Below are 72089 nucleotides of genomic sequence, written 5' to 3' on the forward strand. Positions count from 1 at the left end.
TGAAGAAACCAAAAAGTGAAACACGATAATTTATTTGAAACGACACAGGAGTACATAAATTGGGACGAGTAGATCAATGTGGACCTCTCGCTGCTACTCGTTTAAAAGATATTAATCCTTTCTTTGATAAGCTATGTAAAGATGAATTGAACCAATTGACTAACATGTCGAATGATGTGAACCAATGATTAAAGAAGAAAAGTCTGAGACATTGCTGACTTGACAAATGAGTTGACGTGAATTGATGCAATCAGCCTTAGCCTTATATGTGAACGAGTCAGTAACTTTTTTAACCCATAAAAGTGTCTAAAGTTATCAAAATACTCTGTTAAAAAAATAAGAAACAAATTATCTTTTGCGCATAAATTTAGTGCGCAATAGGACTAAAGTGTAAACTAAATTTGTGCGCAATAGTGGCTAACTAAAAACCCCACTCGTCTTCCCCACCCGACCAAAGCCCCACCATTTAAAAAAAAAAAAAAAAGATGATCCACTAGTTTTCAGTGGTCCCCACAAACTAAACATCGTTTTTGAATAATTATTAATCTAAAAGTCAATATTCTTGGTATATTCAAGGCAAGGAATAAATTTCAAAGCTTTAATTTCGAAATAAAGCAGCGTAAACCTCGATTTCAAAAACTAAAAACCACCTTCATTCTAGTTATTTCACTATAAATTTTGTATTACATTGTTCAATATATTACTATCCTATGCATGATTATTGTGTAATAGTTGCGGATTACGAAAAAAATAAAATATTGCCCACTTTTTTTGTGCGCAATGGGCAGCCACAGTTTTTTATTTTTATTTTTTTATTAATTCATTTTTAATTGTTTGTTAGGTAATTGTTTATTAGTTGATTATTTATTTCGTAACCCTTAATTGTCGGATTAACTAATTGTTTATTTGTTAATTATTTATTAATTAGTTATTAAATATTTTTAATAGTTTCATTAATTAATTATTTATTTGTTAATTATTTTCTAGCTAATTGTTATTTGTTAACTATTTGCTAGCTAATTGTTAATTGTATTTAATCTTTAAGTTAGGTTTGAACATCCCTAGTTTAAGAGTTAAAATAACATTAATATAATATTAGTTAGTTAATTGTAGTTAGTATAATAATTAATTAACAATTATTAATTCGCAAATTTAGATAGTTAATATAATTTCCCGTTAAAGTCTTAGTTAGTTAGTATAATTGAACATCCTTAGTTTATTTGTTAGTTAATTGTATCTAATCCTTAGGTTAGGCTTGAACATCCCTAGTTTAAGAGTTAAATAGCATTAACATAATATTAGTTGGTTAATTGTAGTTAGTATAATAATAATTAATTAACAATTATTAATTCGCAAATTTAGATAGTTAATATAATTTCCCGTTAAAGTCTTAGTTAGTTAGTATAATTAAACATCCTTAGTTTAAGTCAGAACATCTTTAGTTTAGGATTGAACATCCTTAGTATAATTTTTCGATAAAAGATTACATAATTAATAGTACATGTTAATAATTAATTAAAAATGCGTAAAAAAGATACGACACCTCCATGGATCCCGCCCCCTTCATCCGGGACCCTTCGAGCAAGAGGTGCTTCACCTACAGCAGCAGCATAGGTCCCAGCTAGTATGGGATTCGGATGTAGATCCCACCCGTTTGGTACCTCCCAGGTTGTGGAGCAAGCATGGGATATTTTAGCAGCTCGGCCCCCACATCCTCGTGTCTTAGAGATACTACATCGGGCCGATATCTACCGTTGCGTCGTTGCTTCGCGCCTCAGGAGAGTCATATATGGGGTCAAACTCGGCTGTTGATGTCTTCCCTCTTCGAGCACTTGTGCCTCATAGACATGCAACATCCGATTACAGAGGACGCATCTCAGGCTGATGTTGACCGGCGTGCTCGTATGTATCTTCTCGTCAGATTCGGGGGCATCCTGTTCCCGAACATATCGGGTTCGCATGTGAGCTTGAGGTATTTGCTCTTTCTGGAGCATCTGGACGAGTTGGGATGTTACAGTTGGGGCGCTGCTGTTCTGGCTTTAATGTATCGCGGATTCTGTCGAGCGACTATTAGCGTGAGAACCGATATCACTGCATTTTTCCCGCTCCTCCAGGTACAATATTTAAGTGTGTGTAATTTTATTCTAAATATAGCTTTTTGAAACGACGACTGATAATTTTTTTTTTAATAACCCTTTCAGATATGGGTATGGACTAGAATGAGACCTTTTTAGCCCATAGCTGTTGCCCCTCCGCTCGATTATATTGTTGAAGCGATGCCATACGCATGGAGATGGACGAGAAGAGGCGTTATCCGAGACACGGATACGCACCACAGTATTCTCCCGTTCAGGAACCAGCTGGATCGTATGACGTCGGAAACGGTAAGTGTTTTTTATTTAACATTAGTATGTTTTTTTTTGTTACTATTTTAGTCTTTTATTGTTAACTAATTCAATTATTTTTATAGGCTTTTATATGGGCGCCGTGGATAAGATTTTGGATCAGCTGCCGGTATTTTGTAGGGCTGGTGAGTCCTCGTGGAGGTCGCAGTGTCCGTTGATACATATGGACATCGTAAAGGAGCACGCGCCTGACCGCGTCTTACGACAGTTCGGCCATGTACAGAATTTACCTGAGCAATCGACCAGGGACCATGACCATTACACGCAGGACGAGCGTACGGCCGTCACTGATGCATGGCGGGCCTTTATGCAGCTCCAGGTCCACCGTTGGGATCAGAGGGTGGGGACGCTAGCGGTGGTTGGATATGCTACTCCGGTCCAAACGTACATGCAGTGGTACGCTCAGATCACTCGCAGCTTGATTGGCAACCCCGAGAGGCCTCGTGCAGATGGCCGAGGATATTCAGCTCTCTCAGGACAGTATGAGGCGTTGGTAAGTTTTATTAGTCTTAAACTTAGTTAATCGTTTTATGTATTAAGTTACAAATTTATTCAAAAACAAATGCAGCTACGGACCATACAGAAGATGCGCTGGGAGAGCATGGACCATATGGATGCCCCTGAGACAGTGGGATATGCAGCGCGATGGTTCAGCTAGCCGAGGGTGGTATGCAGCAGGCGTTGGAGCTCGGACGTGTCGACAAGCCTGTTCCTGAGGTCTCGCATCAGGCAGCAGGTGGTTGTGGTCGTAGTCGTGCCAGAAAGGCTGGTGGCCGAGGTGGTAGGGCCAGAGAGGCTGGTTACAGAGGGGGTCATGGTCTAGTAGATGAGCTTGACAACCATATACTAGGCGCAGCTCAAGCCTAGCAGCCTCCGCCGACTTCAGAGATCCTGTCGACCTCTTGCCGGCCGTCGACTTTAGAGATCTCGTAGACTTCAGAGCGTCCGTCGACACTTGTATATACGCCGAATTTATTTTCAGGTCACATGTTCTGGCCATCGCCTACACAGCCGCTAGTTCATCATCCACAGGGTGAGCGGCCAGCTCATGATCTACGGGGTGGCACGGAGCTGGACTTCGATTTCTTATTCGAGGATTTCGACATGTCTCCGGCTCCGTGGCCCGCTTAGGCGACTGCTGAGGAACCATCTCAGGAGCCCTCTAGCTAGCCATCTCAGGAGTCCGTTGACACACATGTTTGAATTTTTACAATTAAATAATGTATTAAGTTAATTGTTTATCTGTTATTTTATGTTTAGTTTAGCATAAAACTAAACTATATTGTTTATATGTTATTTCAGGTTCATTCTTCTGCGCCTGTGGACCCGTCTCCTGCTCCGATACCATCTACATCTCCGGCTCCGGGGCTCACTCAGGAGACAGCTCATGAGCCTTCTAAGGATCCCTCTAGCCAGCCATCTTAGGAGCTCGTCGACACACAGGTTTGATTTTTTACAGTAAAATGATGTATTAAATTAATTGTTTATATGTTATTTTATGTTTAGTTAAGCATAAAAATAAACTAAATTAATTATATGTTATTTCAGGTATATTCTTCTGCGCCTGTGGATCCCTTTCCTACTCCGATAGAGTCATCTCCTAAAGATCACATTTCGGCCACCGTTGTCTCCCATAGGAAGCATGTTTTGAACAAGCCCCCTAGGAGCCCGTTTGGATTGGCTTACAGCTTAAAGCTGTTTGCAGCTTATAAGCTGAAAAAAATAAGTTGGGGTAGTCCAACTTATTTTTTTTGGCTTATAAGCTGTTTTCAGCTTATAAGCTGCTTTAGATAAACTAAGTCAAATGGGTTCAATTATTTTTTTGAGCTTATTTTAAGCATAAAATGACTTTAAGCTGGCCAGCCAAACACTCAAAAAAGCTGAAAACAGCTTATAAGCCAACTTATAAGCCAATCCAAACGGGCTCTAGGAAGGGAACACAAGATGATCACGCCTTAGAGCGTGCATAGATTAAGAGGAAGATGGGGGATGGAGATGATGGTGAGAGTGGTGGGGGTGGTGGGGTTCGACTTAGGCCTAAGGTTATTCTAAAGCCTCTCACATGTGGGACCTAGGGGGATGAAGATTGTATATTTGTAAATAAAATGTACATTTTATGTTAATATTATTTTTTTTGGTATTATTTTCTTAATAATAATTAGTTATCTTAGTTTTTATTATCGTTTGATAGTAACTCGTGCGACATCCTAAATTAATCAAGACCCTATAAAATAAAACACTTAAACCTAAAGATAACAAGTTTACAAACAAACAAAACTTACTTTGGGGCACTTTACAAACCCTGAAACGACGATCCAAATGTATAGGTATACTTGATGCGTTGAGTCTACATTATTGTTCGCGGAAAAAGATGTCAGGTTCTATATATAATATTAATATTCTGGCGTTTTTAAACATGACTAATCTTTGATCAAAGTACGAAAAAACTTGAATTTCAAAACTATTCAAAATAATAAAGGCATGGGAATTTTAGGTAGCCACTATTGCGAACAAATTTAGTGCGCAATGGGGCCAAAGTGTAAATTTACACTATGGTCCTATTGTGCACTAAATTTGTGCGCAAAAGGCAGTTTAGTTTTTTTTATTTTTTTATTTTTTTTAAGCAGGGTATTTTGATAACTTTAGACACTTTTTGAGTTAAAAAAGTTGCGAACTCATATGTGAACTATAAGAAGCAGTGTTGCTCGAGCATACCTAAAAGCGGAGCCCCCACTTCATTTGAGTTTCTACCGGAAAAAATATCTAAATTGTCTCCTGTACTATTTTAAATGCTTCAATTTGTTACTGTATGTGTTATACTTTTAAGTTTATATTCAGACGGACATTAGCAATTTATGAGCCCGTTTGGATTGGCTTATAAGTTGCTTATAAGCTGTTTTCAGCTTTTTTTAGTGTTTGGCTGGCCAGCTTAAAGTCATTTTGTGCTTAAAATAAGCTCAAAAAAATAATTGAGCCCATTTAACTTAGCTTATCTAAAGCAGCTTATAAGCTGAAAACAACTTATAAGTAAAAAAAAATAAGTTAGACTACCCTAACTTATTTTTTTTAGCTTATAAGCTGTAAACAGCTTATAGGCATAAGCCCATCCAAACAGGCTCTATGTTGTATTTGTTTGTGTTATTGACAAAGCTTTGGTGTAAAATGAGTGGTTTTCACCTATTTAAATTCTTTGCAAAACAAAAAAAATAATTTAAAATTACCCCCAGGTAGAAGCTTCTTGATCTAACATATTTGGTTAAGCTACATTCTTCTTTTGATTGTCTAGATCACTAAGTGGTCGTTTGGTTTAAGGTATAACATGGGTTATACCGGTACTAATTTTTATACCACGTTTGGTATAAGGTATAGATTTATCCCGGGATTATTTTATACCTTGTACCAAACGTGGTATAAAAATTAGTGCTGGAATAACTCAACTTATACCTTCATAACCCACTTATACTGGTACTATTTTATACCATCTTTCAGATGGTATAAAATAATACCAACAGATGGTATAAATTAGTCCCGGGACTATTTTGACCTCAAACCAAACGACCACTAAAGGGATAATATTTTTGGATAGCCAAGACATTACTTCCTCCGGATAAAAAAAAATGTCCACTTAGCCATTTGCACGCTCCTTAAGAATATGAAAAATCTACATGGCGTGACTAACTATTATAAGTAATTGTATTTAGTAGCAATAGTTTGAATTAATTACTTCTCATAGCTAAAAGTTGTAGTTGAATTACCTATTATAGCTACATTATATATTTAAAGTAGAATACTCTATTTTTATTATTTTTATCTTGACTGAGAATTTTAGGACTAGCTTTTAGGTGTTCTTCTCCCTCCGCAGCTGCCAGCCACCACGAATCGCAGCCGGAGCCCCGGTGAAAACCACTGCTCTCAGATCTGGCACCGACAAGTCACCATTGGCATCGCCGCCGGAGCTCCGGCGAAACCACTGCTCCCTCTTCTCAGATCAAACCTTCTTTATAGTTGTTTATTTTTTTAATGCGTTTTAACAGTGAAGAAACCGTCATCGACGTCAGTAGAACCTAACGGCGACGCGATGATCGATGCTGCCAATAACAACATTTTAGCTGCGAAGAAACCGCAGCCGTCGTTTTTCTCAGATTTAGCGTCGTTACTGAGTTCGCGTTGCCGGAAAAACGAACGCCGGCGTTAGGGACGTTATCGATCTGGCGTCGTCATGATGTATTTAAGATCCTTACCGGCGCCGGCGCCGACGGTGGAAAAAGCTTCGGCGTTGTATTTAAGATCTGAGTGTATTTATTGTATCGTAAATCTGAGTGTATTTTATTTATTTTATCTCAAATCTGAGTGCATTTTTCTTGTTTCTCAGATCTGAGTATATTTTCCTGTATTCGTTATATTTTTAGTGTAACATACGGTGTTTCTTTGTGTATTTTTCGCCTGTATTTCGATTTTGTATACAAATAAATACAGTGTATTTGAATACAGCTGAATATTCATATGTTTTTTTTGCACTTATGATGTTTGAATACAATCAAATTTAAAATACAATAAGTTAACTACAATGTAAAATAAGTTAGGAATGAATACAACTTAATTGAATACATCCGAATTGAATACAACGAAATACAACCGAATTGAAATACAGTCGAATTGGAATACAGCGAGAACATATTGTGAATACAGCGAAATTCCTTCACTGGACCAGCTAAGTGTTGCTACTAGATGTAATTAAGCAACATGTAGCTATGCAGTTTTTAACTGTCAAAATGTAGTCATTTATGAAATTTTCTCTAAGAATATTCTAATTCCTAGACAAAAAGAAGTAATTTGACTAAACTGCCCATAATTAAATAGATATTGAGATTTGATCACATAGCACTTAATACGGCAAATCTGAAAAAACAAGGTTAATTCTTTCTTTATTTGATAAGTGAAAATTCTTTTTGGCTCAAGAAAAAAAGATTAAGTAGACACTTTTTTTTAATCCGGAGGGAGTAATTAACATCACAGCCAACAAAAAGATATATGTAGTATTTGCTTTCTTCTCAAAGCAAATCATCTGCAATAACTCTTTTCTTTACATTGAAATCTTTTTTTTTTTTTTGTTCAAAGCAGGCAATTTCTCTAATTTCCTACTATATTATCTTGGTAGGGTGTTCAAGAAAACCGAAAAACTAAATTAAAATCGACTTAAAAGAACGACACATGTTTATTTGATTTGAAAGATAATTGAACTAGACCAACATATAAATTTATTTATTTTGGTTAGTACTTTATAATTTAATAGTATAGTTTTTTTCATTTACAAAGACATATTTTGTTCTTTGCTAGTGATAACAAAGTAAATATCTTAAAAGGTCAGTCAACTAGGGTGAATTATGTAGCAAAGTCATTGAACTTTATTTTGCAAATGTCGCTATATCTAGTGGATGTCCACCATTGCTAGGATTCAGCCACTTAAATCCTACGTTGCCTCACATTTAGTTATGGTGAATGTCACTCTGCATGCGGCATGCCACCTCACCACCCTAGCCCTATTTTACCCCTTCCCCTAATAATGGCAGCGTAAGTAAATACTTAAAAAAGTGTTCACTACTTTTTAATTTGTTTTAGCGAAATAATAAAGTACAATCTATGCATCCAAACATTTATTAGAAATTATTAATTATATTAGAAAATCAGATAATAATATTTTAATAACATTTTTGATTAAAAGGTAATACTCCACTAATATTTAAAATGTTGGTTGGAACATTCAAATGAAGTCGAGAAGTAAGATTAGTTGGGAAGAAAGCAACTTCTATCCAAAAGTGACTGGACGTCATGTTCTCATCAGGGGGAAATGTTCTCCGTAAAAAATATTTTTTAGCAATCAAACATTAAAAAATAATATACTTTTTGAAAATATTCTCTAACAAATATTTCTTGTTCAAGTAAATGGAAAATTAAAGAAAAATAAAAGAGAAACACATACCTGGGATACTTATATAAAATTTAGACCAAATTATTTTAACTTGAGAGAAAAAAGGTGATGGTTTTTTCAATCCAAAGAAAAACTTTGAGGTTATGTCATATGTGTAATGTTAGGCAGTTCTTTATCAATAAGAATATTTATTGCCGCTACATGAATTAAACGTTCCGCTGTAGCACTGGCAATTCCCATGTTGATCATAGTGACGATCCGGAATCCGGGTTCAATTCCCCGCAGCGGAATTATTTTTGATAATTTTTTGTCATTTATTTTATCATTGTAATTTTCATAAATTACCATAGAAAAATAGGTAATAAGTAGAAGAAAGTTTGTGTGATAACGGATAATATTTCTGTGACAAAATAATATTATATTTTACTTGCATTTAGTTGAAATATTGATTCTGCAGTTAACAATCTCGAGATTATTTATACCATAATTATGGTATTATTTTGATATAGCTATCAATGTGAGATTGCGAATTTAAAATTACAACTGTCACGTTATTAAATAGGTATCGAAAATTATATTTCCGGCTAAAATGACCATGAAAGCTAACTAGACAAAGTTGAGTGACTTTTGGAAGATAAAATAAAGTTGAGTGACTATAATGACCGATGACCAAAAGTTGAACCATCCGTGCTTGTAACTAAGGAGCCGTTTAGACCTGATTTGAAATCATAAGATGAAATACGTTATTAAATAGGTATCGAAAATTATATTTCCGGCTAAAATGACCATGAAAGCTAATTAGACAAAGTTGAGTGACTTTTGGAAGATAAAACAAAGTTAAGTGACTATAATGACCGATTACCAAAAGTTGAACCATCCGAGCTTGTAACTAAGGAGCCGTTTAGACATAATTTGAAATCATGATGATTTGAAATTAAAGTTTTATTTGGACATGCAATTTATTTTTCTTATAGACATAAAAACCTCACAAGTTGTGAAAACCATCGAAACTTTCCCAATCCTTATACAATCTTTCCAAATGAGTAAGTCATCGTTCATAACAAAATTAATACAAACTAAAAGGCCTTTCTAAAAAATACAACATCAATTGATCAAACTTTAGTTCAATTAAATGAAAAATTGAACATGAGTTGTAATGTAACTACTCTTTAATATAATCCTCTCACATGGTTGGTAAGAATAAATTTGTTATAAATTTGCTACCAACTTGTAGATCTTTTAATATTTGATATAAATGGTTGATAAACATGATTGGTAAATATATCTATCAACTAATGCATCTATTTTTACAAAATATAAACTTATGAGTCAACTTTCACATTTAAAAAAAATTGAAATCATGATTTAGAATTTCAAATCATACTTTTTGAATTTGGAATTTCATCTCATGAGATAAAATTGCATTGGTGGAACCGATGATAAAAAAGGAATTTTTTTAGACAATTGTGGATTGCTGACTTGACAAGTTATGACATTAGGACTATCTTAAACGCTTCAATTTTGTGTATTTGTTAACTTTTTAGTTTATTCAGACTGACATTAGCAAATTATTTTGTACTTATTTGTTTGTATTATTAACAAAGCTCAAGTTTAAAATGAGCGAGTTTCACGTATTCAAATTCTTTACAAAAAAAAAAAAAAAAGTTAAAAATTATCCTCATGTTAAAGCTTCGTTAGGGGATCATGGGAAAAAATGAAAAATTTTAAAGGCAAAGATAATATTAGACCAAAACTTTAATGGAAAATGAAATCGCTCAATTTTAAAAGTATAAATGTATTACTTCACCTAACTTCTATTAGGAGAAAAGGACCAAAATCATCCATAATGTTTGGGTTTGGATCAAAATCATACATATTCTTTCACATGGTGCACTAATAGTACATTATGTTTGCATAAGTGGTGCACTTTTAGTCACAATCCCAAAGAAATTTAACGGAAAAGAACAAAAATGCCCCTGAACTTTTAGAAAAGGTATAAAAATACCTTTTATTCATCTATTTTGCTAAAACTACCCCTCAATTCAACTTTTTGAGAATTTATTCCCCTTGACTAACGGACAACACTAATTTTTTTTTTTAAAAAATAAAAATAAATTGCACATGACATTTTATTACTGAAAAATTGATTTATTCTTTTAAAAATAAATCTGAAACCTTGGAATTTTTTTAAATTTGGAAAACTTTTTTTTAACGAGTAAAACCTTGACTAACGGACAACATTAATTTTTTTTCTTTTCAAAATGTGAAAAATTGGATTTTTATAAAAATCTGAAAAAATTAATTTTTTTATGGAAAAACTGTGTTTAAAAAAAAACAGAAAACTATCTTTTTTTAAATCTAGAAGAAAATTATGGAGTATTAGTTTTGCACATTTTACTTAAAAAAACAATCAGTTTTTCAGATTTAAAAATTGAATTTTCTAAAAAAAAAATGGGGTTTCCACCCGTTAAAATTTTTTTTCCAAACTTAAAAAAATTCCACATGTTTTAATGAAAATTCAATTCTGTTTTTTTTTTTTTATATATATATATAAAAGGCTTACTACATTTGTTTTTTTAAAGAAATGGATGTTGAAAAATTATTTTTCCTTATTCTACAAATAACGATTTTTCAGATTTCTTTTTAAAAGAATAAATCAATTTTTCAGTAATAAAATGTCATGTGCAATTTAATTTTTTTTTTTAAAAAAAATATTAGTGTTGTCCGTTAGTCAAGGGGAATAAATTCTCAAAAAGTTGAATTGAGGGGTAGTTTTAGCAAAATAGATGAATAAAGGGTATTTTTATACCTTTTCTAAAAGTTCAGGGGCATTTTTGTTCTTTTCCGTTAAATTTATTTGGGATTGTGACTAAAAGTGCACCACTTATGCAAACATAATGTACTATTAGTGCACCATGTGAAAGAATATGTATGATTTTGATCCAAACCCAAACATTATGGATGATTTTGGTCCTTTTCTCCTTCTATTAGCTAATGAATGAAATATTAGTACTTGTTTGAACATTTCAAAATTAGGTTTATAGCTACCATAATTTACAAATTGGTTTCAAAATTAAGTACTCTCTTTTACTCTCAAAACAAGAACATAGTTTCAAGGATGAAGATCATCAATAATGATTTCTAGTGGGAGTGCTTTGAAAAAATAGAGCTAGATGGGGCCTCAAATGAAAATAAAAGCAATCCAAGTGGGAAGAGATTTTTATTTTGAAATAAGTAGAATGAAAGGCATGGGGGTTGAAATGGACCTTTCATTAACAACCAACAAGCTTCATAAAGAAAACTAATAATGGAAAGACAAACCAAAATCTAGTTTTAAAGATGTATGATACTTTTGTTGTATGTTTTGAGTAAAATCATTGAGTCTATGGACTGCCTGTGAAGACTTTAAAGAACATGAAATCAAAATAGAAGGGGCAAAGCCACCAAATGCGAGCTATCCACCTTTTGGTGAATCTTTTTCTTAATTTTTAACTTGAAATGGTACTGTCATGGTTGAATCAAACCCTACTCACTCCTTATGTTGGAAGATTTATATGTTGGGAAGATCTCTTTTGTACAATAATGTTACATTTTTATACCCTATCCTCTCCAAGATTTAGTGAAAAGATTGGTAGATTAACTTTGGTTAAATTGGCTCTTTAGTAATTTGATTTTTTTTTATATAAGAGAAAAGATTATCTTGAACAATGAAATAATAGTAATTGTAAACACTTCCATTATGTTTCTGCCAAATTGTTCCACTAATATAAACTTAATTGAATATTGTCGGTGGAGAGAATTTGTGAAATGTTGACAATATTTTCTTAGAAAAATGACAAACAGAGACTTTATTCTATTTATTTTCATAATATTCAGTCAACCGTTTCCATGTTTTATTTTTAGCATATTGAAGTTAAAAAACCCTCCTACTTCTTTCATTTCAAATTATTAGATTTTCTTTCTTTTTGTTTCAAGAATTTATTGGGAAGAGAAACTCTTCTAAAAAACTATCTAATTCTGTAATTTCACATTAAAAATACTAAAATGCCTATTGAATTTATCTACAATATCAATATTTAATAGGATTTGGTTGAATACTAACTTAATCATGTTTCAATATTTAATAGGTGCATCATCGCACAAAAATAGTTCAAGTGCTAAATTGTTTCAATACCAAAAGTTTAAGGGCCGCCAAAGGGCTTTAACAAGAAAAAAGAAAAAGAGAATTGACATTGTGATGGACAGGGCTCTTTTTCTTTTGTTAATTATAGGACATTATTGCCAGGAAACTACAAAGGAAATGTAGACTTCATTGGGAGGTTTTGCAATGTTCCTAATAATACTCAGCTGTTCTGTATTTTCTACTGCTTTGTCTGTGTAGCTGGAGATACTAAATAAGTGATTAATTGCTTTTGAAGTAACATGATAAGGTAGTTATAAGAAGCAGAGCATCAAAGTGTAGTTATACTTTGTGGGGATCATCACTATTAAATACACCGCATTCAAAATTTGGCAGTTGGATAGGAGCTAAGTTAATATTACGTACTACTACGTAAGTAATACCATATTTAGTACTCCCTCCGGATAAAAAAAAATATTCATTTAGTCATTTACACACTCCTTAAGAAAATTCTAACTCCTACACAAAAATAGGTAATTTGACTAAACTACCCCTAATTAAATAAGCATTGAGATTTGATCATATAACACTTAATAAGGGCAAATCTGGAAAAACAAAGTTAATTCTTTTTTTGACCCGAAGGGAGTAACATTTTTTTGCTATGTATTCAACACACTAATACGGTATTTGGTTTGTAATTTAGAAACTTACATAACTATTATATAAATAAGTTATGAGGAAAATTATGTAATATTTTATGCAAGATAGAAAATGGAATCACTAATATATGAATAACTAAATCTCGCGTAACTAATTCCGACATAAAATAATACGTAAATTCTCTCATATCTAATCATAACATTAGGAATACCCGCACAACTAACCAACTATTTTACTACCCCTAATATTATAAATTTTCAGATCCTCTATGAAGAGTTACTTGTTGTTGTAAGATAACTTTGCAAAAATTTACTTCTTTACGCAAGTATAAGAGGTTCACAATTTGCTATGTCCTGTGAGAAAAATTACTGGTGATTTCAAAAAGGCCTAAAACTGTAGGTGGTGTTCTCTTCAACATAGAACTCATATTTTTACAAGTTTTGCCATGATAAATGCACACACACCTGCATTCACAATGCGTGATTGCAATTACGTTCAATAGACGCTTCCTAGCAAGTTTTCTACTTCAATATTTTGAAAAGTTCCACTTTTTATATGAGAAAAATAATCTTAGCTAGTCCATTTATCAAGACAAAAAAACAGGAGGAAAATTCAAATAAAATCACTGTGTCATCGAGTATGCTAGGGAATTAGAGAGATAGTAGTTGAAAGAGCTGCTCAAAAGCTTGAGAAACAAGTGAATAAACAAATTACAATAAAATACAAATATTAGTGAAAATACGAAATTAGCTCATAAAACTAATAACATTAACTTAATTGGGACGGGAGTTTTTTATTTTCGAAATTTGATTCCTTCATTGCTTTTCAGTCTACCTACAACTTCAAAATTGCAAGTTCACTACACTTTCTGCAAAGAATCTAATTCAAATCTTCATCAAACCTTTCCCCTCATTTGAGTCATTTCCTTATTCTTTTATTCTCTCAAAAACATTGCAAGTACTCTTTATTTATCACCTTTTGCCTAAAAAAAGAAAATTGCAAACAGAAAAAAGCAATTCAAAATGATGGTCCACGTAAAGAGCCAGATCCACAAACAACTTTCCTATGTTCACACCACCATGACCAATGAAAAGCTGGGAATTGATATACAAAGCTTCAAAAGTTGTTTGCTTCTTTTTTTTCCTCACTGGTCAAAATTTTCCCTTTTACTAGCTCAAATTATTAACATATCAAATCAAAGAACAGTCTGTATCAAACAGAAGACAAGACAATTTCAAATCCAGATCTTGAACATGACAAATTTTTAAAAAAACTCAAATCTTGAAAATGACGATCCCTGTCCAAACAAACCTCACAAATTCCTAATAATTTTCATTCAATAAGAGCAGAAATCTAGAGGCAATTAAACATATAGTACCAACAGTATGTTAAATTGAACTGTTGACAAACAAATTCAGCTACTATAAGTTGTAGTACATAAAAACACCATCAAAAGAGAGGCTAAGAGTCCGTTTGGATTGGCTTATAAGTTGCTCAAAACAGCTTATAAGTTGTTTTCAGCTTTTTTTGAGTGTTTGACCGGCCAACTTAAAGTCATTTTGTGCTTAAAATAAGTTCAAAAAAATAATTAGGCCCTTTTGGTTTAACTTATCTAAAGCAGCTTATAAGCCACAAAAAATAAGTTGGGCAACCCTAACTTAATTTTTTTTTAAAGCTGCTTTTTTTAAGCCCATCCAAACAGGCTCTAATACACATATAGTAGTACCAACAATTTTGTTGAAATTGAATTATTGACAGACAAATTCAGTTACTATAAGTTGTACTACTATATAAAAACACCATCCAAAGAGAGGCTAAAATAAACATTATAGTACCAACAATTTTGTTAAAATTGAATTATTGACAGACAAATTCAGTTACCATAAGTTGTACTACTACATAAAAACACCATCCAAAGAGAGGCTAAAATAAACATTATAGTACCAACAATTTTGTTAAAATTGAATTATTGACAGACAAATTCAGTTACTATAAGTTCTGTATATAAAAACACCATCCAAAAAAAGAAAAAAATGAAAAAATAATAATCAAAAAGAGTTTATGACAACAATTAATACCCATCAAGTGAGCATCACCATTCTCTCTCTTCATTCGTATACCAACAAAAAAAAAGAAGGTAAAATGAAAATAAAAATTCAATATACCACGAGAAATACACATTTTATTTTTTCTTAGCTCCTGCAACGAGTAATAGCACTGCATCCACGAGAATAAGGATTTGCTTGAGCACCTGGTTTACAGTTGTAGTATGAAGCACCACGTCTAGAACATGGTACACTGTTCTTCTGTAGCGCACCATAGCTGATGTACTTCTTTGTTGCTAAAATACGCCTGTTTGATTCACTGTCCAAAGCAAACTCTTCTTCTTCAGCCATGCATTCTGCTATACTCCCTTTGCACGATTCCCCAGATCTTGCCGGTATTATCCAATCGTAGGCTCCACTGTCACCAGCCTTAGCCATTGAAATGCAAAATGCAAAAACAAGAACACAAATAGCCAAACACGACCTAACTCCCATTGTTGATGTAAAATCAGGTCACCCTTTTGCTTGTTTCTTCTTGTTTTTGTGTTCGGTGTTGAAACTTTGGTTATTTTTGCAAACTCTCTGAAGAAGAGACAATTATAAATGGGCAAGGCCAGTTGTGCTATAAGTAGGGGTGGTTGTGTATCTACCCTTGATACTTGACTTTATTACGAAATTGCCATGGAGGATTAGGGAACTTTGATTTATTGGGCGTCCACTAACTTTTAGTTTCAACGCGGAGAATTTAGAGGTGGGGTTTATTTTTAATTTTTTTAAAGCCGGCGTTATACATACATGAAATAAATAATTGGTGTGGTAGCTATCAAATATTGTTGAGAAAATTCCAATCACGTATTGAGTTTTGACAATTTCCAAGTAAGAAAAAAGTCATAAAATACTTGATATTATTTGAGGTTTATTTTATGTAGAATGAAATATTGTGTTGTGTTAATGTGAGTATCGTCCCTTATAGCTCATTTGATGAAGTTCTAAAAAATTTGGAAAAAAAAGAGAGAATATGTTTTAGCGAGTTATTTTTCTGTCGTGTACAGCAAGCCAAAAGATAGATATATTATCCTATGAAGTAGAAGTACAAGTTATTTTAATATTTTAAGATAAAAATATTCTTAACAAAAGTTGATATTTTCCAAATTATCCCAATTGTAAAAATAAAAATTGATCTCATCCGTTGTCGATAACAGATTTATGAAAAAAATTCTCATAAACATACTCTTTGATGTATCTTATGACTTTATTTTTTACATTTTAGTTAAATAAAATTAAAGAATTTCACTTAATTAAAATTTATCATAAATATTTAAAATAATTTATCTATTTAAATAGGGATACTAATTGTAAATTTAATTTTTATCCATTCTTTTTCGTAATGCACGCTAAAGAAATATTTTTTGAAGAGTGGCCAAGTTTTATATGAATTGCTTCCATAATATTAACAAATGCGATTTTTGAATAATTTAGTCAAACACAAACTATAATTATCATTATTGCTAAAATTTCATTTCACAAAACATATATGTTTCAATGTAAATGGTGAGGTAGCTATCAAATGTTGAGAAAGGGTTGAGTTTGACATTCTCCAATAGATTACAAGTTACTATAAAATAGTTGAAATAATGTGATTCCTTATGACACCAAGAGGATTAGAATGAAATTTGGTCTTTTATAATGTGCGGACCGTTTCATAGTCTAATGCTTACTACTTAGCATGTAATTTTATTTAGTTGCACATAATCAATATGCACAAACTTGTTTTATCATCAATTTGATAATTTTGAAATTGTCTTTGATCAGCCACTTGAAATCACTTTAACAGTAGAGAACTACTCCATATTTTTTTAGCCTCTTTTAAACAATTACCAGTTTTTTTTTATTAGCTTGAATTATACATGAAGGAGGAAGGTTGAAACAAGTTAATAGACAATGAAAAAGATAGCCAAAATTATTATGATTTTTTTAAATATTATTTGCAAGAATGTGCCGTCTTGGCACTTGCTTAATTTCATTAATTTAAATTGATTGACCTAGTACTTGAAGCAAAGTACAAAGATAGACAAACTTCATGAAAACACAACTATATGTGCTATTGTTAGAAAAAATAACCATTTATTTTAGAAGATGACTACGAGCAATGTACATGATAATTCCTTAACTAGAACAAAAGAAATGTTTGAAAATGATAGGAAGTTGGTCGTAATGAGTTTTATTACTATGGCAATATCCCAAGGAAAAATAAAGGACAAGAAAAAAATTAAAAGAGTAGTGTGCAATTATGATAAGGTTAGGTAATGGCAACCATCGTAATAAGTAGGAAATAGGATGTCGAAATTGGGCAAACAAAGAAAAGATATTCGGTTGACTGAGTTGTCCATTGCTCACGTAGTAGGAAGAGAAAATAAGGGAGAAAAGAATAGTGTGGAGCTGTAGCATTTATTAAAATAGGGATACAAAGTAAAATAAATATAAAGAAAAAGACGGCAGAGCTAAGTAGGGTTTTATATAATTTGGGCAAGTCCGTCCAATAATCTTGTCACCCGAAACACGTTTTGCTCTTTCCCCCTTTCTATTCTGGTTGGCTAGGCTTTTGTGTCCAGCTCACTTCCGTCACCGTTACAGATTCCCCGTTATCAATGATTGTGTTTGGTGTTCGGCTTTATGTTAAATCTATTTAATTAAATAAATAAAGTGCTAAATAAAATGGATGACAGCAATTACCCGTTCCACTAATTTGACTTAATCACAACATTTAATTTGAAAAATAAAACTTTACTGCAAGCATATTATTACAACATATAATTGAATAGAGAAAATGTCTAAATATGCTTTTGAACTAATAACTCTCGCCAACTTTCTATCCGATGAAAGTGGGCCATAAAATACAATTGCCGTTGCTCTTTTGTACTGTATTTGCCCTTCTTTCTACCTTAGGGAACATATTTCTCTTTGATTTTACAATTACCTATGTCAGCTAAACATGTGAATGACTCATCACTCATATGAGTTATAAAATATTCGTTAATGATGGTGGAATAGGACTGGAAGTTTAGCGGAAAAATATAAAGTCATCACTCATTAGCAATGAGATTTCGACTAACTGAAATTGACTATAAGGGTGTACTTGTGTCAGTGTGTGTGTTTAGGTGACTCATAGGAGCTTCATGTCATATGTCACACGTGTCAACTGTCAAATGATTGTTATGCAAAATCAATTTTGAAGTAGTTAGACACAATGTATGGGGTGCATATTAGGTTCACTTTTTTATTACTTGTGCGGTTTATAATAGTTTTAACCTTTTAGTTTAGATATGTAAAGTGGGAAAAACGCATAGTGATCAAGGTTTTAGACAAAAAAAAAAAGGAGCCATTTAGCCTTGGCACTGGCGCCAAGATAACATTTTCAAATAAGGCAACGGTAAAGAAGTCAGTCTCGAAAACATCAGTAAGAAAGCTTTATTCAGTGAAGTAAAAAAAGAGTGTAAGGACTTTGGGAACCGTAACGGCGTTGGATGGGAACGTTATCTGAAGTATCCGTTCTGTACAGCAACATTATATGTATATAAATAGGGGTGTGGGGTCCCAATAACAGATCACAGGATGGGTCGGTGTGTGCGCGTCCCTAAACCAAACTCTTTCTCAATGGCCAAAGCCAGCTGTATCTTCCAATAAGTTTATTACTAAAAATATGCACCAATATCAGTATTTTAATCATAAAAGCAATTAACATCCTACTTTTATTAAAGGGAACAGCCACCAGATAAAAATAAAAGAGCTTTAATAAACTGTTCTGGTAACTTGATTCTGTTTCCTATCTTTGATAATGCTATGTTGGTTGAACTATTTCGTTGAACGATAAAAAAAAAATGAAATTAAATACATAAGTAATCGCACCATAATTGGATTTAGAACCTCTAACTAACAAAAGCTTAGACTTTAACTAATACTCACTCCGTCTCAAAATATTTATCGTCCTTACTAAAAATATTTGTCTCAAAATATTTGTCGTTTTATTTACTCAAGATAAAATTAAGCAGTTTTTCCCCATTTTATCGTAGTATTAATTACATCAGTTGGCTGATTTTGTGAGTTTATATACCAACATTTAAGACGTTCTATCATTAATGGAGTAAATATTTATTGAGGAGAGAGATCATAATGAAATATGTTAAGAGGGCAAAATAGTTAAAATGCTACCCTTATAAATGTTTTTTTAATGAGTGTGTAAATAAAAAATACGATAAATATTTTGAGACGGAGGAAGTAGTTAGAACTTATTAGCTGACTTTGCCCGTCTAAGAAGTTATTGATATGGCACATTGGCAATAATATATTTCAAGTTTACCTCATTTCTAGATGCCTAGAGGATACCGCATTCCTTTTACCAAACCTACACTAATAAACTTTTTAAAAACTAGAAGTTCATACTGGCTAGGGTCTAAGAAATGGACTTGGTGCTCCTTAATTAGAGTAGTTGTAATTTAATAAAGAATTGAATAACATCCTGGCATGTAAGCACTGTCCTGGGATCATGCTAATGTGAACTGTGGGAGACAAAAATCTGCTCAATCCATTGACAAACTAACCATATGTTGAACCACTCAACTTCCATATTTTCAGAAACTTCAAGTACATTTTATCAACTAACTAGACATTCAACATTTCAACCAGAGCTATTAGAGGGAACCAGTTAAGGACCATGTCAGGAAATATTCACGGGATGATGTTGCTTAAACGACGACTATTCTACAAAAGAGAAGAAAATAATATACATATTACTTAACAGGGATTATCCAGAGTATTAAAAAGACTAGAACCTCTGAAATTCTCTTAGTGATGGTCTGACGACTACAACTTTTGAAGATGGGTAAGCACTCAAGATCAGTTAGGTCCAAACAAGGTTTATGCCAATCACAGAATCTTTTTGCACTGTTTTAAGCATTGATATAAACTACCTACAAGCCTCTCACACAAGCATACTCGATTGTGTTGGCAATTTACTGCAACAGTAAGGATAAAAGAAAAACAAGCGTCCTTATAGAAATTTAAGAAACAGTACAATTTCTGAGATAGAGAAAAGAGGTATGGCAAGGCTGGATCTTGATGCTAGATACTTCCCATACAACATTAGCCGACTTCACTGCAATTTAAACTCTGAGCTGGCAGCATAGTTACAATGTGGAACATAAACTGACTATTCAGTTTTGACATATAAACAGAAGAAATAAAAGAGGGTGTCTAATACTGCAATTTGCTTGGGAATAAAAAGCACCTTTTAAGGTAATAGTGCACACCAAATTTTTCTTCCATTTGTTCCATCAGCTGTCATGGGCAAAAGACAAACTACAGTTCGCACTGTGGAGGACGATCTCCGCGCTGACCTTCTCCAACTTGTGCTATGGCACTCTTCTACTATTTTCTTGAATAAACATGTCAAATACTAAAAAAAAAAAAAGAGAGAGAAAAAGAGGAGAGGCAATTTACGACTTCACCTACGAAAAATGCTACAAAAGCCATTCATCTCATATTTGGTGCTGATGACTAAAAGGACAATTGAAAAAAAAAATCATACAGACCGACTAAAATAACTTTCAGCATCTCCAAATAATAAGAGCAAAAATTTGAATCATTTGCGGAAACATGCCAAACTAATCGTACATTCTTCTTGCTCTTCTCTTATTCATCTTCATCCTCATCTTCTTCAATATCTTCAAATTCATCCCTTCCAAGAGCCTCTATAAACCATGACACAGCACAGGGGATGTACTTTGTCCCAAATTGTCGAGTTGCTAAATTGGAGCCCCAAATTGGAACATCAAATTTACTACTTCAATCTAACTTCACTTCCTAACAATGGCACCATATATCTCATAGAACACGTAGAAGTTGTTGACTGGATAGAATGAAATATGGACATCAACTCAAAACGAAATCCAAAGCTAAGAAGAAACCAGCAACTGACCGAATGCCGTGATTTTCTCCCATTAGATCTGGAGGTCGTCAGCCTGTCAAGTTACATTTGACGTACTTACAAAATCAGGTCAAGAACATTTAGAATCACATATGGAGTGATTGAAAGGACATCAAAGTTGTTAAACCTGCAACATCTTCATCATTGTCGTCATCATCTTCACATACTTCTGGCGGATTAAAGATACAGAAAAAGCTTTTGCAGGTATCAGTCCTGATTAAGGGTTTAGCATTTTTTTGACCCCTTCTTTGGCTTCCTTTTTATCATCTTTTGAGCCAAGCCTTTACCTGGATGCCATTCTGTCAGTTCTGCAAGACATCGCACATCAAATGAACAAACAAGACTAGGATCATATGATATAAAACCAAAACACTGAGAAGTTAAAACCCACCTAAGACCTCCGGTATATGTTCATCATCACAATCATGTGATAGGTTTTATTCAAGACAGAACTCCTGAGAAAAGGTTTTGTATCAAAGAAGTGAAGCTTAAAACACTTCTGGTTATGAATCCTGCACCACTTGATATCTTGAGGTAATTCAAAGTTTCTTGGTCACGCTTTAAGATCTAAAGCAAAGTCATTTGTAGTTAAAATTTTGGTACTTAGAACCACGAAATATTTACATGATTTGTTATTTAGCTCCTCTGCCAATATCTCATTAGTCTACATTGCAGTCAGCACGAAGTTGGAAACACCTCTCTCTGCAGCAATTTTTCACACCAATAACAAAATTAAAGCCTACCAATCCATATGCACAGATGAAAGGCAATATCCACTAAAAAACTTTAGCATTTTCAGTCTTTTTATCCTCACCCACGTTCATGGGAGCTTCATTAACACCCTACACTTCGAAAACCCCATTTACTATTTCATATCTGTGCAACACATCAACAAAATCATAAATCGGAAGGACAGCCAAACTGTATGCCATTTTTTCTGTTCAGGAAGGAAAGAGCTAATTTCAACTCCAACAAGCAGACATGGAACAAGCAACAAAAAATTATTCTTCGTACCTCTGTATTGAATGGTTCATACAGTTGCTGGTATTTAGCTTCAAGTGCAGCTTTCTCCTCGAGAAACTTCGCTTCAAGCTCATCATCTTGGATCTATATTTAGAAAAATCATGTCAAGTCTTTTTCTTCCTTTTACAAGAGGAGCAATTGACATTTACACAAGCATATTAATACGCCAGCCTAAAGAAAAAAAGATAATCCGCATATCATATAGTGACCTGACAAGTGTGGTCCATTTGGATTGAAGCATCATTGTTGTTGTTGTTAGCACTATTTATGCCAAGCACATATACCAAACTACCCCATTAGTCCCCAATTAATCATCATATTTTTTACTGTAGGTTGTCACAAAATTGTGTGGAAAATTCTACAGTAATAAATACATTCTCATTCTATTATCTAAATCAATAAGCTTAGAAACTTGAAAGACTTCTCTTTACAGCATCTTCATGATTCAGGATTGATGGTATACTTGTACAGTAGGTGAATTTATTGCTCTTAATACATCATTGTAATTGGATTGCATTAAGGGAAAAGCTTAATTCCTGTAGGCAATCAATATAAGGCATTTGACTTCCTATACAATTGAGTAGAAGAAAATGAGGTGGAAACAAAACAGGAAACACCCGGGAAAGAAAAACTTACGTAAATGCTTCTCATTTGCTCGCTTCTCTCATCCACATCACTTAACCTTAACCTGAAATTTCAACTCCAAAACACAAAGAAATTCCACCCTTGAGAAACTCTTTAATTTTCAAGGATCAACTCTGCTTCGTCTTGTGCCATCTGCTCAACCACCATTCTGTGTCATTTTCTCCTGATTTTGAGAAGGCAGGATTGATATGACAAAGGGTGGTTTCTTTTGGAGTGAAACCTTTATCTTTCATCTCTTCAAGCAATTTCTTTACCTCACTGCGACCTGACAGTCTCAATGACCTTTCAAGCTCCACCCTTTTTGATAGCTTGCACCATCCAACTATTAGTATGTCATATGTTGAAGAATTTGGTATTACCCCTCTGACTTGCATCTCATGCATTAGTTCCTGAGCCTGTCTCATCTTTCCCACCTTTGCAAAGTCAAAGATGAGTACATTATAGGTACTAGTGCGAGGAACAAAACCTTTTGTGATCATCTCACAGTAAAACTTGATGGATTCCTTTTTATTTCCAATTTTCCCATGGCCAGAGACTAAAATGTCATACGTATTAGCATTAGGGACAAAACCCCTCCCCTTCATTTCATTGAGCAATTCAGCTGCTTCATTCATCAGTCCAACAGCTGAGAGAGATCCTAACATAGTGTTGTATGTTGCAACATTAGGAGAAACTCCTTCACCCAGCATCTCGGAATATGTTGTAAAAACCTTTTGAAATTGGTAACTTTTGCAATATCCACGTATGAAGGCATTATAAGTGGTAGTATCAGCCGAAAGTCCTCTTTCTCTCATATTTTCTAGTACTGACGTTGCCTTTCTGGTCATCCCTAGCCTGCATAAGACAGCAATAAGAGTGTTGTGAACAGTCTGGTCAAGCTTAAGCCCCATGCCGACAAGTCGCTCATGCATTCTGAGGATTATATCTGCTCTTCTATGGCCTGAAGCAGCATCGAGAACAATTTTGTGAATATCTGGTGAAGGGTGAAAACCAATTGCCACCACTTCCGTCAACAAATCCATTGCTTTTACAATATCACCTACTTCACAAAGTCCTTTCACCAGTATATTACAAGTGATTGAATTAGGCAATATCCCACAGCTCTTCATTTCGCCCCAAAGTTTGACAGCACTTTCCAACTTTCCCTCTTTGCAATAAGCACTAATTAAAGAATTGAAAGTTTGAATATCTGGAACTAGACCAAATTTCTTAATTTCAGCATAAACAGACTGTACCTCATACTGGCCAATTCCCAATAATCCATTAAGCAGTACATTGCACGCTATTGTGTCAAAGCATATTTGTTTCTCTTTCATCTCTTCGACCAATTGAAGAGCAGTTGAATCCTTCCCTCTTTTAAAGAGTCCATCCATCAATGATGTGTAGTTAATATGATCAGGTGACAGACCCTTAGATACCATATCCACAAAAAATGCCTCTGCTTCATCCATTTTACCCAATTTTTTCAAATTATTCACAAATGTATCTAACAAGAATTCATTTTCCCCAACACCCTTCAACCGCATTTCCTCATACAGGGCAAGAGCCATATCATGTTTACCAGCCTTAAAGCAGCCATCAATCAAAGTATTATATGTGAAAACATTAGGGCTAACATTTATGCTTACCATTTTCCTCATTATTTCCATGGCTGCATCAATCATTCCACTTTTGGCATAACCATTAATTACAGAAGAGAATGTGACAACATTTGGTAAAATACCTTTCTGTTCCATTTGTTGCAGTAAAAGCTCTACACTGTTTAAGTCACCAGATTTGCAGTGCCCATCAACCAATGCAGTATAGGTAATATGATTTGGAGTTATGTTAAACTTCAAGAGTGTCTGAAACATGTCCTTTGCTTCCCTGGCCTTTCCAACTTTAAAAAGCCCATCCATCAAAGAGGTAAACAAGACAACATCGAAAGACACTCCTCTAACCACTATTTGGCTTTGAAAGTTAGCAGCAACTTTTTCAGCCCTACTTTTGTACAAGTGATGAATAAAAATAGAGTATGTCACATGATTAGGATCCACACCCACTCTTCTCATCTCATCAAGAAGTAATTTGGCCTCATAAAAGCGCCCACATTTACAAAGACCATATATAAGTGAATTATAAGTAACAATGTCATGGACGAAGCCACGCCTCGTCATTTCTTCATATGTATCAAATGCTTTCTCAAACTGAAACCACTTAACATATTTACTAATCAATGTGGTGTATGTAATAGCATTTGGTTCTAAACCCAAGTCTCCAACTACCAGGCCCTTATTTTCACCATCATAAGAGTCCGTAAGCTCATCCATAATACATTTTGCAGCATCAAAATCACCCATTATGCCGAAACCATTAATCAAAGTATTATACGTAACAATATCAGGTAATAAACCTTCTCTTTTCATCCTCTCCATCATTTCAAGACCACCACTCATCTCAACAGCCTTACAATATCCATTAATCAGAGTGTTAAAACCGATAACATCTTTACCACTCAACATTTCCATCACCAATTCAGCATTATACAAAAGACCCTTATCACAAAACCCCTTAATTAATATATTACAAGTAATAGCATCAACAAAAACACCCTTCTTCAACATATGAGACAGCAATCCCAACCCCATTTCCACAAACCCAATTCTACAAAAACCCCATATCAAAGTGTTATAAGTAACAGTATCACATTCATTCTCTCTAACTAATTCAAGTGCTTCTTCAATTTTTCCAACTTTACAAAGCGAATGCACGACTATATTACGAGTAACTACATTAGGAACCACTCCACAAGAGAGCATATCAGAATAAAGTACAATTACCTGATCAACCAGACCTGAAGAATTGAAATGATGCAATAAGCGGTTCCAGGAAACAAGGTCAGGGACAAGATTGTAATTTCTCATTGAAGAGAATGTTTCAGTGGCTCTGGAAAGACGGTGGCAGCGAAGGAATAAATGAACAAGTGTGCAGAAAAATGAGGCGTAAAGGCTTTTCTTTCGATCAATTAGGATTGGTGTATGAATTGGCGTTGTGGATGAAGAGAATGGGAAGCATATTTTGAGCTGTAATGAGATTATAGGGTGGTTTTTTGTGCTGCGTATCAAGTGTTTGATGAAATGCCGCTGTGAGCTCATTTTCTCACAATTGCCACCATTCCCGCCCCTTGTGTATATGTGGGAGCTGTTATTTTTCCGGCACTTTCTCCGCTATCGTACTAAGTACTTCGCTCAAGTTTGACATGTATTTGACTAAATTAATTTAAAATCAATTCTCAAATTTAAAAGTTCATGACCAAAATTTTTATTAGTTCATGACCAAAAAAAAGTTTAATGGAGTAATAGTTTTTTAATAGAACAACGATTTTAAATCAAATCAAATCAAATTTTAATTCAGTTCACATAGTTCAATTTAAATTTAATGGAACTAATCATGTACACATTTTTTTTTTGGTTGAAATCATATACACATTTAGATAGATTGGAATTCAAGGGAATTATAAATTTTTCCCAAAGCTAACAATATGGGTTTGGTTTGGGTAAAATCTAAAAAAATTGGTTTCTTGATTTAGTTTCAGATTTTTAAAATAAAAATAGAAAAAATAAATTGTTATAGTGTGTGAGTGTTTGTGGTGAGTGTATTATTATCATATATGATCAGTAACGGATTCAACTAACATTAGATAATACTTTAGGTCTGCGTACATTCTACCCTCCTCAGACTCCACTTGCGAAATTACATCGGATATGTTATTGTTATATTAAATGTGCATGTTTATTAGCCTTTTGGTTTGTTGCGTTATGCTTTTACAGGGGATGAGGAGTGTTTGATTATTCATCAAATATGTGTCAAGTGGTATCCTTTATTTCAACAAAATGAATTGATAATAATAACAACTACGCTTCAGTTACAAACAAGTCAGAGTCGACTACATGAATCTCACCATTTCATTTAAACTCAACTCATTTCATCATCACAAAAAATTAAATATGTGAATTTTGAATTGTTTTAAAAATATTTAACAGACAACATTACTACTTCTCACTCCTTAGAGTAGTTATTCTCTTTATGTCTTTCAAGTAATAATTATTTGAAAAATTCAAATTCAAATAATGCAAAAACTAAATCGAAAAATCAAATGCACTCCCCTAGATATAGCGATAACAACATTCACTTGAGATGTACTTAGGAATTAGGATGACTGCTGAGAAAAAAGCTCGAATCATACATTTGTGATGTTATTTTTATGTTACAACTAACAAATGCATTATGCATGTATTATTTTTCCGAACTTAGTTACTCTGTTTCACAATTACAAGCGATAGTTTGTCTTTCTGGAGCATTTTTCTGTTACTATAGTTTTAACAATCTCCTAGCAATGCTGCCATTAGCACCATGAGGAAAAAATCCACCACGAACATGCTCATTGCCAGTGTTATACACAATCCTTAGAATCTCTGCTGGAGTCCGCCATTGGGAGAGCGAATTGACATCGGCTGATAATATGTTAGTTGCTGTACGATTCTCGGCACCAAGTTGCCATGGCACGAACAAACCTTCGTCTTTAGTCCCGCACATTGCCAAACGGTTTCTTAAATTGGAGATGTGGATTGTGAACTCAGCTACTGTGTGTTTGTACGGGTATACTACTTTTGAAGCTCTCTGGTAAAGGTACATTCTGATCATTGCATCTTGCCCTGATTCAGCTCCTAATAGTCCTGCCAAAAGCTGCATTATAGCACAATTTAAATAGGGGAAGTTACTTCGGACATATTGCAAGTTTACCACCATTCTCTCCAGAAAATTAAAAGGGATTCTTTCTTTTATGTCCTTCAGCCAAACTTAATTAGGGGAAGTAGCTCAAATATACAATTTTTTTAAACTGACATGTATACAATGAATACATATAGTATATGTATATTATATGTATAATATGTGTATATTTAAGTACAATATACAAAACATATACATTTGTGGGCTATTTTGTAAACAGATCACCCAAAGGTATTATGGTGTAGTTTTTCCAAATTAATGTATATAGGTCGTCAAAATTTACTTTTTGTGCATATATATATATTAAATTTTCAACACACTTATTGAAATATCCAGATTCTCCAATAATACTTACAAGATAGTTGACTAAGCTTATAAGCTGGTCAAACTGACTTATAAGTGTTTTTTGCTTATCTATACGTTTGGTTAAATGCCAAAAGTATTTATAAGTCAAGTGCTTATAAGTTAAATTTTACTTTTTTGTATGTATATATATTAAATCTAGAGCGCCTTTATAGAAATTTCTTGCTTTTCCATGGATACTTACTCTTTTTGTTTCATAGCCTTTGATGAGGGGATTTGTACCAACATAACCGACCAATGCAGTATATGGCAGTGCATAGCAAGACAGCACGAAATTGAGGCTATCTCTATAAGGATCAAATGGGGGTTCCAATTTGTAACCAAATGCTTCATCAAATAGCTTTGCGAAGTTTTTAGCACTTAGATCCATCAAAGGTCTTGGAAAACCACCTACTTTCGATTTAAGTGCCCTACAAAATCGCCCAAAAGGACAAAAAAAGAAAAAAGAAGAATTAACCCACAATAGAATGTTAGAAAGGGAGGAAAAAAATAAATTAGTTACATTTTACCAATATATCTTAACCTATTATTGCAGGTGATTGCCTAATTTTCATATTATTAGTCCAAAAATAAGTTGTTTTAACTACATTAAATGATCTTTCAAATCGGTCAAGACTCTAGTTTATGGGCGCTTCTCTACGGTCCAGTTGTTGCTTTATTGAATTTTCTTAATTAATAGACTCACACTTCGACTTTGATCGTTATGGACTAGTACTAAAATCGAGTCCTAGATAGCAGGTCTAATCTAACAGTAGCAACAATAACAATGAAAATAACCCCTTCTTTAGTGAGATTATATGAGCAAATGCCAAAACCAAAATATATCCCCACTTTTTATTTTATTTTTACATTGTCAATGTGTATAAGTTAAATTCGGGTAAGCACGGACCTGAGATGGCCAACTTCTTGCAAGGCAAACTCAGTGATGATGTCCTTTGTAAAAGGATCAAGATTAGCTTTGTGGACACCAATTGGGGGAGGCCCACCTATGACTAATTCTGGTGCTACTATATCAAGACCATAACCATGTGTAGCCCACAAGAAGTATTCAGCTTCTAAGAACTCTAAATTCTCAGAGAATTGCATCAAGTCAATGTCTTCTTTGAACACTGGTACTGAGTACTTTGGAATCCCTGTTGGACAATGAAAATCTTGAGAAAGGGAGATGCTGATCAGCTTGCTAGACATCAAAATCATGAATATTAAAATATAGGAAGGTGAAGTAATTGATATTATAGGCATTTTCAGATTTTTTTGGTTGGTTAATTAAGTTGTAAGGAAGATTAAGAGAGGATTTTATAGGTAAACTATGAATTATGGCATACTTTGTACTCTGTTTTAGCCAATGTGATTTGAATTTCTTTTCATGAACACGTAATAAATAGCAATGTATGCTTTGTATGTCTCAGCTAGACTCTACCTTCCTCCAACCTATAATCATAAATAAGAAGATATACCAACAAAATAGAAGAAAGAAAGTAGCTAAACACGAAAAACGAAACAGAAAAGAGAAACGAAGCATGGAATTGCAAGAAGGATTGATAAAGAAATCCGAGAAAAGATTGTTTTGATATATTGTGGTATGACCTTGATATTAGTTCCTTCATGGCGGGACCAGAAATTTAACAAGAAATTCAGAAAACAATACATAAAAGTATTTTTATATGTAGGGAATTCAACGAGTTATATACGGTCGTGGAGTCAGGAATTTCCTGAAGAGTGTTCAAGCTTTGGATTAGTTTATTTTTATTTTTTATGAGCGGGTGCATCAAAAATTTTAAAATCAAGCTACACAATATTGATAAAAATGGGTGCATCGAAAATTTTGAAATCACTATGTAGTATTTAGCTTTAGTGAACATAAAAAGAACAAAAAATAATAAGTCATATTTAATTCAACATGAAGTGAACGGATAGACGAAAAAAAAAAGAAAAGAAATAGAGACATGAAGAACGGAGAGCAGAACCAAAAGAGGGTTTTTTCAATTCCTTTGTGGAGCCTTTTATGCTTTCGATTTCCACAGAGTCGTAGAGAGTTGTTAGGGTCTACTTATTAAGAGCCCATTTGGATTGGCTTATAAGTTAGCTTATAAGCTGTTTTCAGTTTTTTTGAGTGTTTGACTGGCCAACTTAAAGTCATTTTGTGCTTAAAATAAGTTCAAAAATATAATTGGGCCCATTTGACTTAATTTATCTAAAGCAGCTTATAAGCTGAAAACAGCTTATAAGCCAAAAAAAATAAGTTAGACTACCCCAACTTTTTTTTTTAGCTTATAAGCTGCAAACAGCTTATAAGCATAAGCCCATCCAAACGGGCTCTAAGTATCTTTTAATAAATAATTACTTTTAAGTTTTGTTTAGAAAATTTAATATAAAAAAAAAAGGTCAAAGACATCAGTTGGAATCCAATTGGATATTGGCACTTTTAATTTGTTTTTCAAAATGAAAAAGTTGGGTGTGAGCCTGTGAGGTTTGTTCTTGTGCTGCTTCTTAAAAATACAAAGTAGGCCAATATAGCCCTACGTACGGAGAATCGAACCTACAAAATACTAAAAAGCAGCGGCTAGGGATCGAGAACCCGCGCGGTTATAACTTAAGCCTTTCCTGAACACCCTTCCACCACTGAGCTACCTCTCTTAGTGGTGTCAAGGGTGTTCAAATGTAATATATATTTATTTAGTGTAGCATGTTATCTATATACACAGTATAATTTTTCGGCGAAGGGTGTTCGCCTGAACACCCTTAGAACACCGTAGTTCCACCCTTGGTTATATATATAATATTTTTTTACCTATATATAATGGAGTATATAAGTTTTCGAAGGAAAATCAATTGAACCCCGTCACAATATATAGCTCCGCGACTTGCTGGTTCTGTATTGATTTCACAACATTGGACTTTGCGATTCAGAAGGATACTTTCCAGACGTTGTTATATATCATTAGTACTACTATATGTTAGTGTTAAAACGCTCTTACTCTATTAGCATTATTCATTTAAAGTAATAATATGATGTTAATTTCACACAAAAGAGTTATATTATAGAGATTGAACCTACATCGCAGGAATATAAACAAGACCTCAACAAAAATGTAAGTGCTTGAACTTAGGTAAGAAAAATGAAAAGGTATGACTGATGACCTAAGCCTAAATTAATAAACTAGAAAGCTAGGTCAACCCAATCCGGAAATTATCTTCATGCATTTAGTATGATCTAGCTATTAGCGATTTAATTGAGCTCCTCCAATTTTTGTCCAAGAAAAAAGTAATACCATTTTAAATATTTTTGTAAAATTGTAATCAACATACATGCATGTTGAGGAAACTAAATAGAACAATATTTCATATTTTTTTATTTTGGAATTCAGCTTTTGTATAAAACTGGTATGACCCCAATACAGTAAACAATATTTGGTTTCTGTTAAAATTTGAACTCCTGTTTATCTTCATGAATTAAAAATCTCTCAGTTTACTTCTCCCGCGCCCATGAGTTAGAGTAGTAAAGAGATTATTTTCAAATAAAATATAGTGATCGATCCCATCACTGTTATCTTCTTGATCAAATACAAGTATTCTAAGAATTCTGCTTGTATACAAACTTCACTTTATGATTAACATTAAAAAGGGCAGCCCGGTGCACTAAGCTCCCGCTATGCGCGGGGTCCGGGGAAGGGCCGGACCACAAGGGTCTATTGTACGCCGTCTTACCTTGCATTTGTGCAAGAGGATGTTTCCACGGCTCGAACCCGTGACCTCCTGGTCACATGGCAGCAACTTTACCACTTTATGATTAACATTAACAACAAAAAATCAAATATTCAATAAACTTAAACACTCTCCTGAACCAAATGAATCTCTTGCTTGAAAACGCTATAAATACCCCACCATACCAACCTTCATATGTAATCTTAAGAGTGCAAAAAAAAATAAAAAAATCCTTACTATTAACCATGGCCAAGAAAAATAGCCTTGTTACTTTTGCCATTTGCATTTTCCTACTTGTGAACTTAAGTTCTGCAAGTGAAAAAACTGATTCATCCTCACATGATGAAAGTGCAACTGCACATGCTAATGATAAGGGACTAGATTGGTACCATCCATGGTTCCATCCTCATCCTCCAATGCCCGCTCATGGATTTCCTCATCGTCCATGGCCATTCGTTCATCCTCCAATGCCAGCTGGCGGTTTTCATCGTTATCCATGGCTACATCCACATCCATGGCCATTCGTTCATCCTCCAATGCCTGCTGGTGGTTTTCATCCTCATCCATGGATACATCCTCGGCCATGGCCATTCATTCATCCTAGGTTTCCTTACCCATGGGCTCACCATCATCCATGGCCATTCATGCATCCACCAGTTCCATCTCCACCTAACGGAGAAAATGGAGGGAAGAATTAAGAATGACTAATGAAGAAAAGTGCTGGATCAATATTTTATTGATCACATATTTTTCTTTAAGTAAATTAGTACGTAGGATTATCTTTTTTAAGATTCATGATTATAGGGTTGTTATTTTGGTTTCTATGAATTTCAAGTAGTTTCCGTTCCTACGAATAATGTTTGATTCAGCTTATCATGAAATAAATTCGAGTTTTTGTTTTAAATTATATGTATTATTCCTTTTGACTTCCTGTTATATGTGGTTGCTTTAATAACGACTAATGTTCTCTACTTTCTACTAGAGTATTACGTAAACATGAAGAAAGGAACACCATTAATATTAAACAAAACATTAAGGAATGCCAATAGTAGAATAATATTCATTAGAAACTTTTTATTCTGAAATTCAGCTTTTATGTAGAGCTGCTACAAACCCCAGCACTGCATGTAAGCACTTATTTGGCTTTATTTACCTATTACTAGTATAGATAAAGTATCATGCATGTTTATTTACCAACTAGTAATACATAAGGTATTTTATTTCAAAGTACCCTCTTCATCTTTTAATTATTCTCAATATGGCTGTTTCAGAAATTCCCTAGCAATCCTTCCATTAGCACCATTAGGATAAAATCCACCAGGCACATGTTCATCACCAGAGCCGTACACGATCCTCAGAATCTCAGCAGGAGTTCTTTTGTAAGAAATTGAATTAAAATCAGCCGATAATACGTTACTTATTGTCAACAAATATCCCTCCGTCTTTGTTCCCACATTTTGCTAAATTATTTCTTAGTTCTGACGAGACGTGAAGTTAGCTACTGTGTGTTTGTAAGGGAAAACAAATTGTGCCGCTCTCTCGTAGAGGTACATCCTGATAACTGCGTCTTGTCCTGATTCTAACACCCAATAATCCTGCCAAAAGCTACAAAAGGAAAAAAAGCTGTTGTACGCATGAAAAAAGCTACTATCTGCCGTTAGTTTCATCTGTCACTTTAATAAAAAGAAAAGTCTCAAAATATTTGTTGCTTTAAAATATCAAGAAGACATTAATTTTGTTTTTTTTCTCGCTTAATTCTTCGGTTAAAATGGCACATAGTCGTTAATTACTCACTTAAGAAAGAAATAAGGATAATTTAATTAAATGATTTTTATAATTAATCCTATCAAATGATTTCTTGGTAAGTGTGACAAAATATTAATAAAAAGAATTAGAGGGAGTATATATATAGTAGTATTTACTTACCCTTTTGGTTTCGTAGCCATTGATATTGGGATTGGTACCAACATAACCAACTAATCCAACATATGGAATTACATAGCAGGATAACATGTAGCTCAAGCTGTTTCTGTATGGATCAAATGGAGGTATCAATTTGTATCCAAATGCTTCGTCAAATATCTTTCCAAATTTTTTAGCACTTAGATCCAACAAAGGTCTTGGAAAACCACCAACTGTCGAGTTAAGTGCCCTGAACAACCACACACACAGAGCATCAAAAATATAAACAAAAGGACCTAGAAATCAAGTGTTTCACAATATCTTCATATATTAATATCTAATTAACTTATATATATCGAAAGTGTAAAAGAATTTATTCTATCAGTGTATGATTCAACCTATTGTAACAAATTGTCTGCCTTATATAGTGTGAAAACCCGTGTTTCTAGTAGTATAATTTTTCAGTTTTAGTTATATACACTAATACTATAATTAAGGACTTTTTGATACTATCCATCATCCGGTTACTAATTAATACTTATCATAGAGATTTAATTTATATATAATTGCCTTAAACGTTACGTGGTCTGATTATGTAAATAATTTCCCCAATTAGTACATAAAATTAAGACTTTAATTTTTGATATCTAGTTTCACTTATTTTGGACAATCGCATGTAATTACTCCCATTTAGGTGAACTGATAGAATAAAGATTCTTTGAAAATTAAAACATGAACCTTAGATGACCAACTTCTTGATTGGCAAACTCCATAATAATTAATATTCTTCGTAAGTGGATCAAGATTTGCTCTTCGGGCACCAATAGGAGGAGGCCCACCCATAGCTAACTTTGGTGCGACTACATCAAGCCCATATCCATAAGTTGCCCATAAGAAATATTCAGCTTCCAAGAACTCCAAGTTCACTGGAAATTGCATCTTGTCTATGTCTTCTTTATCCACTGCCACTCCCTTCTCTGGGTAGCCTGATGGACAGGTATTTATTGCATATGAAAATGACACACAGAAACTTTCACTAAGGACCATATAAATGATTAAGAAACAGGCGGAGGCTGATACAAAAGCCATGTTTAATTTGATATTGGTAATTAAGCTAATGTAGAACAAGTAAGGTTTTTTTTTTTTTTTTTTTTTTTTTTTTGTGTATGTATGTGCATTTTGGTTCAATATATAAGATTCTTGGATTCCAAGTTGAAAGCTTATTCGGGAGACCCCTCTCCCCCAACCCTATGTCTGTTAGGATTGGAAAAGTCTTCTATTCATAACCGGAACAGAATTACAATAGGAGGAGCAACTCTCACACTCAACTATTACAAAAAACCAATCCTAAACTGAATACCTATATCTCACTCAAGTGTTTTCCTTACTGTTTTTCTCTCTTGCTCTTGGTGATGCTACAAATGATAGAAGGCTTCCCTATTTATAGGGATGAAATGAATCTATTGATGTCATTTGTGACTCAAGCAAGCACTTGACAATTTGCCAAATACAAGGAAGATGTTTTCTTCCTTAAAACAAGGAATATGTTTTCTTCCTCAAAACAAGGGAAATGTTTTCTTCCTTGTTTTCTTCCTTAAAATGAGGGAGATGTTTCCTTCGGCAAATTATGGGATGGACCCAACAAATCTCCCCCTCCAGTCCCATACACCTGAAGGAGGGTACACTGGCTTTTAGTTTGAGTGTATGCCGACAAGTTCTTTGTACAATTCGAACTTGTCTCTCGGTACCACCTTGGTCAGCATGTCTGCAGGATTGTCGTTTGTGTTGATCTTGGAGAGCTTCAGTTCATGTTGCTCGACTGCTTCTCTGAGCCAGTGATATCGAACGTCAATATGTTTTGTGCGTGAGTGGTACCTCGAGTTTTTGCTGAGATCCATAGCGCTTTGACTATCACAATGAACTGTGTATTCTTCTTGTCGGAAACCCAGTTCTTGAAGGAAACGTTTCAGCCACATAAGCTCCTCCCCAGCTTCAACTGCGGCAATGTATTCGGCTTCTGTGGTTGATAGTGCTACACACTTTTGTAACTTGGATTGCCATGACACAGCTCCCCCTGCAAATGTGAATATATAACTTGAAGTTGATTTCCTGCTATCATAATCTCCTGCCATGTCAGCATCAGTGTAACCTTCCAAAATCGGCTTAGCTCTCCCATAGCACAAACATAGTTTGGATGTACCCTTCAGGTACCGTAGTATCCACTTTTCAGCTTCCCAATGTTTTATTCCTGGATTTGATAAGTATCTGCTCACAACACCGACAGCATGAGCAATGTCTGACCTTGTGCACACCATTGCATACATCAAACTTCCAACTGCTGAAGAGTAGGGCACTGCTTTCATCTTATTCTTTTCTTCTTCGGAAGAAGGACAACTTTCCTTGCTCAACTTGAAGTGATTTGCTAGTGGAGTACCAACAGGCTTGGTATTTTTCATGTTGAACCTTTTGATCACGCGTTCAACGTATTCCTCTTGTGACAAGAACAACTTCTTTGCCTTTCGATCACGAATGATTTTCATGCCCAAGATATGTTGTGCAGGGCCTAAGTCTTTCATATCAAAGAACTTAGACAAATCTTTCTTCAAGTTGTTGATCATAGTTGCATCCTGGCCTACTATCAGCATATCATCCACATAGAGCAGAAGGATGATAAATTTTCCATCGGGGAACTTCTTCAAGTACACACAATGATCTGCAGTTGTTCTTTTGTATTGATGTTTCAGCATGAATGAGTCGAACTTTTTGTACCATTGCCTTGGGGCTTGTTTGATACCGTAGAGACTCTTCCTTAACTTGCAAACGAGATGCTCTTTCTTTGGGATTTAGAAACCATCGGGCTGCTCCATGTATATTTCTTCCTCCAAATCACCATGCAGAAAAGCTGTTTTCACGTCCATCTGCTCAAGTTCAAGATCCATACTTGCCACCAATCCGAGAACCACTCGGATAGACATCATCTTCACAACCGGCAAAAAAATCTCATCAAAGTCGATTCCTTCCTTCTGTTGGAAACCTTTGACTACGAGCCTTGCCTTGTACTTCACGATATTTCCGCTAGCATCTTTCTTGAGCTTAAATACCCATTTGTTCTTCAAGGCCTTCTTTCCCGGAGGAAGTTTCACCAACTCATATGTTTGATTCTTTTGTAAAGAATTAATTTCTTCCTCCATGGCCTGTCGCCAATTGGATTTTTCACGATGAGATTGAGCTTCTTGAAAGATCTCTGGCTCCCCCTCGCTGGTAAGAAGGATCCATTCTGTTGGTGAGTATGAACTTTAAGGGATTAACCCTCGTGTAGAATGTCGAACTTGATTATTTCCAGCTGCGTCTTGGGGTGAAGGCTCCCCCTGCTCAAGAATTTCTTCGTTTTGATCATCATCAACATCTGCCGGATCAATGTTTTCTTGTTCATCATGGACATTATCATGAAGTTCCTCGTTGTTGAGAGGAATGTGTGGTGATTCAGGGACATCATCTGGAGCATGATAACTTCGTTGCTTGTTGACTGTTGGAGCACACTCATGAAACTGGTTTTCATGGAACACGACGTCTCTACTTCGAATCACTTTCTTCATTTCGGGATCCCACAGCCTGTATCCGAACTCTTGATCTCCATAGCCGATAAAGATACACGGAGTTGATCTGAGATCAAGCTTCTGCCTCAACTCCTTGGATACATGCACAAATGCCTTGCACCCGAACACTTTCAAGTGAGAATATGAAATATCTTTCCCAGACCATATCTTTTCTGGAACTTCAAAGTTCAATGGGACTGAAGGTGACCTATTTATAAGATAACAAGCTGTCAGAACAGCTTCGCCCCAGAATGGCTTTGGCAGTTTAGCCATACTGAGCATGCATCGGACTTTCTCAACAATAGTGCGGTTCATTCTTTCAGCTACACCGTTATGTTATGGTGTTCGTGGCACCATTTTCTCATGTCTGATCCCATGTTCAGCACAATATGCAAAAAACTCCCGGGAAGTGTACTCGCCTCCATTGTCGGATCGGAGGCATTTCAGCTTCTTTCCAGTCTCCCTTTCTACCATAGCATGGAATGTCTTGAAACGATCGTATACTTGATCCTTCGATTTGAGACAATAAGCCCAAACCTTCCGTGATGCGTCGTCGATGAATGTCACGAAGTATTTGCTACCACCAAGAGATTCTTCTTCAATGGGTCCACACACGTCAGAGTGGACATGGCTCAGCAACTCGGAATGATTCTTTCTGGTGGAACTGAAAGAAACTCTATGTTGTTTCCCGATTAAACAGTGATCACAGGGATCCAAAGTTACGTCTTTATCTATTGTGATGGATTCTTTCTTTGCAAGAGTCGTCAATCCCTTCAGACTCATGTGGCCCAATCGTCTATGCCACAAGTTTGGCGATGTCTCTTCTTCAACTGCATTGAGACTCGGTCGATACAACTTTACATTGGTTTTGTAAAGAGTATCACAAATATGTCCTCTAGCAATAACCATAGAGCCTTTGGACAGCTTCCACGTACCATCCTTGAACAGATTTCCATACCCCTATCGATCCAGAGCTACTCCTGAGATCAGATTCAATCTCAGATACGGAACATGACGAACCTCTTTTAACACAAGTGAGCTTCCATTGCTGTTTTTTATGTGCACATCACCAATGCCAACAATGCTTGAGAAACTGGTGTTGCCCATCTTCACAACGCCGTGGTCTCCAGATTTATAAGTACTGAACAAATCCCGGTGTGGAGTGGCATGGAATGATGCAGCAGTATCAATCACCCACTCAATATCATTTGTGCCCACGTGTAGGCATGCTTCCTCTCCGCATGTAACAAGTGCAATGTCTGGTGACACGGTGACCATGGTCTCACAATCTTCCTTGCTCGAACTCTGGTTAGTTTGAGGCTGCTCCCGTTTAAGCTTTCGACACTCCACCTTCTTGTGGCTATAGTTGCCACAATAGTTACAATAGCCCTCGAACCAAGTGTTGGTATCGACGAACTTTCCCTGCTCTCGTGATCTCCCTCGAACTTGAGATCTTCCTCTACTTTGACCTCGACCTCTACCTTTGCCTCGGCCTCTTCCTCTACCTCCGCTTCTACCTCCGTTGCGTCCACTATTTTCAGAAACAAGGGCATATGATTGATCTACCCCAGCTTCTTTTCTCCGCGATTCCTCGTTTATTAAGGCGTCCGTGACCATCTGCATGGTCACCTTACCATTGGGGGCGGAATTACTGAGAGTGACGACAAGAGTCTCCCAGCTATCAGGTAGAGAACTTAGGAGCAAGATTGCTTGCTCCTCATCTTTGAGAACCCATTCGGCTGCACTTAGCTGGTTCACGAGATCTTGGAACTGACTTGTGTGTTCTATGACAGAGGTACCGCTACGTAGCTTGTGATTTACCAATCGCCTCATCAACAATGTTTTATTTCGAGCCGTTTTTGCTTGGTACATGCTCCCAAGCTTTTCCCAAAGTTTGTAAGCACTCGTTTCCTGCGCGACATGATGGAATACACTATGGTCAATCCACTGTCGAATTTGTGCGACCGTTTTCCTATTCATTCTTGCCCATTCTTCGTCTGTCTTCTTGTCGAGTTTGGCACCTTTATTTTCGAGCGGCTCGGCTAAATCCTTCAAATTTAACAAGTCCTCCATACGAGGTTTCCACATGTTATAATTTGATTATTTTAGCGGAATCATGGTATCCGATGATGATTTCTCCATGATAAAGTGCACCTAATCTGCTTGTACTGGACTGTGGAAGCAGAATCAGGCAAAACGGGACTCACGGTTGAATCCGGAATGGTCGAAAACCTAGGGAATCGGTCTGACCAATCTGAAAACCGGACAAAAACAGAGTGAACCAGGCTGCACTAATTCAAACCGAACCGGGCCGGTTTAACCACTGGCTGGTTGAAAGAGTCAACAAAAGTATGATGTGGCAATTGGACTTTGACCAGATCTGGTTCTGGTCAAACGGGTTGGTCTAGACAAAACGGGTTGGTCAGATCGGGTTTCTCCGGTCGTCTTCTCCGGTGAGCTGGTGACCGAAAGGTGGCGGAGCGGCAGCGGCGATGGTGGACAGAGAAACTTTGACTGGACTTTTGGAGGCCTTCCGGTGGTCGAAAAATTTCGAAAAATATATATTCGGAATCCTCGGAACAAGATCTTTCTAATGGTATACTCAGAGCACAATTTTGGGACAAAAAATTTTTTGACTGAAAATTTTACGAAACTTTAAAAGATTGGCCTGGAAGATTAACCAAGCTCTTGATACCACTTGTTAGGATTGAAAAAGTCTTCTATTCATAACCGGAATAGAATTACAATAGGAGGAGCAACTCTCACACTCAACTATTACAAAAAACCAATCCTAAACTGAATACCTATATCTCACTCAAGTGTTTTCCTTACTGTTTTTCTTTCTTGCTCTTGGTGATGCTACAAATGATAGAAGGCTTCCCTATTTATAGGGATGAAATGAACCTATTGATGTCATTTGTGACTCAAGCAAGCACTTGACAATTTGCCAAATATAAGGAAGATGTTTTCTTCCTTAAAACAAGGAATATGTTTTCTTCCTCAAAACAAGAGAAATGTTTTCTTCCTTGTTTTCTTCCTTAAAATGAGGGAGATGTTTCCTTCCGCAAATTATGGGATGGACCCAACAAATCTCCCCCTCCAGTCCCATACACCTGAAGGAGGGTACACTGGCTTTTAGTTTGAGTGTATGCCGACAAGTTCTTTGTACAATTCGAACTTGTCTCTCGGTACCACCTTGGTCAGCATGTCTGCAGGATTGTCGTTTGTGTTGATCTTGGAGAGCTTCAGTTCATGTTGCTCGACTGCTTCTCTGAGCCAGTGATATCGAACGTCAATATGTTTTGTGCGTGAGTGGTACCTTGAGTTTTTGCTGAGATCCATAGCGCTTAGAGCCTTAGAGATGCTAAAGAGAAGAATAACCTGTAACGATAGGAAATGTATAGAACAATTGTATACGTAGGAAATGTATAGGGTCTAAAGAGGTGTCATAGTAAGTGAAAATGAATAGGTGGTCGTGGTCTGTTAGGCAGGAGAGTTTTACTTGGTTTTTTGTTGTTTTATAGGCTATAAGATATATGTAACTGTGTTGGGATGAAATACAATGAGTTTGTTCGACCAAAAAAATAATAATTAAAACTAAACAATTCAAGTAAGAGAAAGTAGAATAAATTATTCTATGCTAGTTTAACTCTCTGTTATTTTTCAATTTACATTGGCATAACAAACTCCTTTTCAATATAAATTATATCTTCGTTATACACAACGCAGTGTTCAAAAGTGCTACACCAATTCTAACTACAAGATTAAACTTTTTAAGGATGTTAAGAGTTAGTAATTAAAATGATCTTTGAAAAAAGAATAATAAGATCACTTGATACTTAAATATCAATACTAACAAGTATAAATTAATATAATTCAAGTCACATACTATAATTAAATTACATCAGTTTAAATACACGTGGACAATAGAAAAATAGTAAATTATTTTGATCAAGTCATTTCAATATTTTTAGAAGTTAACAGAGAAAATGTTTGATAATAAAATTATTTTGATCACTTGCCGAATATCTGATGTGATCGTATCTTTGCTTTGTCATTTTCTTTTACATCAACAATATTAAATTCTTAATATTAAATATAATAAGGTTTATGAAAATTATTTTTGTTACTCCCTCCGATTTAAGCGAGCTTACATTCCCTTTTAAATTAAAAGTGTGCTTCTATTTAATTTAGTAAGTTTTCAATTCAAACATCCTACATGATAATTAAGTTTAAAACAACAAGATTAAAATTAAATTTTTTTTGGTACATTACACACATCTTTAGTTTAAAACCACAAGATTCAAAAGCCTCTCTTTATTACTTGCCTATGTGTTTAGTCAAAATTAAAACACTTCAAATTAAAACGGATGAAGTATTGGATTTTTTTTACCCGACCATCATGTCTAAATAAATATAATATTTAATCTAAATAAATATAATATCATTAACCTTTATATCCGATGAATATTTTAACTACATCTACTATAAATAAATTTAAAATATATAAAAGAGATAGAATTTGTATTAAAAATGAATTTGGTATAGAACCAGGGTAGGTCCTCAGTAAATAATCCACAGCAAAATCACATTAACAAATCCCCAATTAATTCCCTAAGTAATAAATTTTATAGATAAATCTCGAGGAAATAATTCCAGCTAAAATTGCCGCAACAAAAGCCCCAGGTACTTCCCTAGGTAATAAAATCCATTGGTAAATTCCCAAAAAATAATCGCTAGGTAATCTGCAGCAACAAAATCCCAAGTAATTCCCTAGTTCACAAAATCGCCAGATAAATACCAAGAAAATATCTCCAACTAAAATCGCTGCAACAAAATCCCCAGCGTAGGATAAGGATTGCTCCGCCCAATTAGGACGATACCTTCATGTTTACCCATTGCGGGTTATTGGATCCATTCATGTTCATGTTCATGTCTTGTACCCCGGCAAGGTACAGGATGGCTTAGCTGGTCGGGCAGAGATCATACGCAACTGTACTTATGTGGTGGTTAAATGTTTGTTACACTAAGGCTTTCCCACTTAAAATGTTTTACTCATGATATATATATATATATATATATATTCTCATATCAGATATATTCATGTTCTTGTTCAGCTTACAGATACAGTTTCAGTTTCAATTCTATTATTTTATGTGCCATGCTTATTTCATTCAGTTGCTTTACATACCAGTACAATTCGAATTTACTGACTTCCCCTTTGTTTGCCCAGGGGCCTGCATTTCATGATGCAGATTTACAGGACGACAAATCAGCTCGTTAGGACTCATCACGTATCAGCTATTATTGAGCCCCATTCTATTCGGGGTGCTATTTTTATTTATGTTTATTTCAGTCATGCAGTTAAGGTATGGCGGGGGCCTTGTCCCGGTAAATAGTTTAGCAGTCAGACTCTTGTCAGAGGTTTCATAGACTAGTCAGTCATGTTTATGTCAGATGTTCAGAGTCGTATAACCAGCATTGGCTCAATATTTATTATTTTATTTTCGGACTATTTCCGCCCCATGTTTAAACAACATTTTCAGTATTACTATGATGTCACATGTTTTACTCAGACTATTCATGTTTTATATTATATTCCGCATCAGCTCATGCCTCATGTTGATTCAACAAGCGATGTGATTCGCTCGGTCACATGCAGCAAGACACCGACTGCCGTGTTACACACATGCCATGGTTCGGGGCGTGACATCTCTTTCCTTTATTTAACCTGAAACCTTGATTATTATGAGAATATTGTTGGTGTTGACTTCCCTGAGTGTAGCCAGCAGACCTCTGAGAGTAATTGTTAAACCCCTGAGGGTAACCATGAAGTTTAAAACACTTATCTTTAGTATGTCCCACACGTTTACAATGGTCACAAAATGGTGTAGATCTGTTTGAAAAAGCATTGTTGTTACCACTAGAGTAATTAGTTCTATAGTTTTCTTGAGTTCCTGAAGAACTTGCACTGAAATTTGCACTTAGGTTTCCTTGTTTGCAAACATTCAGAGCAGTAGAATTCACAACAAGCTGATTAGAAGGTCTCATTTCCCTTTGTTTTCATCTTGCACCAATATGGAAAAGGCTTGAGCCATTGAAGGCAATGGATTCATCATGAGGATACTTCCTCTTATCATTGTATAAACCTCATTCAAGCCTATGAGAAACTGAATTACCTCCTGTCTTGTTCTGCCTTTTGTAAATTTTTCGTAGCTCCACAAGTGCATTTAAGTTACAATGTGTGTTAGCATGCAAGGTTGTCAATTCTTCCCATAGTTTCTTTATTTTAGTATAGTAACCTGCGATATCAAGTATTCCCTGTGATAGATCATTAATTTCTTTCTGAATTTGATAGAGTTTTGCTCTATTAGTTTGATCATAACGATCCTCCAGTTCTCTTTAGAACTCAGTAGCATCATTAGCATCTTCAACACTGTCTCCAATTTCTTTTGTTAAAGAGTTTAGAATCCACGAAGTGACTATATCATCACATCATTTCCACTGTCTATACTCAGGAAATTCTGGATCTGGTTTTGAACGTTCGCCATTGATGAAACCTAGCTTATTTTTCACTGAAAGAGCACACAAAACACTGCGCCTCTAGGATAGATAACCTACTCCACTAAAAGGAACAGGTACGAGCATCGCATCAGAATTATCCGAAGGATGCATGTAAAAAGGACTAGTTGAATCAACAATAGACTAATTCTGATTAGTCTCATTTTGAACAACTTCATGTTCTTCATCAGTTGCCATAGGAACACAAAATTAATGGAATTGGCGTATTGATTGATGGATTAACGAAAGGAAAAATGTGAATTTGAAGTAACGAAAAGCGATTTGAAGTAAATTAGGGCAAAACAAATCGAAATTTCAAAAATGTGCTATCGAAGAAGGATTTCATAAATCGAGATAGAAACTCACAGATCAATGATAATGAGAGTGAAAATCGAGCAATCTCCCGTGCTCTGATACCATAACAAAAGCAGTAATGAAGATAAAAGCTTCAATTCCACTCATTCATGGAGGTAGAGAAGCCATTGAAGAAGAGAAAAGAGAAGAGAAGGAGACGGAATTTGGTAAATTAGAAAAAATAATTTCATTTCTATTTGCGGAGTGATATATACTCGTGAATACGCCACTAACTACAATGCCAACTAATTGACAGCTAAGCACTAACTAACTAATCATTAACTAACTAACTTGAGGAAGTACAACAAAGCTAAGCTATAATTAAATTGAAGTACAACTAGGCTAAGCTAGTACAGTGGTAGTACATTACAATAAATAAAAGTACAAGGCAGAACAATACAAAATACATATGAAATCAATAGGTTCATTAACTAAGCAAATTAATTAGCTTATTGACGAGCGCAAAACACAATATAATTTCTTTAAGCGCTTCGTTAGTCAAAGATAGTATAGTTTAAGATTATCTCCACAGGGATTGGTACAAATAATTACTCAAACGGAACCTTGCTCAGTATTATTCAGGAAAGAAAAACTTGAGTTTGTTGTGGTTATGAACCAAGATTATCGACTACAACGTAATTAAAGACAATTGACGATGAAAGCAAAGGTTACTATTATATGAGAAGTAAGGGTAGTAGACAAGACAGATTCAAGATTTTAGTAATTAGCCTCGATTCGTTTTATCATTCTCCTCTAAATTTTATTGAGTCTCTCGAATTCAATAAGTAATTAGTTTACTCTAGAATCTAATAAACATCTTCCGATTATTTATATAGATTTCACAAATTAAACTAATGCAAGCTCTGAGAATGTTAAAAAATTATGGATAGAAATAGATCTTCAGACGACATCTCACGAATATTGTCAGCTTATCTGTTGACACCCAATTTTGTTCGTCCTTTATTTCAATTTATTTCCTGGAGCTTCTAAATTTATTAATGAGCTAAGAATTTTATTTTCACTACTATGTCTACTACTATTGATATCGTTACTTTCATCTTCACTATTCTACTATCAACATTACTATTATTACTTTATCACAAATTTTAAATGGTTCGTCACCGTTTCATTTTAGGATTTGTACTTGTTAAATTAATTTTACTTTATTAAATCCTTTATTTTCTACAAACTAATTATTATTTGTCTTCACATAATATATATTGTACTAGTTGGTAAAATTAGAAGCCCCAAAATGATTAAATAGAGGAGGAAGGATCCACATTTTTTAGTCAAATTAATGGCCCAAACCACCAGCCCACTACCATTTCAATTCGGCCAGCTGATGTGGCGTGATTTTACGCCACAATCGATGTTTTTTAACTATAAGTTTTACTTGTTTTTAAGCAAGTCTATGTCATTTTACGTAGTTTGTCATGTTTCAGGTAATACAAGGTCCCTGGAGCCAAAGTGTGGAAAACAAGCAAAAAAGTTGATCACTGGAAGAAAACTGGACATTCTGGAAATTTTGGCGAAATATTGCTCTGCGCGTTCGCGCATGAAGGACACGCGATCGCGCCCACGCGCGTTATTAAGTTAACGCGTTCGCATAGGAACGAAACGCGACCGCGCTGAAGGAAGATCGTGACTTTACGCGTTCGCGCTATGTTGTCACGCGATCGCGCTAAATAAATTAAGTAATTCCACGCGATCGCGCAGTGACGTGGCGCGATCGCACTGAAGGTTTTTCAGCAATTTTCGACCAGAACTTGGGATTTGACGACTTCTTCCATTCCAGTTCATATAAATAGAAAATTAGGGCAAAACATCAGATATCTTTGGCAGCTCCCACAAGTTGGAGGCTAGGGTTCCTACAAAAATGTTCTCTCTTCTTTTTAATCCTTGTTGATGGAAATCTCTTGGTGACAATTAAGATTGATACTCTTGTTGTGCTTATTTATTCATTTGCATTGTTCTTAATCAAGTAAGTTTTTGCTATTTTAATTATTCTTGTTCATGAATGTTTTCAAGGGATTAGCTAACCTTTGAACTCGCCCATTTACTTTGTTTGAAACTCGGAAGAGGAAAAACGGAGTTGGGATAGGATAATTAACATGAATTTGGGGCGTTAACCCTCATCTAATGGAAGTTGACCTAGGAATAGGCAATACCACTTGTAGCCATATTCGGGTGTTCTTAATGCTCGTAATTGCTTGAGGGATCTTCAATTGGGTAGTCTAGTTAATCTTCGGAAGAAGTTAATTTAGAGTCATTATCCGAGGCTAAATAACATAAACTTGCTATTATTTACAATTCGTGAAATAGATTGGATCGTTACTTGAGAAGTAGTTTCCCTCCTTCCATTCTTGTTGCCATTGATCAATTTACTTGTTTTCTAGATTAGAATTTATATTTCCATATTTTATCAAAACCTTATAAAAAAACCACCATTGATGCGTTCGGGCATAGCTATTGTTAGTGATAATTCCTAATCTGCTTAAATCACCTACATATTGTTCTCTGTGGGATTCGACCCCGAATCATAGTTGGGTAAATTATATTTGCATACGATCGTGCCCATTCTAATTAATAGGGTGGATTTGGACGTTATCAAAAATGGCGCCGTTGCCGGGGAACAATTGGTGTATTTTGGCTAATCTAGGAAATAAGCTAACTTGCTTTGATCCGAACCCGTAAATATTTGTGTAGTTGTTTTCTGTGTTTTATTTTATATAAAAAAAAATAAAAAAAAATGGCATCTTTCCATGAAAACTTGTTTAGTAATGACTTTTATTGTGAGCATGGCCAAATTGGTGAGTTCAAACTCATGATGGAGTGTCTACTAGGTGAGGGTAATGAAAATCAAAAAGCCTTTGAAGAGTACTTGGAAACTAGTCTCCAACTTGGTTTGATGAAAGAAGAAGAAAATCCTCCACGGGCAAATCATTATGAACTACCCAATGCTCAAGATAAAAGGGTAAATCATGAAGATGAGTTTATTGGGAATGCCAAAGAAAAAAATGAATGGGAGTCAACCATTGTTCTGAACAATATGGTTGGTGTTGACCCCAATCCGGGGGAAAAAGAGGATGTCATAGTTCAAAAAGTTCAAGAGCCTTATATTCTGCAATTTGAAAATTCAACAAGGCAAAATGACATTCCTCACTTGAAAGCCAAGAAGTGTAGAATGAACAATATTTTACTTGGCGTGATCAGATATTTACCACCCCCCGCTGCTCGTGGTCACAAACTTGATTCCAAGTTAGGTGCCCAATTCATAAGCTCCAAATGGCGAGAAAAGTGGTAAAGTTGGTATCCGTCATGCCGCGACGTTAACTTAAGCGCTTGGTGGGAGGCAACCCATTGTTTTTAAATTTTTTTTAATCATTTTTGAAATTTGATTTTTTAGAATTGTTTAGTTTATGATTTGTGACTAATCTGCAAAATTTCACAATTTTTGGAGTTGTTTTGAATAGGTTGAGTTTTCAGAACAGCCACAAATCAGTAGCTACTGTTTTTTCTGCTTATTTTCTGAACTGCTGTTTTTTTTTTTGCCGAATTTTACTCTACGCGATCGCTCAACAACCCAACGCGATCGCGGTTTAAAAAAAAATAAAAAAAAATTTAACTCTGCGCGATCGCGCGGGACGGACACGCGAACGCGCAGAGGCGCATGTCCAGGTATCAAAATAGAATTAAAAGGGCAAAACGGCTTAACCCCCCTTTTCTTTCACCTTTCCTCCAAAAATCTCACTTTGCTCTCAAATTCAACTTCAAAATTTCGGAAAATTTCTTCAACTTGCAACCACAAGGTATGTGATTCCTCCATTATCTTGTTCCTAGGGTTGTTTTTATCATCTTTCCATGTTAGAAATTGTGAGTTAATTTTTTTTCTCCATTTATTTAAGCATGAAAATGTGATGAAATTGTTGAAATTCTTGTTATATAAATTGTTGTTTGTTGTTGAGTGATGTGAGTTGAGTGTTGGTTGCTGATATAAGAAAAAAAATTGGGCAAAACACAAGCTTAAAATCGTTGAATTGAAGCCCCAAAATTGATGCCCATAACCTGTTTGTGAAAATGTTTCGCTGAATCTGAAACGATTCAGCGCGATCGCGCTAATACAGGCCGCGATCGCGCTGAATAATCGACCAAAACTGACGCGAACGCGTACTGTTGATCCGCGATCGCGGTTAAGGAACTCATAAAAATGTCGCGATCGCGCCAGTTCCCTGCGCGATCGCGCTGAAGGAATAGAGCAGAATGGCGCGATCGCGGCTCTTTGTCAAGCGATCGCGCTGAAGGCAAAAACCCAGTTCACAAACAGAATGGGCACACAGAGCGGTTCACAACTTGGGTGCCCAATGTCCTTAACCCAACTCCTCATTATACATCATTGTAGGTGTTCATATGCATTGTGTTTGTTTTGTAGGTACTTAAACTCAAAAAAATGGCTTCATCATCCAGTGCTGCCCAAGTACCCTTGATTGAATATTATGACACCACCACCTTCCAGTCAGCAAAATGTTCGAAGCTATATGATAGACTGCTGGGAAAGAGCTTCATTGAAGAAAAGGGCTTTGTAACAGAGAATTTGGAAGAAAAGATGCCCGAGTTCTATGGAAGGTTGGTGACAAGCGGCTGGATACGCTTTGCAGATGAACCAATCAGGGCAAATCATACCCTGGTGTGGGAATTCTACGCAAATGCTGCAGAGGCAGACATTACACATAGGGCAATTGTCAAAGTCAGAGGTGTGGATATTCTGTGCAATGCCTCAAGAATCAATGCCTATTATAATCTGTAGGATGGTGACAACAGCGAGATGGCACAGATGTATGAAAACCTGCGGCAACAATGGTTTGTGACCCACCTTCACGGTGGGGAACAACCAAAGTGGCTCAATACAATGCAGAAAAGGATTGACTCTGCAGAGTTCACCGCTGAAGCCAAAACTTGGCTTGATATTGTCACATCCAGGGTGCTGCCTTCAAAACATGTTTCAGAGGTGCCGCTTGAGAGGGATAAAGTAATTTGTGCTGTGATGGAAGGATTGCCTGTTGACGTAGGGAGACTCATTATGCAGGAAATTCGGGAGGTGGTGCTTGAACGGACCAAGAGCTTATTCTTCCCATCATTGATCACTTACTTGTGCTCCATTGATGGAGTGCCCACAAGACCAGGTGATAACGTCCAAATCGACCCTATTAATTAGAATGGGCACGGTCGTATGCAAATATAATTTACCCAACTATGAGTCGGGGTCGAATCCCACAGAGAACAATATGTAGGTGATTTAAGCAGATTAGGAATTATCACTAACAATAGCTATGCCCGAACGCATCAATGGTGGTTTTTTATAAGGTTTTGATAAAATACGGAAATATAAATTCTAATCTAGAAAGCAAGTAAATTGATCAATGGCAACAAGAATGGAAGGAGGGAAACTACTTCTCAAGTAACGATCCAATCTATTTCACGAATTGTAAATAATAGCAAGTTTATGTTATTTAGCCTCGGATAATGACTCTAAATTAACTTCTTCCGAAGATTAACTAGACTACCAATTGAAGATCCCTCAAGCAATTAGGAGCATTAAGAACACCCGAATATGGCTACAAGTGGTATTGCCTATTCCTAGGTCAACTTCCATTAGATGAGGGTTAACGCCCCAAATTCATGTTAATTATCCTATCCCAACTCCGTTTTTCCTCTTCCGAGTTTCAAACAAAGTAAATGGGCGAGTTCAAAGGTTACCTAATCCCTTGAAAACATTCATGAACAAGAATAATTAAAATAGCAAAAACTTACTTGATTAAGAACAATGCAAATGAATAAATAAGCACAACAAGAGTGTCAATCTTAATTGTCATCAAGAGATTTCCATCAACAAGGATTAAAAAGAAGAAAGAACAATTTGTGTACGAACCCTAGCTTCCAACTTGTGGGAGCTGCCAAAGATGATCTGATATTTTGCCTTAGTTTTCTATTTATATGAACTGGGATGGAAGAAATCGTCAAAATTCGAGTTCTGGTCGAAATTGCCGAAAATCCTTCATCGCGATCGCGCCATGTGTCTGCGCGATCGCGTGGATGACGTCAGCTTCCGCTGCTCCCTTCATCGCGATCGCGTGTCGATACTGTGCGATCGCGTGGAATTAACAACGCGCGTAGGCGCGATCGCGTTAAATTCCAGCGCGATCGCGTGGAGTACATTTCCCGCGTGGGCGCGATCGCGATCGCGTGGGTACTCTGCGCGATCGCGCAGAGTATTTTTCCACGATATTTTCCAGAACCTCCAGTAAATTCCAGTTTTGCAACTTTTTTGCTTGTTTTCCACACTTAGGCTCTAGGGACCTCGTATTACCTGAAACATGACAAAAACTACGTAAAATGACATAGACTTGCTTAAAAACAAGTAAAACTTATAGTTAAAAAGCATCGATTGTGGCATAAAATCACGCCACATCACCAGGCGACAGAGAAAAAGGGCCTGCTGGACCGATTTATCCGTTGAAAAAGAGAGGGCCTGGTAATGTACAGAAGAAGAGGAAGATTGATATAGCAACATCATCATTTGAGCAGTTCACATCTACTGCATCAGATTCTATTGGTGGGGCATCAGCCCCTCCCATAGCTATACCAATCCTGCCACCACTGCAAGAAGCCGCCAAGCCTTTCCAATATATCTCCTCCCAGGTCCAACATGACAAACTACGTAAAATGTTGTGCTCCGCATACACTCCTCAGAATGCTCATCATTTTGTTTAGAAATTTGCTTTGCTTCTTGGCGTGCTCTCTTGCCTTTTTCTGCCTCCTCTCTATCTTTCCCTGCTTTTCTTTGATATGCTTCATGTCCTCCACCACACCTGCTAATGTCGGACCAATAGGAACAGAGGGAGCTGTAGATGTGCCTTCTCCATGTGGGCCCGCAGGGAGACTAGCTACTAGCTGCTGGATCCGATTGTCCACCCCATGGACCTGGGTGGAGATATATTGGAAAGGCCTGGCGGCTTCTTGCAGTGGTGGCAGGATTGGTATAGCCATGGGAGGGGCTGATGCCCCACCAATAGAATCTGATGCAGTAGATGTGAACTGCTCAAATGATGATGTTGCTATATCAATCTTCCTCTTCTTCTGTACATTACCAGGCCCTCTCTTTTTCAACGGATAAATCGGTCCAGCAGGCCCTTTTTCTCTGTTGCCTGGTCTTGTGGGCACTCCATCAGTGGAGCACAAGTAAGTGATCAATGATGGGAAGAATAAGCTCTTGGTCCGTTCAAGCACCACCTCCCGGATTTCCTGCATAATGAGTCTCCCCACGTCAACAGGCAATCCTTCCATCACAGCACAAATTACTTTAGCCCTCTCAAGCGACACCTCTGAATCATGTTTTGAAGGCAGCACCCTGGATGTGACAATATCAAGCCAAGTTTTGGCTTCAGCGGTGAACTCTGCAGAGTCAATCCTTTTCTGCATTGTATTGAGCCACTTTGGTTGTTCCCCACCGTGAAGGTGGGTCACAAACCATTGTTGCCGCATGTTTTCGTACATCTGTGCCATCTCGCTGTTGTCACCAATCTGCAGATTATAATAGGCATTGATTCTTGAGGCATTGCACAGAACATCCACACCTCTGACTTTGACAATTGCCCTATGTGTAATGTCTGCCTCTGCAGCATTTGCGTAGAATTCCCGCACCAGGGTATGATTTGCCCTGATTGGTTCACCAGCCCAACAATACCCGGTACCAACCCATTTCAACATCACCCGACCAGTCCAACCCACATCCTCCAACTCCCAACTCGCCTACCTGACCCGATCCAGCCCATTTCGTCTTATTCATCAAACCTAAACAAACCCTAAACAAATCAACAGAGCCGCACATCGTTCCCCTTCATCTCTTTCTCTCTCCCTTTCCCTTTATGCTCTTCCTCATCCCCATTTAAAAAACCCTTGACCACCTTTAGCCATGGCAGAATCTAACAGGCTCTATGTTCGTGCAATATACTCTACCCTCTCTCTACGTTTCGTCCCTTTCTCCCCTTCACGCCACACCACCCCACACAAAACGAATCCTAATGGCGACAAAGCTCTGAGCCGCCCCAACCCTTTCAATGTTAACTCCACAGTGCTTTTCGTTACCTTCAGTCTTTGCTACACCATTTCGGGCAAATAATTAACGTTGCCTTCTCTTTTCTTCATGAGTCTCTTTCTTTCTGTCGATTTTTATTTTTGGATTCGAGTACAGATTTTGAATTTCAAAATCCGGGTCCCAAACAAAATTGAAAAAGATTTTTAAAATCAAAAACCTCAGTCCGTGACCCTCTTCCGAAAAACCCCAGAAATCTATTATAAATATTCGTTTCTTACATTTTGATAGGGGTTCATTTTTTTAGCCGCCTGAACATTTCCTAAAAAATATTTACATTTTTTTACTCAGTTGAAAGATTAAATCGATTATCCCTTCTGTTGTTACTTTAAAATCGAGGGTAGATCGGACTTAAAGCCCAATTCACTGCACCAACAGAAGGTAAAAAATCCTTCTTTAACTTGTTTAGTTTCAGTTTTAGTAGTTTAGTAAGTATTTATGTATTTACATATGTTTGTCGTTTCAATCAGTTTAATTTGTTCATGTGTATTCTGTTGTTAGTTTGATCTGATCTTAGTTGGTAGCTTGATAGCATTTGTATATGTTTGTATGTAGTTAATTGAGTTTAATAGTCAACAGTACTTGCGCATTCATGTCTGGGTTTAATTTTCGTTTAATAGCTGAATAGCATTATGTATGCTCCTGTTAATCAGTCTACTTTCGGTTTGTTGGTTAGTAACGTTTATAGGTTCATGTATTAGTTTGGTTTAACTTAATCTTGTCTTGTTGGGTTCTTAAGTTTTTTAGCTTTAGGTGCATTTGGAAGAATGGTTATGTAGATTTTAAACTCGTTTGTATATTTTTGATTAAGTTATAAGCCAGTTTTACGTCAACAACCTATTAGTTATGCAGATTTGTATTTTTATCGGTGTTTGAATCGTCTTGTCAAGTTGTGATCTTCTTTGCTTTGAAATGTGATTTATGTGATTAAAACTAATTAGTCATGAGTTTGTTAAGTCTAGGACCTTAATTCAGTCATGTTTGGTAAGATTTCAGTCAGTCTACTATGAACTGTGGCTATCTGTTTGTGTGCTATGAAATGTTCCTACTTTGATAAAACAAATGCTAGGCCTTGAAAGAAGGATTAGCTGCTTACGGGTTCTTTCCATAAAAAGAATAGATACTACATTTTGATAGGTTTGCCCAACCCTCAAGTCCCAAAACATTCTCTTTAAGCTCTACTTTGCTGTTTTTATTTGAATCTTTCCAGCCTTCATTTTTTAGTCAAGTGACTGCAATATACTCATTCGTCATTTTCTCTTGACCCTTTTGTTCAAGGAAATAAATGATAGTTCGTGTGATCTCTTAAGGTCATCAGTTGTTCCTTTTGATATTTGTGATTGGTTAGTTTAGAATAGAGTATGATCCTTTCTTCCTACTTTATAGCCTAAACGTATTCTCAGATGTGCTCAATGATGAATTATGCTTAAAGCTTGCCTTGTTTCCCACTTATAGTTTGATTCAAGATCTTATTCTCTTTGTTCTGTTGTGAAGCTAATGTGATACAACAACATCCTTAAAGATTAATTAAGTTAACTTTCATAAGGACCAGTAGGAGCTATCTGTAATTTTGTTGCTTGATTGTTACAGTTTATCTTTAACCTTAAGATCATATTGTACTCTCAAATTTCTGCCAATTTATGTGTTACAATTGTTACTTGTGCCTTGCTTTGCTAACAGCCCAAATTAATCAATCCCTGTACTAATTCTGCCATTACTGTTTGTTGCCCCTTTCTTTTCTTAGCCTATGATTCTCTATTTTTACAAACCAACAACCCCTTAAAAAGGATACGGGCAGAATATATTTCAGTTTTTGTTTTTTTTTTTTTTTTTTTTTTTTTTGCGTTTTGACCCTGCATACACAACCCACTGGTCTGCTTTAAATTTTACATCATATATGGCTTGCCTCTCTCTATGTTCTGCTAGTGGGCTGAGTTTTATTCCATTAGTCATTTAAATCTATCTAGGCTGCCATTATTTATGTGATGTTTTTTTTTATCTAAGTTTCGGTTGTTGCTTTTCCTTTTTTATATATATTTGAAGTATAGGTCTCATAAATCCTCACCGTACTAATCCTTTTCTTTTCATTTTTTATGCATGACATCTCGCACACGAGTCCAAGGGACTCGTCATCTCCCACAATTAATGTTGGGCTAGAGCCCAACGAAACTCTCTCTTCTCGAGTCAGCCCATCCACATAGGCCCATAACAGTGGCAATGGACAGCAGCGGCCCAAAATGGGCCAAGCCCATTTGAATTTCTTTTCATTTCCGCCATTTCATTATCTTTGCGTTTTTGGTTGTTTGACTAACACTTCCTCTTATTTTTGGTTTTTACCTAGCTTAGATGAATTATTATGGATAGTTTTAGAATTAACGGGTAGTTAATTTAAAAGAGAAACCAGCAATTAGCCCCATAGATTTCATTCCTCTTTTATGTTAAAATGATTTATAGTCTATTTATTAGAATAATTAATTTCCAAAATAGCATGACTACATATTTTGAGCTAAAAGAATCAAGATTCACTCTTACTATCTTAGAAATTTAAAACGTCACAAATTTTACACATACGTTAGCTTATTTTGAGAAATAAGAAAAACGAACCAGTTTTCATAAACAACCGTTCACTTTAGCTTCCTCCTAACATTTGAAACACATATTTGTTAACAACCTTTACGCAGTTTGTATTGAACTAATGTTCTTTCTATAAAACCTTTAAACGTTTATTAAAATTAATCTTACAAACAACTGTTTTAATTTGTTAGTCAACGTAACTCCTTTTTTCACAAATATTTATAAAACGTTGCACACTTTCTTCAGTTTACCTACAACTAAACTCTTTTATACAAATTAGCATATTTCTACCAGTCCTATTTTAAATAGCATTCTTATACATCTATCCATAACTTTAGCAATACTTATAAAGATATTTTCTTGAATATTATAAAATATTACACCTATATTCTTAGCCTAATTAAATTTTAGTCCGGTCGGTTAACCATTGTTAATGGATCTTAGAGGATGCCTAATACCTTCCCTCTAGATTAGTTGAACCCTTACCTAGAATCTTAAGTTTCGTAGACCTTAAAACGGAGTTAACTTTAGACAACTACTTTAATGAACTTTAGGTGTCCTAATTCACCATAAATAATTAGGTGGCGACTCTTAACTTTAATTAACCCCGGAATTACCGAGATGTTGTAAACTATTTTGACCCCGGTTAAAATAGGGTATAACAATAACCCAAGATAAATTATTCAAGAGTCTCTTCTGATTACTCAATAAAATCATTCAATCATGAGCTAAATCAGATTTATAATTCATAAAACACTTTCTCTTCCGATTAAAGCATCCGAAAATATCTCAATAATCAAATAAAACTACTATCCATGAGTTCAAGACTGATGAAAAGTCTGTGAACATATGCAAGAAAACATTAAGGGTGTAGTCTCAAGGAAAACGTCTCTCGAATATTTTCCTCTCTTGGTTCAACCAATAATTCAAGAAGCTTTTTCGATTACTTAGAAGAATCACCAATTAAAACCAAACAAAATAATGCAAAGATATTCACCAAACCATTTCTCTTTCGATTAAATAAAATAGTAGATAACTCTTCAATTCAATTCAAAACCCTGTTAACGAATTCAAGCAATAAAACAAGAATTGAATCTAACAACGTCAATCAATACATTAAGTCTGTCAAAACCCTATAAGAAACTACTCCATAATAGAATAAAAGAACATAGAAGAAATAGAAGTGGTAAACATTACAACCGGTGGCGTATGCAGGAATTTTCATAAGCAGTGTCGACATCTAAAGAAGTGAAAAAACGAACAAATTGTAAAGAAGAATGACTCATTTTTTTAATGTTAAAGATTGTAAATTTGTAACTTTAGCTTGAAATATCCAATTCACGATAAATAATAATTTAACTTTTAGGTTTGCATAAAAAAATCTAGATTGACTGATTTTGTTTGATCGTTAGCAGGAATGGTGGAGAGGGTTATAGTCTCAAGGCCTTCTATTTTTTTTAAGAAATATAGGTACTTAAAGAAAAACTTAGAAAATGGTTAAAAAGTACGTGCTGCTAAAGGGATTCGAACGCAGGCTGAATGCTTCCTCAGCAAACCGCTTAACCAGCATGGCATAGAGCCTTGTGTGCTAACTGGTGTCATTTTTAATATCTATAATTATTCTATTCTATTCCAGAACAATATACATATATATTAAAAAATTTAACGAAGCCGTGTCGGATGACACCTCTTCCTATAAGGTGGGTCCGCCCCTGATTACAACTGACGATTGATCCAAACTTCCGTATTGAATCGAATCGTGATGGAAAGTAATGAATTTGGCCGTCAAATCCTCTTCTACGCTCCTCCAATACTGCCTCGGCCAAAAGTCCCGTCCAAAACGTGTTTTGGATGTATTTATTATCCTGAAAAATTAACCATGGACCAAAATACCCTTAAAAAATCGAAACTAAAATTTGGCAGAAAAAATGCACTACCGAGGCTCGGGCCTCCCCCCCCCCCCCCCCCCCCCCCCCCCCGCCCCCCCCCCCCCTCCACCCGGCGCGTCGCGGCAGTGTATATTTTCAGAGAGTCAATACGTTGCTCCTTCTGTCTTCAATTGCTGCCAGGTAATGTATCAATTCAATCTTTAATTTTCTTCTTTTGTGCAACTAATCATTGGACCATTATTGTCAATCATTAGGCCATAACTTCTCAATCATTACCCCTTATTTACTTGTTCTGCCACCTAGACAAATTTGAGAATTTGCTTCCATTCTCATGTGCAGCTTTTCATTTATTTAAAATCAATTCCCCTCTTTTTCAACATCAACAATTTTTCTGCTCAATTTGCTCCTAAGTCTCTTCGTCTTCGAACTTAGTTTCGTTCCTTGAATCCTGAACTCGATCCCGGTTGATTGCTAGACATCTGCTCAGACTTTGAAGTATCAAATATATTTGTTTTAGCTTAAAAAATGCTCCTTAGCTCGGAATCAAGTCCTGCACAACATAATCATAATATACTAAAAGTAGGAAGCTCCATAGGAGAAAGTTAGATTACGATAATACCTTTCAAAAGTTGATCGACTAAATTACCCTCAATCTAAAAGTAAAATTACCCTCATCTAAACACTATTCCTATAATCTATATATAATATAAAGCTAGGCATAGACAAGGTGATGTGACACCTCTCTATGACCAGCATTTGCATTTATCTTTTTCTCCTTTTTTTGACATTTTTCTCAATTTTAATTGTATTTTTTTGGTTCATTTCATCTACTAACATATGGATTAATAAATGTCTCATACAATAAATATAGCACTAAGCCTAAATAACCTTTGCATTACTGTGACTCAGCCCACGATCATTTTCCTTCACAACCATTCAAAAAGCTATTAAATGTCCCATAAATGGGTACTTTGAAGTTACAGTTTCTTTTAGCTATATAATTACATACCATTATTACTTCTCTTCAACAAATCCTTACGAGTTTGTCATTCTTATCAACATACGAGTTTGTCATTCTTATTTACGCCAGGTGAGTTCGTTTGTATCACTTTATTTCTGTTTTTTTTTTTAAATTTCTACAACATTACACTGTTAACTTTTATAAATGGCTGTGATTTTTTGCAGATTGAACAAAGGTGAGTAATGGTTTTATATGTGGATGCAATATTCCTTTATTTTATTTTTTTGGTGAGTTTATAATACTATTATTTTTGGCGGATTATTATATTCTCTTTCTTTTCAATTTTGAGGGTATGGACTTTCTTGAATCAAAAACGGATTTTTTTAGGTACTAGAGTTTTAGACAACAAATATTTTTTTAAAACAAGTTGTACTTCTCAAATCTCAATCCTCTATCATGTATATTTATAGATAGTGTAAGCATGCTTTTGTTTCTTAGCTATTAACTGCTAAGGTTGGAAAATATATCAACAACAGTAAGTTATTTTACAATTAGCTTTACCAAATAATTTTACATTTTTTCAATGAAAAGAAATTAGTAAATGATAAATTTCTCAATTATCAAAATGATTCTCAATGAAATTGAAGCTTGAAAATTCCGTTCTATTTTAAATTCTCTCTCCTTTTTCGACGATATCGTGTGTTGAATTCATAGGAAAATATTTTAAAAGAAATGAGCAATATTTTTTTAGATTTAATGAAATTTTAGTAGTATTTTGATAATTTTGAGGATGAAAAAGTGTAGCTTTAGAGTGAAGTTGTTGGTTATAAAGAATGTGATGTTCCGGTGAAACAAGAAGAAGAAACGGTAAATATTCTCTCCTTTGCTTATTATTTTTGTAGTAGACATTGTTGTTGATGCCTTTTTTCTTTTCGAAATTTTTTAAAAAGGAGAAAGAAACAAAATGTAACTCTTGAAAGGTAGATAATAGAAGTTAGATAGATACTTAATATATTAGATGAAGAAAGGAAAACTATATTTAAATTTATATGCATATCAACATATAGAGATTAAAACCTGTAATGTAAAATGAAGAAAGTATAACTATGTTTAAATGATGTCTCACCACTATGTTTAAATGATGTTCCACCTGTGTAGATTATATTATTATATAAAATTCAATTATTTTTGGAAGATTAAAAACCCGTAATTGTTAAAAATAAGGAATAAAATTGAGTAACAATAATAAAATGCTTTAGAACATAAAATCTAATCCATTTGAATTTGAGGACTAAAAAAGATTTAAATTTATTATTATTCGGATATTAAAAAAACATTTCATAAATTTAATAAGAGTTTTATAATCGCGCGAAGCGCGAACTAATTCACTAGTATTTGTATCAAATAGTACATTTGCCTTCCAATAAATGATAAATGAAACAATTAATAGAAAGTCATCTCTTATTAACCAATTAGCAATTATAATGGAAAGAAACGTTACTTGTCATGTTAATGAATTGTAACCTTTCAAAGTGTAATGAATTAGCAATTATAATGGGAAAAAAAACTCAGATATCATGTTAAACCAGACAGAATTTGAGGAGTTACAATTAATAATACAACATGGTCTAAATTCATTTGATGTGAATATGTGTAACTCTACACATTCATTTTACGTTAATCAATGCTTCTTTTCATCTCTCATACTTTAAATGTCATATACTATAAATGAATGAAAAGAATAGTCCCACAAACTAGGCCACGATAATGCCATAATTATGAGTTGGGTAATTAGTCACGATATCTACACACTTCATATTCCCACCCCATCTTCACTCCATTTATATAAATTCAAATAATCATAGCAAACAAGTGAGTTGCAGCAGCAGTAGAAAGGGAGAGAGATTCTCCAGCTCATGTTCAACGGCTATGTGTTCTTTTAGATAATAGTCATCTCTCCAATATTTGTTCTATCATGATTATGCTTAGGTCTTAGGTTGTTTAGAATTTCCTTTCTTGGGATAGTTTTCTAAAATTTGGTAGTCTGCTAAAAAATTTGCATCGTTGTCGCCCCAGATGCATTTTTTACTACTAGTTTTTATTTTCATTTTTTCATCATCATTTATAGGAATTGACATTGCCTATCTGATTAAGATTATGATAATTGGTGGTCATAGCAAGACTGAATTATCATCATTTTCACTATCAGTGTGTGAGGGTAATGGATATTCAGAAAGCCCTATTCATTGCTGCAATCCAGCTGTCCAGCATATTGACACTAAAAGATTTCCTTATAGGTAATTATATGTCATTATTTCATCTCTTTTGTTTATTTAGATGCTAGTTCAGTTTGCTTCCTATTATCTGATAATTCCCTTACAATGGTTAAGTATTACCATTTGCAAGGGTAAATGAGATGCAAAATAAAAGCAAAAAATGGAACTAATAAAATTAAAGGAACTGAAGTGGATGGTTATATGTGCTATATATTCAATCTCATTCTACGTTGTTGGTATTATTTTTTTATTGTTGTCTTCTTTGAATATAATTTGGGAACTATGGGATTAAAAACTTGAAATGTCAGCTTAAGTAAATACCTGCAAATTGTAAAGGCTTGGCCAAGTAAAGATAAATATTTATATTACTGAAATTCAACTTGGATTGAATTATAATTTATTTTCTTTTCTCTTATTTAGTGTGTATGTGTCTTAGAGCCCGCTTGGATTGGCTTATAAGTTGCTGAAAACAGCTTATAAGCCGTTTTCAGTTTTTTTGAGTGTTTGGCTGGCCAGCTTATAAGCCATTTTGTGCTTAAAATAAGTCCAAAAAAATAATTGGGTCAGTTTGGCTTAGCTTATCTAAAGCAACTTATAAGCTGAAAACAGCTTATAAGCTGCTTTTTTTAAGCCCATCCAAACAGGCTCTTAATCAAAATAAGTCATCCTACCTTTAAATGCTGAAGATAAAGGTATGTTTATTTATCTATGTTTGCGTTTGGTGGAGATATATATTTCTTCTTGGTGTCTTTATTAATTTCGTTACAGATATTTACATGCATTTCTTAAATTTAGAGCAGGTATTCATCGATATATCACATACCATTAGATGCTACATTATATTAATTAGTTTTCCGTATTTTAGCATTTCCTACTTTGCAAACAAATAACTAATAATTAAATAAATAAATATAAGCTAACACGATTGTGTTTATATAGAGAAACATATATTTGGTAGAATATATTTTAGTCTAGAAGATTATATTTGAAATCATTCTTTTCAACTTTTTTGGATGCAAAAGTAAGCTCTATATATAAACACATTAATTAATACAAGGTCTATCATATTTACAAAAATATTAAGAGATAAATAACTATCACCATGAAAATAAGCCTCTACAAATTTATATAGTAATAGGGGACAAACGTGCAATGCACGTTCTCAATGACTAGTACATGAAATAAGTATAAAATACTAACATTATAACTCAAACACGATTAAAGTGTAGTAAATAAAAGGTGAAATATAGCTTAAAATTCGTATTTCTAGACTACCATCACTTATTTCACTACTAACATTGCCACCATGCATGTATCCCGGACGTTGCACTAGTAGAGTTATACTCCATATTTCACGCCTCATATATATACTAATAAATAGTTTTTGGATTACTTTATCTGTTGCCTTAAGATTTTAGGTCTAAGTCTACATTCGAGTTCATGTGACAAATTTAAAATGTAGTTATACGTATAGGAGGATTTTGAAGTTATACAAAATCCAACATTCAGATATAAGGCATCCATAATTCAAAGTTCAGATCCACGTGTGAGTCCTAAAATCCAATTGCATATGCAGGAGAGTGTCGGAGTTATATAAAATTCTACACATGAGTATTTAGATCGAGGATTTTGTTGATTGGACCATTTTGCCGAATGCCTCTACATTCTTCACTAGGACAAAGGCACAAATGGACATTTGGGTGAATCATTGACACCAGAAGGTAAAACTAGCATACATGTACCTTTTTCGCTCGAATAGGAACCTACAGTTATATTTGACTCCTTTTACGAAGAGATTCACATGATACAGATTACATGATTCTTTCTTGGAAACCTCCCAGATATAAGATTTGATATGACAGTGTCTACAGAGTTTATTATTGAATTGTTAAAGGATTTCTGCTTACATGAAAATAGACAAGATTTGTTATTGCTACCATTTCTGAAAGGGCATTTATTACCTGATATTTTCTGAATATTATATAAGCATGTTTTCTGACTTGTCCCCATTAAAAACGCCTGTGGTTAAGTGTTATTACTCACTGAGCAAGCGTCTCACTCCTTGCTATTTTTTTTTTTACAGAGACCACAAATGACATTGGTGAGGATTTCGTTAACCAGAGAGCACGAGTTGAAAATTCTTGGTGAGCCCTACACTTGTTCGCGTGGGCGAAGCGTCTATTTATTTATTATGGTCTTTTCTTTTGAAATCTTAGAGTTGCTCCACAGTCATTTGTTTTGTCGCATGAGTATTCTTTTATTATTATAGACTGGTGACTAGTATTAGGCGTTTTTCCCGTATTTTGGAGATATCTAGTATTATTACGTTGAAAATGGGTTGATTGAGGATGATTGCAGTTAGTTTGGTTGATATTGGTTATTTCTGTAGTTGATTTTGAGACAGGAAAGTTTTGGATAGTCATAAAACAGGGGAAACCCTGTCTGATTTTCTGTAAATTCCACTTAAGGCTTGCTTTGGGAATCCCACCCCTTAGCACTGGTCATGATCCTAATTTGAGTCGTGACAAGACAAAAATGGACATTCAGGTGAAATTATTGACACCGGATAACCCAAAAAACTTAAAAGACATTTTTTAACTTTTTCAAAATAATATCACTTCGTAGCCTTTTTCAACTAATTCTAGCATATGTATAGAAATTGTACCATTGTTGTATAGAAAATGTATCACACATATAGAAATTATATCATAGTTGTATAAAATATATATCCCTACAGTATGTGTATAGAAAATGTATCATTGTTGTATTATGTGTATAATAAATGTATAATCAACGTATACTCATTAATTATACACATATTATACAATTAATATGCACATATTATACATAGATATTTTACATTACTTATATTTCAAATACACACATCTCCCCCACCCAAAAGTCAACGCCTCTCTCTCTCTCTCTCTCTCCTTCACCTCTTCTTCTGTTCATTTCTTTCATTTTTTTTCTCTCCACTTTGGCAATGAATCTTTAGGCTTTTTATGAAGGGAAAAGGACACAAATGGCCGGTGGGGTGAAACTAATCCCATCCTCTAATTCAATTTTTCTCAAACCCAAATTATACCTACTAAACTAATCCCATCCATTAGCCAAAACTTAAATAAGACAATTTTCAAATAAAAACTCAAACACAAAAATGTTTAAGGCGATTTTTATATATAATATGTGTCATTTGTGTATAAAATATGTATCAGTACCTATCTGTAATGTATAGAAACTGTATAAAATATGAATCACTAAGTTATGTATCATTTTTGTATATAATATGTATCATTTGTGTATATAATGTGTATCAGCACAATGCAACTGCCCTGTATAGAATAGAAAATTGTATCATTTTTGTATATAATATGTATCATTTTTTGTATATAAAGTGTGTATATAATTCCAGCAAGTGTATATAAACTGTGTCAGTCTTGTATAGAAAGTGTGCCATACGTATAAAAAATGTATAATAGAAACCGTATCATTGTGGTATATAATATGTATCACTATTGTATATGTAAAAAAATAATATCATATCATTATTGTATAATATGTGTATAATAAATGTATAATTAACGTATAACTTATGTAAAATAAATGTATGATTAATTCCAGCATATGTATATAAATTGTATAATTCTTGTATATAAAGTGTATATATAATTCCAACATAGGTATATATACCGTCGCAGCCCTTTAGTGGCGACTTTCCACGAAAAGTCCTTTTTTTTTTAAAGTTCCTGGGCTGTTGGGCCGGTCAGCCTTGGCATTATTTTGGGCCGACCGGCCATTTTTTGGCATTATTTTGGGCCGAACGGACACCTAATGAAATTAAGCCCAAACAGTGGTTAAATGTGGGATTAGTTTGGCTGAGTGGACACACAGTGTCCTTTTCCCTTTTATGAAATGGAGGGAGTAAGAGCTAAGCCCAAACCCAACTGATCCCAACTATATAGATTTTATAGAGTTTTTTTGCCTTGGTAAACGACGTAGGAAAGCTAAGTGTCTATTTCTTCAAGCAAGCAGAGTTGGCAGCGGCAGAAAAGTGGGAGAGAGAGTAGAGTGAAATTTTAGTTTTTAGTTAGAGCTTATCTTTATTTTGGGCCTAAGGGTCATTTCGGGTCATTTGCGTAAAATAGGGCCTTTTCTTTTCGCCGGTAGCTACACTATGTCCCTTTCTCAATGGCTAGTAAAAAAAGATTGGAAAACTAACCCAAATACCCCTAAAATAACAAATAATTACCCGCCCCATGCCCCTTTTAAACTAATTACCCGACGTACCCCCTCACCCAAAACTATTTACCCGACGTAACCCCTTGCCCAAAACCCTTCCTCCATGATATCATTACCGTATATTCATATATCGTGATGGTATCCTGGAGGACTAAGAAGCCCTTCTCTTAGTCATCCATTATACCATCTCAGTATATCTATATATCATGATGGTATCCATGATCCTGAGGAGTGTCTCATTAAAGGAATGAAGCAGTCCTCTTTGATACTATTACAATATATGTATATAAGATGATGGTATCATAGAAGGTTTTTTTGAGAAAAGTTTGTTTTTTTGAATAAATGAACATGATCATCCATAATACCATCTTAGTATATTTATATACCATGATGGTATCACGGAGGACTAAGAGAAGAACCAAAGCAGTCTTCAATGATACCATCTCAGTATATTTATATACCATGGTGGTATCATAATTTGGGGGGGCATCTCGGATAAATAGTTTTGATTTTTTCTGGGGTTTTAGGGGGCGGGCATGTTCTTTCCCCAAAATGATTTGGCTGAATTTGGCCCGCACACATCAAAACTCAAGTTTCTATTAATCGGACCGGTACTCTATATTTAGATTATTTTTTCTAAGTGATATAATCGCTAATGCTTTAGGGAGGGTGTTGTTATACAAAAATTTCTCATATTCGCAGTTCACAATTATTACTTTAACATAACTCGTAAGGTTATTTTCTATGCTTTTAAGTAGTGTTTGATGAATTACACAATATCTTGGTTGGTGTGATATATGTTGCACCAAAAATACTATTTTACAAAATCACATATAGAACCCACTCTTTGCTTTTCAACCAGATGCGAGGAGATATTCGTGACGGGAACAAACATAAAATTTATAGTAAAACAAACATGTGCGCACACAACACATCCACGAAGCTCGTGAAATATTGTGTGTATATTGTTTGTTGATGCGTCCGGAACCAAAATGACCCCAAAAAAAACCTTTTGAACCAAAATACCCCACAAAAAAAAGGTGACATAAGCACCTTTAGCGCAGTAATTTACTGTTCTAAAGGACTTAACCGTAACGGCGCGGTTAAGTCCTTTAGCGCAGTAAAATACTGCGTTATAGAACCTAGTAAAAAAATAATTGGCCAACTTTATTTTTTGCAACACTTAGAGTTTTTTTCCATACTTTGACCAACGATTAGTCGTGTGTCAAGACTCCGAAATGTCAATATTTTATATAGAACCTGATATTTTTTTCTGCGTACAATAATGGAGGCTCAATACATCAAGGATACGTAAACGTTCGGATCATCATTTTAGGGGTTGAAAAGGTGCTCGAAGTAAGTTTTGTTTGAAAACTTTAGGTTTAAGTGTTCTATATACATAGACGTCCATTTTTGTTTGAAGACTTGTTGTCATTAGCTTAAAGTTTTTTATTTTTAGGGTTTAGATTTAAGTGTGTTATTTTTTAAAGCGTAACTTTATTTCCAATATATGCGATTTTTTGCACTCGGACGTCCGATTTACGCGTTTTTTTTTTTTTTGCAACATATTCGAAATAAAGTTACGCATTGAAAAATAACATACTTAAGGAACACTTAGTGTTTTTTTCCATAAAAAGATCGCAACATCTTATTTTCATAAATCTTTTCTTTGCAACATTTAGTTTTTTTTTTCATACTTTGACCAACGATTAGTCGTGTGTCAAGACTGCGAACGTCAATATTTTATATAGAACCTGATATTTTTTTCTGCGTACTATAATGTAGGATAATACATCAAGGATACATAAATGTTTGTATCGTCGTTTTAGGAGTTGAAAAGGTACCCGAAGTAAGTTTTGTTTGGAAACTTTAGGTTCAAGTGTTTTATTTTTTAAGGTTTTGATTTAAGCGTATTATTTTTTAATCAAGACATAACTTTATTTTGAATATAAATCTAATTCTAAAAAATATAGGGAGAAAAACTAGTTGTAAAGTGGTCAAACTTTAGATGGTCATAGCTTTGCGCTGGGATGTCCGTTTTACGCAAAAAAAAAATTATCTTGCGTATTTTGGGGTGATCTATGCGGACAAGCAACCGCAAGGCGGTTTGGCCGAGCCGATTTTTAAAAAAACACTTGTTATCCTATTCAATTTCAATTTTCACCCAAATTGGCTTGAAATTTTTTGTTTTCTTTACTTATAATATGGTGATACGCAATAGATTTCAACGTAAAAATCCCGGGACAATGTAGCTGTAAATGTCAATTTCAGTTTTGTAGTTTCAATTTTTCAAAAAATTTCTCGACATATAAAGTTGACTAAAATAACCTTATAAAAATAGAACAAAATCTAAAGTTTTCGAACAAAAGTTACTTCGGGCACCTTTTCAACCCCTAAAATGACGATCCGAACGTTTACGTATCCTTGATGTATTGAGCCTACATTATTGTACGCAGAAAAAAATATCAAGTTCTATATAAAATATTGACGTTTCGGAGTCTTGACACACGACTAATCGTTGGTCAAAGTATGGAAAAAACACTAAGTGTTGCAAAAAATAAAGTTGGCCATTTTTTTTTTTTGGTACTGTTTCTATAATGCAGTAAAATACTGCGTTATAGATTTTTTTTACTGGGTTCTATAACGCAGTATTTTACTGCGTTAAAGGACTTAACCGTGCCGTTACGGTTAAGTCCTTTAGCGCAGTAAAATACTGCGCTAAAGGTACTTATGTCACCTTTTTTTTTGTTGGGGTATTTTGGTTCAAAAGTTTTTTTTTTTGGGTCATTTTGGTTCCGGACTATTTGTTGATGACCTATAATCGAATTACAACCATTTCTACACCCATAAAAGAAACTGGGGCCAAACAGTGATAGGCCCTGATGGGGGACCGATGTTTAGGTTAGGTGGTGTTTAATTGCTAAATGCATGTTCCAAATGGCTTGAAATTGACATAGTAAAACTGGACCAAAGAATCCCTTGCAGGCTTGCACTGCCAAAATGCAAACTTAGGTTAGGAGGTGATTTACGCAAATATTTCTTTTTTAGGTCACTATTTAGATTTTATCACGCTTTCTAAAAGTTGCGTAAGCTCTTGGGACTGATAAAACATTAGATTGTTTTCTAATATCTGCAAAATTCAATATCGTAGTCGAGCGTTTCTCATAAGATTATGCTGGGGAGGGGGGGGGGGGGGGGGGGGAATTTAGACCATAAATTATAAATGTAATAAAAAAGAATCATTTACTAAACAATTATCCTAAAAAGGGACAACCGGTGAGAATATCTGATGGTCAATTGCTGAATACACATTCTGGAGGGGCTTAATTTGACTATAGTTGAATCAACGGCAACTTACTCAAACGACTACACTTTAGGATTTTTTTTAGGCATGATTACACTTTTGCTAATTACATTTCGTATCTATAGTAGTGTGTATTCAAATTCGGCTATATTTCGTTGTATTCAATTCGGTTGTATTCAAACAACATAAATGCAAAAAAATACAGGGATATTCAGTTGTATTCAAAATTCACTATATTCATTTGAATACAAAAAAATCTCCTTCAAAATATAGGCGAAAAATACATAAAGAAACATTGTATTTTAGATTAGAAAAAAACGAATACACTCAAAATACACTTACATCTAGGATCAAGAAATAAAATACACTTCAAATTCACTGTATTCATTTGTATACAAAAAGATCTCCTTCGCAATAAAGGCGAAAAACACAAAATACACTTTAGATCTCTAACGAAATACTAAATACACTCTATGTATACAACAATACAATGTATTTTCTAATCAGATTTGGACAATAGTGTATTTTCCGGTCAAATGTGGGCCTTACCGACCTACTCCTTTTTCGGTTGGTGTGTGGCGGCGACGGTTAGAACTCGCCGGAGAAGATGGAGAGGAAGACCATGACTCTGCCATTGATGAAAAAGACGATGTCGTATCCATTCAAATCAACACAAATCCACACAAAAATCAAACGAACAGTTAACAATCCAAAACCCTAGGGTTACGAAGTGTACATGTAGAAACACGATATACAACGAGTATACGTGCATATATGTGTGTGTATGATGGCGGCGACGGTGTTTTGGTGGTGTTTAAGGGTGGTTCGACGACGACAGTTAGACTCGCCGGAGAAGATGGAGAGGAATACAGAACCATACGTTATAGAGAGAGAGAGAGAGAGAGAGAGAGAGAGAGAGAGAGAGAGAGACCATATGGTGAGGAAAGAGACCAGACATTAGAGAGAGAGATATATAGAAAGAGAGAAGGAGAGGTTCCAGACGTTAGAGAGAGAGAGAGAGAGAGAGGAGAGAGTTATGTATTAATTACCTTGTATAATTGAAATACAACATTTAGCAGCAGATGTTATTAAAATAAAGTGTATTTACTAAATATAAATACCACTTATATGTTCTCTACCCCAAGTAAAATTCCCTTGAATCAAATTGGGATTAAATAGCGAACTTGAACAAATAAGTCTGTTGTACTGTGGAAATATATACTTGGGCCTTTTCTAGTGAACCCAGATCTCAACTACTGGAGAGTCCATGATTTGATTGAGTCGTTCGCGCAAATGCCCTATTTCAGGGGTGGTCTTTAATTTTGCCCCTCAAATTGTTGCTCTTTAATTTTGGAAAAACTTCACTGAATACCCCTAAAATATAAAACATTTACCCGCCCCATGCCCCTTCTAAAATTTCGCTTCTACTTCCACAGGCTGGAAATATTTACCCGACATATCCCTCGACAAAATTCCTTCCTCCATGATACCATTGCAGTATATTTATATAACACGATGGTCTCATGGAGGACTAAGAGAAGGGCTGAAACAGTACTACATGATACTATCTCAGTATATTTATATACCATGATGGTACCATGGGTCCTAAGGAGTGTCTCATTGAAGGACTGAAGCGGTCCTTCATGATACCATCACGGTATATGTATATAAGACGATGGTATCATAAAGGCTTTTTTCGAAAAAAGTGACTTTTTGAATAAATGAATATGGTCATCCATAATACCATCTCAGTATATTTATATACCATGATGGTGTCATGGAGGACTAAGAGAAGGACTAAAGCATCTTCTATGATACCATCTGAGTATATTTATATACCTTGATGGTATCATGGAGGACTAAGAGAAGGACTGAATCATCTTCCATGATACTATCTCAGTATATTTATATACCATGTTGGTATCATCAATGGGGGGGGGGGGGGGGGGGGAGGGGGGGGGGGGGGCATCTCGGGTAAATATTTTTGATTTTTTCTGGGGGTATGGACGGGTAATTATTTTGATCTAAGGGGGTATATGTGATCTTTCCCCTTTAATTTTTGCCATTCAACACTTTAAGTGACCGAAAATATCAATGAGGTTTTGGGTTCGAGCCCCAGCAGAGTACTAAAAAAAATTGCAAGGCAGAATTTCCTAGCAAATTATGCCTATTCGGACAGAAGTTATGTCTGTAGAGTTCCAGCAGAGTAAAAAAAAATTGTATGGCAAGGTTTCAGAGTAAACTATGCCTATTCAAGGTAAAGTTATGCCTTAAAGCATAATTCTATAGAAATTAAGTTATCCTACAGAAGTATGCCTTAAGGCATAGTTTCTATATATAAGTTACCCCTTGTCCGGCATAGTTCTATAGGATACTACAGAAGTTATGCCTTAAGGCATAATTTGCTACGAAATTCTGTCTTGCGAAATTGCTTTCTTTTTATTTTTTTTACTCTGCTGGTTCAAACTCGGATCTCTGATTTTGTAGACGCGTGAAGAAGGATACTTTGACCCACAAATTTTTATTAAATAAGAAGCAGGGACAAAAATTAAAGATCACTGATTTGAGGGACAAAAATTAAAGACCAGTCCATATGAAGGGCAATCCGCACATTTTTTTGGATTTGAATTGCTTTGGGCCAAAGGCCAATGAATACATAATCGATAATAATCCCACGTATTCTGGACTAGCCGATAATGAAATATGAGTTAGCAGTTTAGCACCAAAGCAAAATGATCTTTATGATCAGGAAATTACGCCTAATGACTTTGAAAATGGATTATCTTGAACTTTTGATCTCCGCTTGTCTCATGGGCAGACTTTTAAGGTCAAAAGTCAAAATTTGTTGAACTTGAAGTTCTGTCCATGGGGCAAGTGAGGATTTTTCACTCTGTTTTATATAATGTGGTTATGACACAACCTTGATATTAATTCCTTCATCAGCGACTTAACTGGTTTCACTGGTGGAGCCAACAATTCTAACAAGGAGATTAAAAAAAATACCACGCTACAATTCTAACTAGGAAATTCAACAAGTTATATGTATACATAGTTTTTCTTCTTTTACCTATATGCGTAGTACAATTTTCTGGGAGAGGATTCAACTGAATTCCTTCACCACACGTCCATACATATATAGCTTCACAATTACTAGCTGGTTCAGCATTGATTTCATATCGACATATGCGCTCACATAAACACATAAATTTAATTTGGCAAGTAATCAAGATTCGAAAGGATTCCAAATGTTATACTGTCATTAGTATGTTTAAGAGTGTCGAAACATCGGTTTTAATCTATTGGCATGATTCATGTTGTTACCTCAAAAGATTTAATTTGGATTTTAAGTGAGCTCCTCTTTAATATAATGTTTGTGTTTAATGCGGTCTTATATAGGATTAGGAATTGATAATTTACACCAAATATTCTTGCGATTTCACGTCTCAATTATTAATGGAATTAGTGGTATCTGAAAGGGAATTTTTTCTTAAAGAGATTCAATAACCTATATATAATTAAACAATTAGTGATACCTCAAAAGGGAGTGTCCCTTATTGTTTAAGAAAGATATACAAGATGACTTGATTTCTCCTTTTACGCGAGAATCAGGCGCGAGGCCTGATCCTAGTCACCTTTTGGGAAAATTAAATTTTACATCTATCAATATTTATTAGTTTATTTTCTTGGCACTAGCCGTATTGTGTATGTTCATTAATCTTTATAATATCACACTCTAAATCACCAAGTAAACTATATTTGGATGGTCTATCATCATTAAGGTGATACTAGTACGTTGAAAATAATACAATTCGTTGTAAGTTTGATGAATTCGAGCCACCTAAATAATTTGCTAGTACTATGCAGCACATTTAGTTACAACGAATGTTTTAAAGGACGAGGCGTAAGGAGGACTACGCATTTTAGTTGTTACATCACAATTAACTGTGGTTTCTATGTCCACATTAACTAAGAAGGGATACCATTAAATATTTTTATAAAATTGTAATCAACATGCACGTGAAGGAAATTAATCCGAACAATACTTCTTAGTTTTTTGTTTTGAATACAGCTTTTATATAAAGCTGTTATGACCCTAATACTGTAACAATTTTTTTTTTTTCGGGAATTAGAAATTTCTAGTAATTAAAGAGATTATTTTCAAATTTCAAACAAACTCTAGTGATCCAATCGATCACTGTTATCTTCTGATCAAATACAAATATTCTTAGAATTCTGCTTGTACATAAACTTTACTTTATGATTATCAACAACAAAAAATCAAATATTGGATAAACTAAAACACTCTCCTGAACCAAATGAGTCTCTTGCTTGACAACCCTATAAATACCCCACTATACCAACCTTCATATTTCATCTTAAGAGTGCGAAAAAAACAGTTCTTTACTATATTAACCATGGCCAAGAAAAATAGCCTTGTTACTTTTGTCATTTGCATTTTCCTACTTGTCTTATGTATTGCAAGTGAGAAAACTGAATCATCCTTACACGATGAAAGTGCAACTACACATTCTAATAATAAGGGACTAGATTGGTACCATCCATGGTTCCATCCTCATCCTCCAACGCCTGCTCACGGTTTTCCTCATCGTCCATGGCCATTCGTTCATCCTCCAAT

General features: G+C 35.0%; 4 protein-coding genes and 1 pseudogene across 15 annotated transcripts; all 5 read right to left on the bottom strand.

Annotated features, from left to right (window-relative positions):
• Positions 1-15136: 15136 nt before the first annotated feature.
• LOC132645944 (rapid alkalinization factor) lies at positions 15137-15763 on the bottom strand. The gene has a single exon (XM_060363216.1). The coding sequence runs from the start codon at positions 15652-15654 to the stop codon at positions 15307-15309; it is 348 nt and encodes a 115-aa protein (XP_060219199.1). The 5' UTR covers positions 15655-15763; the 3' UTR covers positions 15137-15306.
• Positions 15764-20650: 4887 nt separating this feature from the next.
• On the bottom strand, positions 20651-26138 carry LOC132645941 (pentatricopeptide repeat-containing protein At5g14770, mitochondrial). Of its 12 annotated transcripts, none has more exons than XM_060363211.1 (5): positions 22802-26138; positions 22157-22249; positions 21534-21597; positions 21270-21450; positions 20651-21176 (listed from the first exon to the last, which is right to left on the bottom strand). In XM_060363211.1, exon 1 carries the CDS (start codon positions 25942-25944, stop codon positions 22918-22920), a length of 3027 nt encoding a protein of 1008 aa, XP_060219194.1. In that variant the 5' UTR covers positions 25945-26138; the 3' UTR covers positions 20651-21176; positions 21270-21450; positions 21534-21597; positions 22157-22249; positions 22802-22917. The 12 variants fall into 12 exon arrangements, with proteins under 12 accessions (XP_060219194.1, XP_060219189.1, XP_060219188.1 ...); XM_060363206.1 differs by having other exon boundaries at positions 21534-21844; XM_060363205.1 differs by having other exon boundaries at positions 21534-22018.
• LOC132644529 (uncharacterized) lies at positions 20848-22392 on the bottom strand. Its single transcript, XM_060361118.1, has 6 exons — positions 22375-22392; positions 22157-22249; positions 21591-21709; positions 21430-21485; positions 21270-21311; positions 20848-20906 (listed from the first exon to the last, which is right to left on the bottom strand). Exons 1-6 carry the CDS (start codon positions 22390-22392, stop codon positions 20848-20850), a joined length of 387 nt encoding a protein of 128 aa, XP_060217101.1.
• Positions 26139-26954: 816 nt separating the features above from the next.
• On the bottom strand, positions 26955-29250 carry LOC132645943 (ferritin-like catalase Nec2). Its single transcript, XM_060363215.1, has 3 exons — positions 28833-29250; positions 28128-28353; positions 26955-27535 (listed from the first exon to the last, which is right to left on the bottom strand). The coding sequence occupies exons 1-3, from the start codon at positions 29183-29185 to the stop codon at positions 27161-27163; spliced, it is 954 nt and encodes a 317-aa protein (XP_060219198.1). The 5' UTR covers positions 29186-29250; the 3' UTR covers positions 26955-27160.
• Positions 29251-32863: 3613 nt separating this feature from the next.
• On the bottom strand, positions 32864-35865 carry LOC132644532 (ferritin-like catalase Nec2; annotated as a pseudogene).
• Positions 35866-72089: the final 36224 nt, after the last annotated feature.

This window comes from Lycium barbarum, chromosome 6 (genome assembly GCF_019175385.1).
Source record: "Lycium barbarum isolate Lr01 chromosome 6, ASM1917538v2, whole genome shotgun sequence".
Classification (NCBI taxonomy): domain Eukaryota; kingdom Viridiplantae; phylum Streptophyta; class Magnoliopsida; order Solanales; family Solanaceae; genus Lycium; species Lycium barbarum.

Bases quoted from the DNA above. Each gene is read 5' to 3' on its own strand.
- LOC132645944 (XM_060363216.1), bottom strand. From the start codon at position 15,654: ATGGGAGTTAGGTCGTGTTTGGCTATTTGTGTTCTTGTTTTTGCATTT.
- LOC132644529 (XM_060361118.1), bottom strand. The intron at 21,486-21,590 runs GTCTTGAATAAA...ATATGATCCTAG, and splicing joins AACCTTTTCTCAGGAGTTCT to TCTTGTTTGTTCATTTGATG. The intron at 20,907-21,269 runs GTTTAACAACTT...CATGGTTTATAG, and splicing joins CAATGATGAAGATGTTGCAG to AGGCTCTTGGAAGGGATGAA.
- LOC132645941 (XM_060363208.1), bottom strand. From the start codon at position 25,944: ATGAGCTCACAGCGGCATTTCATCAAACACTTGATACGCAGCACAAAA.
- LOC132645943 (XM_060363215.1), bottom strand. From the start codon at position 29,185: ATGCCTATAATATCAATTACTTCACCTTCCTATATTTTAATATTCATG. The intron at 28,354-28,832 runs GTCCGTGCTTAC...GCGATTTTGTAG, and splicing joins CAAGAAGTTGGCCATCTCAG to GGCACTTAAATCGAAAGTAG. The intron at 27,536-28,127 runs GTAAGTATCCAT...GCTATAATGCAG, and splicing joins AAGGCTATGAAACAAAAAGA to CTTTTGGCAGGACTATTAGG.